General features: G+C 38.3%; 1 protein-coding gene across 6 annotated transcripts; it reads left to right on the forward strand.

The window, feature by feature from the left end:
• Nucleotides 1-738: 738 nt before the first annotated feature.
• LOC139479210 (uncharacterized) lies at nucleotides 739-55,786 on the forward strand. Of its 6 annotated transcripts, none has more exons than XM_071262057.1 (2): nucleotides 739-863; nucleotides 48,609-55,786. In XM_071262057.1, the coding sequence occupies exon 2, from the start codon at nucleotides 49,550-49,552 to the stop codon at nucleotides 52,415-52,417; it is 2,868 nt and encodes a 955-aa protein (XP_071118158.1). In that variant the 5' UTR covers nucleotides 739-863; nucleotides 48,609-49,549; the 3' UTR covers nucleotides 52,418-55,786. The 6 variants fall into 6 exon arrangements, with proteins under 6 accessions (XP_071118158.1, XP_071118157.1, XP_071118159.1 ...); XM_071262056.1 differs by lacking the exon at nucleotides 739-863 and adding an exon at nucleotides 9,113-9,250; XM_071262058.1 differs by lacking the exon at nucleotides 739-863 and adding an exon at nucleotides 23,502-23,583.
• The last annotated feature ends 16,303 nt before the right edge of the window (nucleotides 55,787-72,089 follow it).

Raw genomic sequence — 72,089 nt, forward strand, 5'->3', positions numbered from 1 at the left:
TATATATTTGATATCGATGATTTCGGTCTAAAAAACTCACTGAAGTAAATAACTGATAACCAGATTTGCCAGCATACAACGGGTGTGTGTATTTGTTTTTTCGCCGCTTATAGCAATATTCCAAAAATATCACGGCAGCCAGAGGGATACCAAAAATGGGCTTAACACATTATTGAGAATAGAACCCAGGCTTTCGGCGTGACCATCGAACGCGTTAACCATTGGACTACCACACCGCCCCTACAAGCACATCGAGAAGAGCCTTTAGTGAATGAGTTATGACAGAGCTGGGTCGAATGGTATTTGTGGTATATCATAGGTGTGTGTTTATGTGGGAGCTAGGAAAGCCCGAAGTAATGCAGGCTGTAGACTGTGTTTGGTAATTTGATGAACCCCACGAGCACGGAAAAAGATCTCGTGTAGACAAGGTTCTTATTGTCGAATACTAATAGCGTACAGAGGTTTCGCACAGAACCTTTGACGAAGAGGACCATGTCTAATTTATGGTGCTGAAAGATAGATGATTCGAATCGGGTCAGCGGATCCTGGCACGACGAAAGAACGAAGGCATGCACCGTGTAGCGTCCTAGACCAGTGGTCCACCCGAGCCGTGACTCACATACAGCATCCAAACAAACGCAATTAGCACGCACGTTTTGGTGCAATTGTGGAACTGTGTTGTTGGGGCGGACATGTAGACCCCCCACAGCCCATGTTTTTGTGACCTGAGATGTGATTATGTGTGACCCGTAGGGGTTGACAAGATGTCGTCTGCTGTGAACTCTCGACGACAGGTGACAAGTGTCCTCTCGGACTCCTCATTACCCGGACAATCGGCCGACGACCAACCAAACAAAACACAGGTATGTCAAATCTATACGTTTGTCAAATTACCAACCCTTCTAGCATTACCGACATAACTCCAGGGAGAAATTATAATTCTTGCAACGTCTGAGGCAGGTGTGATATGGTCTGGTCTCATGTTATAGGTTCCTCGATTTACTGGTAGATATTGGTTTGTTTGTTTGTTTGTTGTTTTACGCCACACTCAGTAATATTCCAGCTATATGACGGTGGTCTGTAAATAATCCAGTCTGGACCAGACAGTCCAGTGATTAATATCATGAGCATCGATCCACGCAATTGGGAATCGATGACATGCATCAACCAAGTCAGCGAGCCTGACCACCTGATCGCGATAGTCACCTCTTACGACAAGCATAGTCACTTTTTATGGCAAGAATGGGTTGCTGAAGACCTATTCTACCCCGGATCTTCACGGGTTGGTAGATATTGGTGGGAAGGTGGACGGGTGTGGGTTGTCATGGTTAGAACATCTGTAAAAATTTACCACATATATAATATGCTGTAACCATAAAAAAGGATATGATGTAGAATGGTTAATTTAGATTTATGACCCATAACATCACTAGATTAATGATTTCTTAGATAAATTTACAGATTGTATGAACTGAAACAGCATAAATAACGACATTTTAATTATATCTTGGACTAAATAAAATAAATATTTTTGACAATATAACCCTAGCTTCTGTTACCAAATCCTCTTTTTTGCTGACTGTTTTTATCAACCATTTTGTTTAATTTTCATCTTATGTAGAGAAATTTCTTAAACACAGGAACCCAGAAACTATGATGGCAATTGAAATATGAGAGTATTATGAACAGGCATGTCTTTTTAAAAAGGTACCAGAATTTGTACTTTACTAAGTGAGTGAGTGAGTTGGGTTTAATGCTGCTTTTAACATTATTCCAGTTAAATCACGCCATGTCAGCTTAATGTGGGAGGAAAGCCCGAAGTGATGCAGGTCTGAGATGTTTACCACTTCGGTGAAACCCACGAGCATGGGTATGGTGCTGACAAACGTAGAAACATAATCGGGGCGAACCGGGATTCGAACCCACAATCATAGGTTTTTGGTGTGCCTAAGGGACGCAACTCTACACACCAAATCGCGGCACCTTAGATGACTTGGCCACCCGTGCCCCCCTACTTTACTAAGAAATTGAAATCCCTTATATTACATTTATTACATGAGAGTATTAATAAAGTTATTATCTATGACTTTTAATAACTTCCTGATTTGTTCATGTCATTGTTTATTCCAAGTACACATATAGCATTGATAATTGAATAGTCTGTTTATTTGTCACTCCTATTTGCCTGATTACTCATTCCCTTTGAACACTCAGTGATTCATTGAGTCAGGGTAATTGATGCCTTCAAATATCCATGAGTCAATATAGTCAGACATCAAGGTCACTTGTAACAGACACCAACAAGAAATCACTTTTTACAATTACTTTCTTAAGAATTCCTAATAATTATTATATGAAAGAATGTAAGAGTGCCTTCTTCTGTACTGTTTCTCAGGTAATTGTGAATTTCATATTTATGAGTATTATTATCAGGAGGTAATAAAACCAGGCTTGCATTTCATGTTTCTTTTTGAGTGAAAATATCATTAAAGATGTTTTTTGATGTCTTAATGAAGCTTTCAAGTACTTTCTATACTACTCAAAATAAGTTAAAGAACACCTTTTTTTTCATATGACGACAGTTAAGTCATGGCTGGAAGGTAGTGCAACACACAGTCTTCTAATTGTGGGTGTTCTTAACTTGTTTTGTGTAGTATATATGTTTGAATAGAGAAATGTCATTAAAAGCTTTTTAAGTGATGCTGGTGACTTTGTACATCTTACAGGTTCAGTTCGTGACATCATTGATATTCTTGATCATCTTCTGATATAGCAGAGCTGACTTGGATAACAAATAATGAATGAATCAGTCTTCAACTTTGGCTTCTTTTCCAAAGCCTCAGTCTAGTTAACTCTGGTTTAGTTAGCTCAGGTAATAATTACCCATTATAACATTAAATCTACTGAAGGTGATGTTAACAGCCAGGTTTGACACATTTTTTTGGCACAATCTGATAAAATATCATAAACCAGTCTTAATCCCTATGCAGTGGTTATTCATGTAGTAATAGTACATGTGAAGAATCGTTTTGATAAACAGAATGTATGTTAAAGTGGCATATCAGAATCTGCAGTGTCAATGAAGGTAGAGTTGACAGTCTACTTGTTGGACAAGGAGATACAAACACTGGAACTGAAAAAGCACACTGAAAGAATAAAGAAGATGAAACTCATGTCACATTTCTTCAAATGACAAACATCTTTCAAATGACTGTTAAATAAGACTCTTACTGACTACTTTATCTTTCAAAACCACTGGAGAAAGCAGTCTTAAAATATAATTAGAAGACGAACCCTACCTTATTCAACAGAGTCTTTAAGACATTGTTACCAGTTCTTTTTGTTACGAACAGTTATTAACATATTATAGTGTGCATTGGTGCTAAGTAGTTGCAGAACTTGTACTAACAAAAATGTCTCTGTAAAAAATACATCTTCACCCAAAATCTGTAAGACAAGAAATAACATTAGATGGAACTTTTTTAGTGTTTCAGTTTATGGTTCAACAGACGTGGAAAGCCACAATCAGAAAATGAAACAGAAATAGTTAAAATGTCTTCTTTATTTCTGCCGATAAAATTTAATCGGATGCATTTTATTTTTAGTCTCTGGCCACTGCACACAAGGACAAAGCCTTATATGTTGTGAGTTAATAGTTTAAACATGAACATGTCCCTGTAAATATTGTGGGGGCGGTTGGGTAGCCTAGTGGTTAAAGCGTTCGCTCGTCACGCCGAAGACCCGGGTTTGATTCCTGACATGGGTACACCGGAGAAGCCCATTTGTGGTGTCCCCCACCGTGATATTACTGGAATATTGCTTAAAGCGGCGTAAAACCTCACTCACTCACTGTAAACATTGTGAAACACCCTGCACTTAAAACAGGTTTAGCATTCCTACTAATCTGACCCAAACAACTTGATGCCCAACAGAATACATATAAATATACTGAGCCACACAGTGTTCTTCTATTTCAACATACCCAGACTCAAGGGTTAGCAATACATCTGTAAACCATGATAAAAGTTATAGCCTCTGTTTGTCAACTAGAGGAAACATTGGCCAGGTAAACAACATTCACTCCTTAATGTTTATTATATTTTTTATTGGAAAAAAATCCCCAATGCATTAAATCAAAAATAGTTTGCATTCAGAGGACCTAGATCTGTATTCAAGTTCATAAACATGTTCAGTTTATATACAAACCCCATGGTTAGGATGACTGAAGGAGGCTCAAACTGTCTTATAAGATATATATACAATTGGCAGGAGGATTAAGCTCTTGAACAAGAATCCATGAAACTATGTATTACATTTTGTTGTACTAATCACACTTTAATTCTGACAGGTTGACTGCTATTAACAAGCATCTGCTCCTTTGACAGTTAATATGATAGTATTACCATAATAAAAGCTAATGTTACCTTCAGCATCTTTCAAAAGAACTGCAAGACATGTCAAGGTATATGAGATAGATTAAAGTGGACTCTTTGGATATATTAAGAGTAATAACATGAGATTTTGCCAAATTGTCCCGGCTCAACAAAAGGATGAGACATTTTATGGGCAGTGGGTTTATTTGCAACATGAGGCTACAGAAATAAGCTTTTCTTCAAATCTGGGCTACACCCTTTAATTTTCCCTCCCTTTGTTCAGTATAGTAACCGTTGCAATAATTATATTTAGCTATTTCCTATACCTCCAAAGGTGCACTGTTGTGTGAAAGTTGTTCTGACAACTGGTTGTTCATATCTCAAAAGGATGATGTTGTTAAGGTTTGTGAAGAAACTTATATCCCTGAGAGTGATGCTTTTCATATTGTGTTTCTGAGTTTGACTTAAGTGGTTCTAAAGTTGATGTTTTTCTGTCGCTCAAGTCACTACAAGTCAAGTTTGGAGGCTGCGATCAGAAACTCCCTGTGCATTTATCAATTTATTAATGTACATTATTACAAAATGTTTGTTATAAATACAGGGTTAGAAATTGGCACTAGTCCTATAGTCCTTGATAAACTGTCCAATAGTAAAAGTATCCTAAGGACTAGTAGAATTTTGACATTTTTAAAGGTTTTGCTATATGCTATCATTATAAGGACTAGGGGACTGAAACTGTTAGTTTCTACCACTGAAATACTTGATAAACATCATTGTTTACAGTAAATGACATCAAGTGAGCAAGTGAGTCAGAATTTATGCCACTTTTAACAATATTCCAGGAATATCAGTGGTGAAACCAGAAATGGACTTTACTCATTATGTGGGGAATCGAACCCAGGTCTTCGAGCAAAAGGTATTTAACCACTAGACTATCCCACCACCCCTAATATCAAGTATTTATATATCTCTGACAATTCTGTTCCTAATGAACACATGCAAGGATTGAAATTCATGTAGAAAATCTATATTTGTGAGGATAATAAAAAAGGTGCATTAGTTGTTTTATGGAGCAAGTAAGCATATAAATTTGTTTTTGTGTGAAATTCCTTGTACAATTGTGTCAATGACATGATAAATAGAAGAAAAAGACTGGTACATATAGAAATCATATCTTTTTAACAAAATACATTGTGATGATGTATATTATCTGATCAGTGATAAATGTACAAAAAAATAATCTCGGCAAACTTTTGTGAGGAAAAAAAAAACATGCTTAATGCAAAGTATGAGTGTGGCTGCTTGTATTAGTCTGGACTCATGCAAGTTTTATTGTGCCTGCCCACTGAGATACAATGCCACAGTTTAACATGGGTACCCCACTCAGACACAGTATACTGACTCTGAGCTGACCAGTCCTTGTTTTATTTCCTTAATGCCTAGCACCAGGCAGGGAGACAACAAGTACCATCTTTTTGGTATGATGCCGCCAGGAATTGACCCACCAGCCTCTGCGGGCAGATGCTCTGTCCACAAGACCATGGAGGTAGTCTCATGTTGAAATGACATTCACCGGGCATGAAGATGGATCAAACGTTTTCTTCTTGTTGCATAGAGTTCACCTGAACATTTTTACAAGTGTCTTGTGACCGTTTTGTAAAGAAAGATTTCTATTCCTGGTATGTGAAAACAGATCCCTAAATGCGGCATTTAGTGTGTGCAGCTATCAGTGCAATTGAAAGTAAAGTTTCAACATGACCTTCAGGGAACAGATTCATCAGATTTGATAACAGCAAGAATCCGTTTTGAACTTTCCACTGGCTAATATGTGGCAACGTATAAACACCCAGGAACATGTGTCATCATGTTGACAATGAGATGTCACTGTGGGGAGCTTATGGAAACCATGTGTACACACAAAGCTGTGATGTCACCTGTCATTGAATGAGGGTGTGTGTGTTTATCACAAATGAAACATCATGTTCACAGTACAAGAAGATCAAGAGAGTGGAGGTGAATATGCAGAATATGCAATAAAGGAAGACCATGGAAGAAAGACACTAATGGAGAAGCTGATCATGCACCTTTATGAGAGGAAAACGGTGATTGGATGTTTTATGAATGGGGTGGGTTGTTGAAAATGCTGCAGTTTGCTATGTTCTGGTAATATCAGGGTAGACTGTAAATAATAGCGTCAGGACCAGGAGAGCCAGTGGTCGACAGCACGAACATGATTTAATATGTGTTGTAGAGATGAACAGTAACAACAGAGATGAGACATGACATTGCTTGGTGCTCAGATGTGGCTTGAGTTACTACTCCTTACTGTCAACACTGCGTTGTCATGGAAATCATTGCAGAAGCGTTTCCATCTGCAAAGTAGTGAGTTTTGATTGCAAAGATTTTAGACATATATGATTTATCATAATACAATAGTTTTTTGTTATAAATACTTGATAAACATCATCGCTATACAAAGATCTGAGGACATCCCATTACGGGTCACGTCAGAACGACCTTTCATCCGACCAATCAAAGCGTCGCTTACCAGATCATGAAAGTGACAGTGGGAATGTGTTTTCTAATCATGCAACCCTCGAAAACGTTTACACGGGGTATTCCGAACGACAGTTACAGCCTGTACGACTATTCCGTCAAAATAATAGTCTATCTCTCACATCCGTGGGATAAACATTTGAACGAAGGAGGCGTTGCACAGTACATGGGAGTCATAGCCATATAATCTCAACCATATATTAGACCTTCAGGAGTGTTCGTTTGTTCAGTTTTAAAAATTTTAATCGAGAACGGTGTCAACATATTTTTCAAGCGTAGTCTGAAATGGAAGTCGCCAGATTGAAGCAAGTGCCGTAAAGCTCAAGAAAGCTGCTTTCTAATTGGCTGATGTCGACATCTTGTCAGTCATTTCAGTGGTCGGTCAAAGTTCGCGAAGGGTCGTTCTCGTCCCGTAATGGGATGTCCTCAGATCTTTGTTTAGCGGCAGCGAGAAGTTAGATCTGATTTTAATGAGATTGGAGAATCTATAAACCAATATAGAAAAGGGCAAAACATGGGGTTGTAGTTACCTATTCTGCCCCAGAATCCCCTGGGTTTTAACTTTGATGACAATGTTTAAGAGATCCATCACTTATAGAATAGGTAGACCATATATCCTGGCTATTTCCTACAATGATTACATGTATTGATATGAAGTGAACATTCTTGTTATTTTGCCATGTGTTGTCCTGTAAAGCACTAATTGCACCCGCCTTGTGTACCAGCTGTTGTACATATCTTTGTCTGATACATCACACAGGGCTCACCACAGTGCACAAGTAGGTCATGTATAGTCATGCTGCACTGCTAGTGTGCAACAGGAAAGTAACATGTTTTATGTATTTTCGGCAAATATTATAGGTCATAATTGAAGGGAAGGCCCTTTCTGTTAAACTCCTGATAAGATTTGTTGTAATGATTATCAAGGTCTGTAAGTCTGTTTGTTAGGCACTATTTGTGTGTTCCATTTGTAATAAATGTATCATTTAGGGACTGGTAATTTATTATAGGGGAGGGAGGTCAGTGAGATTGGACTTAGGACTAATATAATTTGCTGCCCCCCGCCCCCATTTTTTCATGGCCCCTACCAAATACATGTAACATTCATTTTTCATTTTAACATTTGTTCATGCCCCTACCCCCTTACAATAAATAAGCAGTCCATAAATAATGTTCAAATTAGAAATAAGTATTTTTTGAAAAAATAGAACTGTATAATATTTTTCAAGGCCCCCCCCCCCTTTATAATGGTGATACATTTTGCCCCTCCTGAACATAAAAATGTCTGTCCATATGTAAACTTGCAAAAAACTCTCTGACACAGATTTTCATTATTTCTAAATGGCTTGAATATTTAAATAAAAAAATGATATAAATGTTAAGCATCTGTCATGTTATTCACTTGGTTATTCAATAAATCAATTATTAATATCTATTTTATGTGAAGAATTATGTCTTTATTGTTTGTGAATAACATGTTTCTACCCCATCCCAGATATAATCTTTAACCATATCTGAACACAACAGAAAGACTTTCAAAGTAGACACAATTTATGGATAACAACTTCTTTATTTACTGTAAAGGCGATGTTTCGGCATAGATCCTTATACCATTGTCAAGCAAGGCTGAAAGACTTTCAATCTCAACCCTATTAAACAGGGCTCTCTTTGAGATGATGTGAACTTGCCTAGTTTATATCAATATTTCGTTACATCAATGGAGGCCTTGGTTTGTAACACACTTTTTATCAACAGATTTCAAAAGAAAAAAAATCATTTATTCAGTTATATCCTTCAGAAATGTTTAACACAAGATGTTATGCAAGTAAAGAATTGAATAGCGATACAGCAGTATTTGATTTAATAGTAATTGACATGATGAAAACCATGGGAACCTTTCGACAAACCTTTTCGGAAATCTGAAAATGGAAGCTTTATTACGCTTTGATTGCAAATAAAATAACTTTGTCATTTGTCAGTGGTGCTGAAACTTGCAGGTGAGTGAAGCAGATAATGATTGTAATCTCTTCCTGATTGGATGACGGGGCAGTTACTTAATTTCTGATTGGCTGAAACTGACATCAGTATGTTGAATTTAACGAGAGGTGAAAGGAATGATGCGAGACTTGTTATGAGCTTGAGGCATTGAAAAAGTGGAATCAGCCGAGCGATTACGAGTTTTATTTTGGTGTCAACTAGTAGTGGTAGCCTACATTACATCATGGCTTAACAATGGCAGGTTCTTGCTTGTACTGAAAATTGAGCTGATGTGAAGGGGGATTTTGGAATTCAATTTCAATGAGAGTGGAGCTGTTTTGAAGGTAGGAGGACATTGATATGCGAAATGCATGTAGGTGAAGGTGTCATTGTATTGTTTCATGTTATGATTTTATTCTGTGTAGTTTCATGACATCTTTTATGTTGTATCTTATGCTGATGTGCTTTCTAGTTCAGCGATTTCTTTGTTTAGGTTTCATATCATGCTAATGATTTGTTTTAGTGATTCAAAGTATGACTTTATATATAAGAATCTATATGTTATCCAATGTTGAAGTATCTGTAATTTTAAGGTTTAAATGATTTCATGGGACTCAAAAGTTCACTGGTATATAGGGGTCTTGTTTGTGCCACCACTTTGCTTTGTGCCATATTTTATGCGTTATACAAAAAACGAAAAATTGCCTTTGGTGTAGCTCACTTAAAACTGAGGTAGTTTCTAGTGTAGCTCACCTACAATGGCGGTACTTTCTTGTGCAGTTTGCCTATAGTGCATATTGCACCCTTACTGCTTACAAACCATGATACCCAGGACATATTTAGGGAGTAGTGACAATTTCTAAGACATGAAATGTACATAATGAATATAGCTCTTTAATAAGCACACATAAATTGTAATTTTGAGATAATATTTCACTCTAACTTGTATCAGTGTAGCACAAACTACTAACTGAATTTAGACTCGAGGCTCCCTATCAACACATCTAAAAGTAAATTCATGATAATACCAGAGAAGATACATTTTATAACATCAATAAAATTGAAAGAAAATTAGAATTTTCCGAAATCCTTTTACAGAAAAATTGGCAATGTCTCTTGAAATTCAGAACTTCAAATCATGAACTTCAAATCATGGACTTCAAATCATGAACTACAAGTCAAACTGAGAAGATAGAGACACCTGTGACACCTTTGTCACTGTTCTCCTCCTAAGCAGTAATCGAAACCAAGCTTCTATGTCTTGGCAGTAAAGATAAAGGATTACAAATCTATTTATGAAAAAGAAAGTGAGGAGGAAATAAAACTGGTAGTTCAAAAAGTATGAATTGAAAGTATAATTGAGTTGAGTCAGTTTGAGTTGCTGGACCTTCATATACTTTAACCCTTGGTGGGTGGGTGTAGCAGACTTCACACTTTGTACCCGTGTTGACAATCAAATCCGGCCCAGGTCTTCATACACTTTAACCCTTGGTGGGTGGGTATAGCAGACTTCACATGTTGTACCCATGTGGGCAATCAAATCCGGCCAGGCCCTCATATACTTTAACCCTTGGTGGGTGGGTATAACAGACTTCACACATTGTACCCATGTGGGCAATCAAATCCGGCCAGGCGTTCATATACTTTAACCCTTGGTGGGTGGTATAGCAGACTTCACACATTGTTGACAATCAAATCCGGCCCAGGCCTTCATACACTTTAACCCTTGGTGGGTGGGTGTGGCAGACTTCACACCTTGTACCCATGTGGGCAATCAAATCCGGCCAGGCGTTCATATACTTTAACCCTTGGTGGGTGGGTGTGGCAGACTTCACACGTTGTACCCATCATCATGCACTTTAACCCGCAGATACTCAACTGGCTCAAAGGATAAGAAAGAATAATGTTCAGTTAGAAACACCTGGGTGATGAGTCAACAAGAATTCCTCCTGTTGCTTAAGTGATAACTGATTCATTAGTCTGTGACATTTATGTCACCTTCTGTGTTAGACTGAACTCACCTCAGTTTTAACTACCAGTATGCATGTTTTTGTGTCTAAATGATAAAAACTGTTGTGCACAAATCTGACATAGTTGAAGGTAAGCAATGCATAGCAGCTGCAGGCTATAGACATGGAATGACGCAGGCACACTGATGAATTACTGATTAATAACAGACCCAGTCATTTGTTTCCTGGCTCACATGTTTTGATAGCAGACTCAGAGTATTTAGGGTCATCATCATCATCATCATCATCATCATCATCATCACCACCAATGACGATAGGCCATTGGTTATAATGATGATGTTATTATAATGATAAAAATACATTGGTTACACTATTATGATGATAAAGTTGTTACATGTATAATGATAATAAGATATTGGTTATATTGATGATAATGTTATGATGATAATAAACTGTTGATGATGATTTTGATGATGTACATGTACATATGTATACATTAACTTCATTGTAACCAAGTTACAGATTTCCTCATTAGTTTTCAGAAATATCTAAGTGTCTTTAGCATTCACTTTCATAATTTCAATTTTCCCTTTAATAAGGAAGATGTTGTAATTTTTATGTCTAAGTTCATCCAGTATTTAAGGGGGACACGGTGTTTAGTTTTTATAAAATCATGAAGATAAGTTTATCATCTACCAGAAAACATTTTACGCGTATGGAAATTTGTTCCTTCATTCTGTGGTTGAGATTTTGAAATTTCCCACAGAGATAACAAATGCCTTAAGTTTGGTACAAATGTGTTAAGAGATTTTAATGATGGAATTTGATACTGTTTGTTCCCACCTCCTTTGTGATTTAAGTGAAATGGATGTCGGGAGGCGTAGCTCCCAGGGAGAGATTTATATCATGACTTTCATACGCTTTCAATCAGGAGGTGAAGACACGCTGATGAATGGTCGGGTAAGCCTGTCAGTTACACAGGTAAGCTCGTCAGTAGAACAGGTAGATATTTACCTGAGATAACCTTGGACTAACTTTTGAACTTTCATCTTTAAAGGTGTGTGTTGGTATTTATTAGAATAAGATTGAAAGATACAGTCAGTGTTCGGCATGTTTGTAGAGAGATTCTGTGGTATTTACGGTAAGGAAATGAATGGGTTGTGTGAGTTGAAGCATATCTAAGTGAATTACATCTTGGATGTAGGGAGCAGTATGAAATCTGAACATTGTTAAAAACATTAAAGCCTGAAAAAGTGGTAATACATGTAGGTACAAAAAGTGTAACCATGAAAGAAAAAAGTATGTTTTATAGGTAAAATACTATTGAATTAGCCTTGTGTGTTTACGTTACTATGATTGCAAAGATTACAAAATGAATATAAATCGATTCTAAGTGTTAATATGTTTGGTTAAATGTTGAATGTTGAAGGACATGACATGGGTGGCCTTGATAAACTAAGGTTCTTAACAGGCTTGCCACAACCCTGTGATCAGTGGTTTGGATCTCAGATTCCTCCTACTGTAATCCTATGTCTGTCAGCATTATACCCCTTGATCATTTCAAGATTTCTGCAAAAAGGTGACACACTGTGATATACTCAGAAATACTGTTCAAAGTGGCGTTAAACATAACTCACTTGATCCATCACTGTAATAAACCTAATAACTAATACCATTCACTTCTACCTGTGTAACAGACTGGGGTAATTGCCATCACCATCTACTTTTACTTCCTGGTATATACAACAACAAAACCATTTCCCCAATCTTAAGAAATCTCTACTAAAAGCAAAGTCAATTGTACGATTCTGCCACTCTGGCACCTTAGTATCAAGATTGTTTGTGTAAAGTTTTGCTTGGGATGTCATTGGGAAAAAAAATTGTCCCAGAAAAACATAATTATGCTTCAAACTGTTGAAAAAAAGAATTGTCTGCCACACCACTTCATTGTTGGAATGTGTCTTTCTTATAATAATATTCAGGCACATAGTTTAATAAACAAATATCTGGTGTTGCATCTGTAGTTGCAAAAATATCTGATATCCAGACGAAACCCAGGCCCTTCCCAAAATATCAAATGGTTCCTTAGAAAACTGCAACAACTTGTTGACCTGTGTTACTAAGACATTTCAGAGGTTACACAAAACTCCAAATGAAGCAGCTTGGATTAAAATTATATTTAGGACTAAACTGCAATCTCTTGCTAAAAATGTTTGAGGTCTTTCCACTGACTGATGGTACAAGAGAGGTTTGCATTTTCAGTATTAGACTTTGAACATCAATCAGCTCCACAGATATCTCTAACATATTACAAGCACTTACTGGACAGTGTTCCTGTGAGATAACTGACTGTAGTGGTGTAGGACCATCTTCAAGTGTTTAACCACCCCCTGTTTACTTCTGATCAATTCCTCCTTAAAGTTGCTTGCTCCAAAGAATCTGAAAGCCATTCATAATCTTTCTGTGTCTTAGACAAATATACCGTATTCGACATAATAAGCGCCCAGGGCGCTCTCAAAATTAGAATTAGGGGGCTCTTATTAGAATATTATTTTGGTGAAAAACAACAGAGTTCAAAGAGCGTAAATTTCATAGTTTATGCTGAAATGTTTATATATGACAGATATATTTTCCAGAATTTTATTGCCCATAATTAAGGGTGCATACAACAAACGTATTATGCACAAATAAACAGTCTTGTGTATATTCATCAATCAGAAGGGGTGCTAATTGGGATTGTTCATTAGCCAGTATATTAGCAAATATCACCGTGGGCGCTTATTAGAGCGGGGCGCTTATTACGTTGAATACGGTATCTGTTTGTTTCAATATGATTGAGTTTTTACTTTCGTTGTATGTGCTTTGAGAGTACTTCTGTGGTGTGGATAAAAGTACCATATAAATGGCCTATTCATTGTCATTATAATGTATGCTGCAAATTATTTAATTCTGATGTGAAATTCAAATTGACGGGTCAGGATTTTGACAAGCCTTGTTCAGCAGAACCATACATAATTACCGCAATAGACAGACCCCTGTAATAGACAACTGAGGTATTTCACCGAGAGAGGAGGCAATCCTCAAAAGGCTTGAAAAAGAGAGAAATTAGAAGGATTTAAAAAATAATAAAAAATTAAATCTTCATTGAATAAATGTAAGGTTTTATTCTACTGAAAGGTGAGATCCTCTACATTGGTACATTTTATAAAACCCATTATTGTCACCCCAGGGATGGTATTTGTTAAAAGAGCAATATTTCTGAAAGCAACAAAAGGCCTACCAACACACTCCACCATCTCAAAGAGGATCTGGTGATTATAATGATAATGACCATGTACTCAAGTCTTTTAAAATTCCATTTTTCTAACAGGTATGAAAGAGCCTAAAAACACATGATCGTACCTGCGTGTCACCTGTCCACACTCATGTCCATCCATCCATTTATATTGAGTAGTTCCCACCCCCAGGTAGCTTGTACCTTGACGGACACCATGGATCTGTTTACTGACCAAACACCACTAATAAAATCACCATCAAAGTGGCCAAATGTTGTGCCTGGTCAATCCAGCGGCGTTTTGCTTCCTTGGAGTTCATAAATTTTCACAGTTGATTCACAAAATCTGAACAAATTTACCTTCAGTCGAAGGGGGGTTGGTTTATACAGTCGTGATATGTTAGCACATGCATAGACTTTACCAGAACAATGGTTGCTGTTATTATCATGAATACACTTGATATCGTATTTGAAGCGGAAATCCTTTATTTATCGAATTGTGGTTTTATTTCCTGTAGAGTTCAAATGCCATTGTCGCTGATCACTGGGCAATAAACTCAGTGAGAGAGTAATAAAGGTAGAAGAATTGGTGATGTTTGACAGTGGGGGATTGTCAGATTTTCTCTGGAATTTCATTAACATTTATATGTGATTCGATTGACTGTTATCTTCAAAGTATAGTACATAAGGTGAATTGTTTAATAGGCATTACGTTTTCATAAAGTGTCGGAGCCATGGCTGGCTTTGTCACACATTTCTTTCGAGGAATTTTGTTGACATGGCTCGAAAGAAAAATATTTTTTGTGCCATGTTTTATGTATCACTGCCTTACAGACACATTGTGTTACAAGTGTCACTATAAATATCAAAGAGAGTGATGTTTGTTGTTCTTTGGATAAACAGACACTTCTGGCCAACCATCGTCTTATTTCAATTACAGCCTACCTTGGTATGGAAAAGATGTTTGATTTGGGGCTCACCTGAACCAGTTGTTGTTTGAAAGGGGAAAATTAAATTGTGAAATATCGTCAAAATCTTAAGGGTCTAGGAAGCTGTAGCTTCAGCAATACAATGGGCCTTCAGATTTGCTCAAGTCAGAGGGGGATGCAGGATTTTGAAAAAAAAGGGTGTGTGCACTTAATACCCACTTGGACGAAGTAAGGTGAGGTGAAATGAGGTTTAACATTTTAACATCGCGTCCAAGTTTATTATACTTATATAGCGACGTGCATGCGTGTGTGTGTGTGTGTGTGTGTGTGTGTGTGTGTGTGTGTGTGTTTTAGCCCCTTAATACCGACAAGGTAACAACAAGTACCATCTTTTAACGTTTTTTGGTATGGCGCGTCTGGCGATCAAACTCCGGTGCAGTAACATGTAAGGAGTCAGATTGAAAGGGGCAACCCTCTCTGGATCCGCCAGTGCAAGTCACTTTACGAAGAAGTGTAAGACCATAATGTGTATCCTCCCAAAATATCTACAGCTGGAAACATGGTCGAGTGCACTGATGATACCCTCTTGTTGCCTTCATAATGGGTTTGTCTGACTGTGTCCCATAACTTCTCCACAAGAGATCAGTTATTTTGCTGAAGACAAATGACATTAGGACATTGCCTTAACTTTTTTATCAACTTTTGAGAGGAGATTTTTTAATATCATTTGCCAAATTTGGAAAAGTCTTCAGACATTTTGATCGGCAAGCACTCGGTGTCCTAGAAAATGACCTGATCTTAAACACTGGAGATGACAAGATTATTACTGGTTGATGTAGCTGATCCATTACTGATGATTGTGGCATCAAAAAAAAATTATAAGCACTAATTCTTAGCTTGTGATAGAATGTGGAGAGTCTGTGTGTCACCCGTAGTAGATGCCCAACTGCCTCCAGGCAGGAGAGGGGTGATTTCAGTCCCTGGGTGAGATGCTCCGATAACTGACACAATCAGTTCTCAGTCTCCCAGTGCACACAAACTCATTAAAATCTGATCTTGTATTCTGATACGATAATTAGATGTCCTCGGATCTTGATGCAGAGAGGTATGTATCAGAGTAAAAGATCTAATTTTAATGAGATTGTTTGTACCCCAGTTACCTTCTTAGTGCTGCACCAAGGTCGATCTTGATCCTTTGACTTGGGTTTGTTCAAGGCATTGGAAGGTGTTAGACTCTGATGGTGCTATGCTACAGTGGGTATTCACACTGCATTGACCTGATGACCAAAATTATTTCCACGATGTCCCAGTGCGGTTTCTTTGAAGCTTAATCTGTTTAACAGTTATTGTTTTAATGGATTAAGACTTGGGGACCATGTTGTAAGTGGTGTTATTGGTCATGTTACTTATGTTAATTATAGTTTGTTTGTTTATTTGTTGTTTAACGCCGCACTCAGCAATATTCCAGCTATATGACGGCGGTCTGTAAATAATCCAATCTGGACCAGACAATCTAGTGATTAATATCATGAACATCGATCCACGCAATTGGGATCTATGACATGCATCAACCAAGTCAGCGAGCCTGACCACCCGATCCCGTTAGTCGCCTTTTACGACAAGCATAGTCGCCTTTAATGGCAAGCATGGGTTGCTGAAGACCTATTCTACCCCGGAATCTTCACGGGTCTGTTAATTATAGTCAAATTGTTGGTACAGTACTTTAAAAGGAAGGATGATACGATAGACTTCACTTGCGATGTTGGAAAGGCAGGAAATCAACATCATGCACTATACCGACAGTGCTTCTTATCTGCTCAAAAGCTGAATGTAAAAAAGAACATGTCTGAGAAATTTGTCTGAGTATTTGTATAGGGATATTGTTATGCAAAATAATGAAAATAAAATGTGATGTACATTAACATATATGCTCCTTTAGGCTATGTAAGAAAACATTTAATTTGGTGAACAGTGAATCATTTAGGATTTAAAGATACCCACCCCGCCCCCACCCCTCTTAATCCTGATTAAGCAAGACACCTGAATGATTGATTTCGAAAAAAAATTGTATGGTGCCCCAGTTGGGTATTAATGAAAAACAGTTGGTCACCGTCCTGCAAAATAAACCAATACATTAACTGTGAAAATGGGTGTGGGATTAGATTGACCTTGTCACCTTTTACTTGATGTGAAACATCAACTACCTGAAATTCATTTAATAGTGAAAAATCGTTGGCCTTGGGATTTTTCTGTTATGAATTTCTGTTCTGTGAATTTAATTTGACAGATGATTGAAAGATTTGACTCCAGTTTGAAGAATTATGCATTGAGGCATAAATATTGATGAGACTAACAACGCAGGGCCTTCCTAATGTCTGAAATATTATACAAGGATGTGAAACATTGAATACTTGTGTCAGTTATGATACATTGGAGCTACACAAATTTGTAACACTCCTTACACTATCAAACACATTATTTGAGAGGATTAAAAAAAACCTCAAGTCTCTTTCAGGAGATGAAAAGGGAATGAGTATATAGGCTGCTGGATCTAAGGAGGGGATGAGAAAGGAATGTATGTTATTGTTTTCTAAAAAATATGCTCAAGGGGGTATCCTCCCATTTGTCAATGGTTTAAAACAACATGGGTTATGGTTGAATGGACTTGTAATTACAATGCTGATACCTAACTTAGTGGAATGGTGTGTTATCTTACACGTTTTACATTGTTTATTTTAAATGTATTGTTTTGTAACATTTGTGTTTTTAGCACACTATGTTCTTTTATTTGTACTTATGAGATATTTGGTGTCCCATAGGCCATATCGGCCGGATGATATACAATAATTGTTTTTAACTGTTTGTCCTTATGTATGTATATCATGCGACACCCTAATAAAATATTTTCTTCTTCTTGTTCTTCTGACATAAAATACAACACATTTTGCAAATTCTACCTCCCAAAGGCCAGCCATGATGAGTAGTAATTAGGGCTGGGACAAGTTCAAATTTACTACCCAGGTACCCACCCCACTACTACCTGACCCTACCCGACTAGCCACTGTAGGTCTCAAGAGTTAGGTACAAAATGTCCAATTGGGAATTGTTATACCGGAGTCCTGGCAAAAAATATTTAGATACACATGTAAAACGATCTGGTCATGCATACACTGAAGTTGACGGAAGTTTTGTCTTTTTTCAAACATAAAAAGTCAGAAGGGAATGGGTGCATAGTCAGAAAGAAATGTGATCTTTATTCACTTATAATGTAAACATAAATTTCTAGATAATTTTTGCCATTAAACAATATATCACATGACTAATCAAGGGTCCGGGTTGTTCTGTACGTACCCGGGCCCTACTGAGTACCTACCCAACACGAATACCTGAGTAGCCTGTCCCAGCACTGGTAGTAAAGAATGTTCATCTGCTTCTCCTTCTTCTTATTCTTCTCCTTCTTCTACTTCTACTTCTCCTTCTTCTTATTCTTCTACTTCTACTTCCTCTCCTCCTTCTCCATCTTCTCCTTCTACTTCTTATTCTTCTCCTTCTACTTCTCCTTATTCTTCTCCATATTCTCCTTCTACTTCTTCTCCTTCTTCTTCTCCTTCTACTTCTTTTTCTCCTCCTTCTCCTTCTTCTCCTTCTTCTGGGGGCACAGGTGGCCCAGTCGTCTAAGGCGCCGCGATTCGCTTTGCAGAGTTGCGTCCCTTGGGCACGCCAGAAACCTATGATTGTGGGTTCGAATCCAGGTTCGCCCCGATTATGTTTCTAGGTTTGTCAGCACCATACCCGTGCTCGTGGGTTTCACCGAAGTGGTAAACGTCAGAGACCTGCATCACTTCGGGCTTTCCTCCCACATTAAGCTGACACGCCGCGATATAACTGGAATACTGTTAAAAGCGGCGTTAAACCCAACTCACTCACTCACTCTACTTCTTCTTCTTCTTCTTCTTCTTGGGTGCATATATGGCCCCATCTATCCCCAGTAGTTTGAGGTTTAGACATAGCTACTGACTGTAGTTGCCTGTAGTGTTGGGTTTTCTGTTTTAGTGACTTCGAATTCTGATGTTAAAGCAGTGCCAACTTTGGGAGGTTTAAAGTCACGTATGACATGGGATAACCTCTGGGGTCTGAATGAGAGACGAGTATGTCATACTGACTTTTGTTTTCACACAGCTTATATTTTTACCTATGACAGAGATGACGTAAAGTGTTATAGATTAATAATGACAGGAATGAAATGTTTTTTATTAACATGAACTGATTTTGTCAGATAGGAAATTTACCACCTGTATGAATTAATATTTTTTGTCCAACATCAAACCTTTTAACTTTTCCCTAACTTCTGTCATGAGAGATATCTGATCCATAATTTCACAGCTGGCCTTTGACAAATGTCTGATCCTTCAGGGTCAGCCATTCAGCAAGGCAGTGTCAACATGATCACTTATGTAAAGTTACTTAACTCAGGTAATATGGTCCTTGCAGCCTTTACGTTCCCCTGATGAGATCTTCTCTTGTTTCATATGGCTATTGTAAGGAACAAAACCCTTGTTGATATTATCCATACAACAATATAGAAAGGTTTGTTGTGATAACTTGACCAATTTTCAACTCAACTTGACACGAACATGGCAGGCTCAATGTTTTTGTGGTAATGGGTCGGTTGAGTGTTACGGTACAAATTGTTATCAAAAAGACAGGAAATATGGCTTTATCTTTAGTATTGAAATTCAGTTTATGGGTCATGTGTCTCTTAAATCATGTTCCATTTGGTGACATCCTACAGAATGCCATATGTTTGATTAAGTCAGAATGATGTCATGATAATCTTTGACATTCTTTGGAGATTGAATTACACGAAAAGATTAAATAGGATAACGTTTGATCAGGGTATAGATATTTGAAATGTTAAAGAGGATGAGACATGTTTCTTAAAGAATTTTTGTATTATTTTGAAGACATAAAAACATGTTTCTTATGGTTTCCTTTGCTCTTTTTCCTTGAAAGAGCCTTTTGGGAATGCAGGTGCATGGTTTTGCATTCATTGAAAACCAAGGTGCTCACATAATTTGATATACTTCGTGAATTAAGACCAGGTTCATTACAATATTGATATTGATTATCAATCAGATCGTAATCACTTGGAGCCGCCATTTTGTTTGAAGCAAATGCAAGTGATATCAGAGGTCGAATCTGATTGGTCAATAGGAGGACATGGAAAGGACATTATTCGTAATAGCCACTGGAGGCGCTATGATCAAATGCAGAAATTCTGGCCTAGTTTAGCAAGGGTGGAAACTGGACTTTAACTCAATTAACTCCCTTGCATTGGGAAGATGGGTCAATATGCAATAGGCAGCCACCAAAAATAAATGTTGTCAGGGTGGTAGTGAAGGTGTGACCATTATACAAATAAACTGCTTTTTTTCACACACAACATTTTTATTTCCTTTTTTAACTCTTGCAGAAATAAGAATAAACTCATCTGTAAAAGAAGGAATAAATCTGAGCTAAGTATGAATTAGTAAATTAAATCTTTCTCTCGCCATAATTCTCCCATGGTAAAGTTGTTTAAGCTGTAAAGGGCAGAATCATCACACTTCTGTGGTACCTAAAAAATACAAACCAACATTTCAATATGACAAGAGAGAGCTCTAGGCAGCCTACAAAAGCTCAACATGTCATGTAAACTTGGAATTATTCTGTATGATATGTAAACTGACTAAAACAATGCCAATCTCACCTCCCTGAAGATCCAGCTACAGAGATCATCCAATTAACCAGGCTAGCTTATCTCTAATCCGCTAACCACAATTCAATATAACAACAGCCAATCTAACTAAACGGTTTCAGAGTGATGATGTTTACAATAATTATGCACCAAGTACATTTAGCTCAGCCGTGACATGTAGGAAATCGTCAATCTCAGTGCTGTCAATCAAGCACATCACACCTGATGACATTTTCCTAGCAAGTGCCCTAATTAGGCTGTTGTTTTTCACTGTGCATGAACGACATGGCAGTGTCGTCAATGGGACTTCTATATACATTGTTGGATCAGTTAAGTGATGTGTATGCATAGCTAATAGCGTTGTTGATAGCTTGTCAACACACATTTATAGATGCTGTTGACAGCTGAGTTGTAGGAAGCTGTAGAGGGCAGAAAAAGCTGGTTGGAAAGTTGTGCTTGTCAGTGTTGTCGGGAGAGGTTGATGGATGAACTTCATTTCTGATTTGGATTCTGTGTACATGAATGGGAACGCTTGCAGGTGTGTGAGACTACCTTTGAAACATTCTCAGTACATTCTGAACAGGTCTTATCATCCTTGTGTGTAAGTTGATAGTGTTGTCCTCATTTTAAGTATTTGTAACCATTTCAGATCGTTTTCTGTACATGTAATAGTTTCATCCACACTTTGAATGCATATTTTTGTGACCTTTAATACATTTGATGGTTTTATCTCCAATTTTCAATATTTGGAAGTATTTTCGCCCATTATGATTATATTTTTTTAGCTTTTCTTCAATTAGGATTATATTTTTAGTTGTCCACACATTCTGTTCTTTAAACAGTTTCTTTTAACATTTTCAGCACTGTATTAATTCTTTCCCACATTTTCTGTATAAACTGAATACTTTTCTCACATTTTCTGTGTTTGTCTCAATTTTCAAGTTTGAGGATCTTTGATGTGTTTGTGCACTTAATATACTGTTTAACAGAACAGACAGCTATTATCATTGTTTGATTGAATTCAGAATCAGCAGTATATCTCTAGTTCAGATTTGCAGGACTCTGTTCCACAAAACTATCGTAGAGTTCCAACTGTCGGAAGTCTATGTTAAAGCATGAGAGTTACAATCACCTTAGCGCTAAGATTGCTTTGTGGAATGGGCCTGGGTCAGCCAAGGAGCTCAGTAACTCAATACTTTGTTGACAGATAATATATGTGTTGAAAATTAATGAGATGTATCGCTTGATTAGACAACAATCTATGGTATGTTAGCTTCATCGGCTAACATCATGCTTGCATGGACCCCAACATGTTAGTCTACATCTTGATAAATTCTGTCAACAGTAACCATTGTTCCGAATAGATTTGTCAGCTGCAATCAGATTTGTATATCTTACTATGTTCTATATTTTATATCATTATGGCACACTTTAGAACATATGCCTCACTTGCACAGTTATTTTATGACTGGCAGCATGGTTAAATTGTAAAGCCTCTTGTATGGCTAATGTTCGTTAGACCTTGACTAGGATTTAATGGTTTTGTAAGTATTACATTCGGTTGTTTGAATACACATTCAAAATCATTAATGAGAAAATCTCTATTGTTAAGATTTTGGCAGTGTGAAATGCGTTGGTTCTCTGATAGTATCTTGCTATGCAATCTGATTCAACATTCCAAAGCTTGTCAAATCTCTTTGGAAATGATATTATTGAGGAATGTACAAATTGTCTGAATTGTATAAAAAAATGTTTAAAAAAAGGACATCATATTTTAAATTCATTTGAAATGTGACTGTTTTCACTGTAAAGTATAAGAACAAACCTGTTATTTGCTTTGCACCTTGAATGTTTGTTTTATGCTGAAAGAAAATTGGATTGTCAAAATGTCAAATATCTGTTAAGGTTACAATTGTGAACCTTGACAAGAGTTAAGTAACTTAAGACTCCTCGAGAAGGTTAAAATGAAAATGACTGTGAAGAAAAGCTTGTTCTGACTTGAAGTATATGAAAAGAATTATTTGTATCATTAATGACAATTTTAAGACTTAACTTTGAAGTACCAACAGTAGGTTTTTAATATAATAGTGAAATAGATACTTGTTTGAAATATTTCCTTGTATGGAATTACAGGTGTGGTAGACTGTTCAGATACATACAATACTATTTTCTTTTATTCTGAATGAATCTGAATGGATACATTTCGATAATAAGACACATGTAGATAAATATTTTATATTAAGTAAACTACACCTGGCAATGATGCAAGCTGCACTAACCAAGTATGTAAACGATTCCTTCACACCTGTCAAAACCATTATGCCTTTGATCTCCTCTAATGAACTTAAGGTGATTTACAAACATTGCTTGCGTGAGTGGATATCTTGGTACAAAGGACGATTGTTTTTCTGTGGATAGAATTTCAGTATTGTGGAGCAGAAAATCTCTACATTTCACAAAATTGCCTGACAGGTAGACATTTCTCAGGTGAGTTTGCTGCAATGAACAATGTTTACAATACATGCTACCAAGGCATTAGCTTGGCGTCCTTCAATATGAAGACGCAGAGAGATTGGCGCGTTGGCCTTTCACTGCATTGACATCGCTTCACAATTCGACCTGTCGTCCACGCGTACAGGCGGGTTATTATGTTCCTCTGGTTAGGGATGTAGCTGTGTAACCGGCAACACTGATGTGTAAATACTGCTGTGGTGTTTATCAGATGGGAGCTGTGTATTTTGCGAATTACCATGTGGTGGACATTTAGGTGAGCTAAGTTTAATCGTTTCCTTTATTGATTCGTTAATGTAGATACATATAAGATATTGTAGTAGCGATGCATATCACTATTTATATTGCACTATATCCAATTATTACCTGTCTACGAGCATATCAGGAAAACCTTGCTAATTAGGATCCCTATTACTCTGCACACTTTACATTCTTGACAAATGTTAATGTGGATTAATATCCTCAAGATATATAGTATTGCATTTTCCAGTTTGTATTGCACTGTGTCCAATAATTACCTGGCTATGAGCATATCAGGTAAACCTTGTTAATTAGGACCCCTGTTAATCCGGACACTTTGCTTTTTTGACAAACGTTAATGTAGATTTATATCCTCAAGATATTATGTGTGAATGAATATATCAGGTAAACCTTGTTAATTAGGACCCCTGTTAATCTGGACACTGCTGTCTTGTCAAACGTTAATGTAGATTTATAACCTCAAGATATTATAGAAGCAGTACATGTGGAAATGAATATATCAGGTAAACCTTGTTAATTAGGACCCCTGTTAATCTGGACACTTTGCTTTCTTGACAAACGTTAATGTAGATTTATATCCTCAAGATATTATAGAAGCAGTACATGTGGAAATGAATATATCAGGTAAACCTTGTCAATCCGAACCCTTTAATCTGGACATGCAGTGACAATCGATGTAATGAAAATAATTTACTAAATAGCTCATGGGCTGAATTATAGGTTACCTCGATGAATGTAGTTGAAACAACGATGTCTGGATTTAAGAGCCTGCATTTTGTTCTGGCCTGCAGTTTGACCCAAGTATTTGTTGATTGCCATTCCTGTTCAAGTATTCTACTCAAAAGAACACCAAATTCTTTCAAAATATAATTATAAGTAATATGTCATGAAATCAGATGTTCTTTAACTTCTTTTGAGTAGAATACATAGAAAAGTTTGAACAGGGCATGATTGTTTAGTTGGTGTATTATCAGTCACACTAATACTTGTATTTAAGGATGTTGATGACTTATACTATATGATATTGGACTCTGTTATAAAATAATCATTAGTTCTATCCACGCCTGAGTTCTGATAATTGAAATTTGATCTGATACCAGAAATTTGAGAGATGAGACAGAGTTAGGTCTTGAGACGAGGGAAAGGATCAATTTCCACCAATAGACCAGTCACATTTAGATACCCAGTCCAACGTGAACGGTGAGATGGATATAATGTATGTATTCTGACAAAATGCCAATACAGAGTCCCAGTAACCAGTGCTAGGAATTAAAGGGGTCCTGGGTTCTTGAATTTAGGCACCCACTAAACTTTTATCATTTAAACCCTATTGGTCATGACAAATGTTCTTTCATCCTTAGTTTCAATTGAGCATTCTGCAGTGACATTTTCCAGATTATCGTTATCTCTCATTTATCAAATGACAGGTATATTTATTTACATTAGGTGTTCCCAAAAGTTATTGTCATGAAGGCGAGGTTTGCAGACTACTGATGTTTGGGCTATTTAGGTTTGTTTCCCAAAAGGATCCTGGAGCTACGATTGTCGTAACTCCCATATTTTAACATAGACTTACGATAGTCAGAGAACTACGTGAAGGCTGCTTTGTGAAATTGGGCCTTAACAGAGCTCACTTGCACAAAGTGATCTTAGCGCTATGACTATCATAAGTTTATGTAAAAGTATGGGATATACGAACATCCTTGTGCTAAGATAGCTTTGTGCAAGTGGGCCAAGGTCTTCACAAAATTCTAAACTTTTACAGTAGTTTTATCATTTCGGTTGAGGTGAGAAAAGTGTGGCATTCAAACACCTCATCAGGAAGAGGGATAGGAGGGTAGCTCAGCGGTTAAAGTGTTGGTCTGTCTTGTTGAAAAACCTAGGTTTGATACCCCAATGGGTACAATGTGTGAAGCCCATTTTTCTTGGGATTGACATTGCATTAAACCCTACACACTCATCAGGAAGACATCAGAGCATCAGAGTCAGCCAGTGATTCTAAGGTGTCCAAATGTTATTTGACTTTTCTAACAATAGGAATTGTGTTTTTGATTTGAAATATGCTTCAAGGCGGAGACTCTCTGTTGGGTGTCAAGCTGCCTGCTAAAGGATGAACCTGTTCAGTCAACATCAGCCGTGTGCTACATCTCATAGAACAAACCCAAGAGGCAAAAATTACTGTGATATCTTGGTATTGTTCAATGCAGGAAAAATCTGTGCTGGCCAACCTTTATTGAGGACATGGAATATCTTCCTGTGTTATTGTTTGAATAAGGGAAATGAAAAAGTGTGAAATTTGAATCCTAAGGCCACAACAAACTGACACCTGATTCACTGAAATCACTTCCTCCTATTTTATATTGAAATGTTTCGATATTACAAAGAACAAATAATATTTTTTTGTGGTCTATATGCAGGAGTTGACACAAGGAGTGGTGTGCTATGAGACAACGGCTCATTTCAGACTAGTGGTTTTTGTAACTTTAAGCAGGTGGTTTTCTTTAGTACTGCCTGTATCTGCAAGTGTCAAGGTTGGACAGTTATGTAGACATTTCGATTTGGATGAGAGGGTAGTAAGCCCTGGATGTTTGTTTGTTTGTTGTTTAACGCCATGCTCGGCAATATTCCAGCTATATGACGGCGGTCTGTAAATAATCGAGTCTGGACCTGACAATCCAGTGTTAAATATCATGTACATCGATCCACTCAAATGGAATATGATGACAAGCATCAACCAAGTAAGCGAGTCTGACCACCCACCCGATCCCATGAGTCGGCACCTATGACAAGCAAGTGTGGATAGCTGACAGCTATTCTGACCTGGATCTTGACGGGTGGCATCATGTTCATCATCTTCCCAAGGCAAGAGAGTTAACTGACTATAAAAGTCCAGTTTCCACTCTTGCCGAACTAGGCTGGTATTATGGAGTTACATTTTGGCTGGACTAACGAGTCTATGCATAGTCCAATCAAAATCACGCACAGAAATCGAAATCCAGTTCGTAAACTGTCATGCAGATTTCGGTCGACTGCAGGATTTGCAAAGCATGTGCACCGCTAACTCGTTGTCAACAAATATTTTCTAAATCTTTTCATGCTTTTAATCAAGGTGCTCACGTGATTTGATGCACTTCGCGATGTAAGACTCGTTTTATCACAATATAGATCTTGATTATCAATCAGAACGTCTTGACTGGGCGCCACCATTTTGTTTGAAGCAAATGCAAGTGATACGAGAGGTTGAATCTGATTGGTCCATAGGAGAGGCATAGAAAGGACATAACTGGTAATAACCACTGGTGGCGCTACGATCGAGCCCAGGAATTCCAGCCTAGTTCGGCAAGGGTGGAAACTGGACTTTTAAAGTCAGTTAACTCCCTTGCCTTGGGAAGATGCATGTTCATAGCCCACATGGTTTAGTAGGTTAGTGCCCATTTCTGCGATGATATGGAATCCATTTTCCCCTTGGAGGGGGCGCTAATACACTAAACCACATTGGATAGGGATATTTTTATCTTTCCATTATACACAAAGTTGATTCTCATGCGTCAAGTGTATATTTAAATATATCTGACATATTGGATTATCCCTATCAAAAGTTGAGGGGTATATATTAATAACTGAAGAAATATGATGTCTTGCGACTAGTGGACTAGTGATGTTGATGATTTACGAATCACAAAGAAAAAGTGTATAAATTTTCAAAATATAAATCCCTCTATAAATTCTAAATTCCCATAAATCATTGAGTCCTTTAAGTCAACTCATGTAGATCTCTCTTATAGATACAGCTATAGAGAACATCCTTGTACCCAGTACCTACACCATCGAAGATGTGGGTGGTCTTCTTGTTCCCCATCACAGTGCCCACTACCTCCCAAATTGGGACTTAATTGCCTCTTTGAAATTGGATCAGAATCAGTATCATCTTTCATAATTCTGATCAGATTGTAGAAAAATGTTTTTTTTATATCTGAATAAAGTTAAGTCAGGCTTAGGTATTTCATTGTGAGAGTGTTGTTAAAATCAAAGGTAAATGTTATTGATAACTCCCAGAATGGTGAACTGATTAATTTAGTGTTTGTGATATGCATTTTTATGACATTTTCTTAAAAATGATAGCCATAAACTACAAATCATTTGAGGTTGTTATTGAGATTTAATGGTCTAACTGATGTGGGTGACTGCAGTTAATGTCATGTTTTATAGTGATAGAAGACGGGCATGTTGGAAGTGGACAGAGAAAGTTCATTAAGGATGGTCGAGGGTGCTTGAGATGTATTGATGGACTTGGGCTTAATGTCTTATTTCTATTGTATGTTCTTGTGTGTGATAGGTACCAATGTAGAGCACAGTCATATTTGTAAACAGAAGTGTGACAATTATTAACATATAGAGAGTTGTAATTAACCCCTTTCCAAACTGTTAACTGTCAAGTATGGACATGTCTTTGCTACTCATTTGGAAATTGAGTCATTATCAAGTCAGTTTTTGGGTATTAAATTTCTTTTTTTAATGTTTATTTGTCTGCTTTTTATTAAAATGTCAGTTTTGAATTTTTGATTATTTCATCAAGTCTTTATGAAAACAAACCCTGAATTAACCCATTAATAGCTTGAACTAACAGTCATCTGTTATTGTGGTGAGCGAGTATGGTTTTATGCCGCTTTTAGCAATATTCCAGCAATATCACGGCGAGGGACACCAGAAATGGCCTTCACACATTGTACCCATGTCGGGAATCCAACCCGGGTCTTCAGCGTGACGAGCGAACGCTTTAACCATTAGGCTACCTGTCCGCCCCCATCTGTTATTGTAGAATGGTTATGTTAATTCTGATAGGCTTGTCCTGTTATTGTTTATTAGCTATGAGGAGTGGTAGGATAAGCTAGTGGTTAATGTGTTCGCTTGTTAAGCCGAGGATGCTGGTTCCATTCCCGACACGGGTACAGTGTGTGAAGCCCTTCTGGTGTCTCCGCCACGCTATGACGGGGATATTGCTAACAGTGGCGTTAAACCATACTCACTGTTAGCTATGAAAACAAAATTTGACAGACTCCATTGGGAGGTAACTCACACTGAATGATCTTCACTGCAGGTCATGGCAGCTTTGCAATGAAGAAAAACATAATGTTTTGAATTACAATTTCACACACTGCTTCCTTTGAACTACTGAGCTGACAGTTAGTTGTTGGTTTCCACTGACGTTTTCAAGGTGAATCTGACAACACATTCACTTGACCCCACGTCACTACTATTCTCGAGGCATGAATAGAACAGGGTGTTGCAAGAATATGGAATTACAGTGAGCTGATGTAACTGTGATTTGTGCCGTATCAAAATGGGTGTGTATTGTATACAGCTTCATTCAGTGAGGTTATTCTGACATTTCGTTAATAAGTATTGTGTGTATGCTGTATTCAGTTAATGATCTACATTTGATAACTCTTAAAGGAGGACTCCGCTTTGATATATGGACTGGCATGCCACTTCACTTTTATATGTTGTTGTTTAATGAGGCACTCAGCATTATTCTATGTATATGATGGTGGGCTGTAAATAATTTCGTCTGGACATGTGATTACACAAAATCATTTAAGTCACCGTGTACATCAAGCACAGGTTGCTGGGGACTAATTTAACCTGGACTCCCCACATAGGAGAATGCCATGTGAAGCTATAGATGAGTTAGTGTTAGTCATTCTATCCACAGTTATTAAACAATAAACAACACTTATATTTTTATATGTATATACGAACAGTTTTAAATGTCTCCATATCTCTATCCAACATTGAGTAGTATATATAAGTTTAAGAAGCATTGTATTCACACTATGATACACCCTGGTGTCACCGATTGTTGCTTATGCTATCAACCACTTGTTTTCCTGGTTCTCACTGACTTATTTACAAACCACAATATGATACAGCTGGAATAGTGAGCACTGCTGCATTGCACAATAGTCACTCACTCACTCACCGACTCACTCACTCACCGACTCACTCATCGAAGTGTCTACCCAGCCTGGTACGTGATGAGGATGCATCAATCTTTGTCTGCACTTATCTCATGGTTTTCTTGTTTTATGTGGTTTATGATACTGAATGAATGAGTGAGTGAGTTTGGTTTAACGCCACTTTTAACATTATTCCAGTTATATCAAGGGGTGTCAGCTTAGTGTGGGAGGAAAGCCCGAAGTGATGCAGGTCTCAGACGTTTACCCATGAGCACTGGTATGGTGCTGACAAACCTAGAAACATAATTGGGGCGAACCGTGATTCGAACCCACAATAATAGGTTTCTGGCGTGCCCAAGGGACGCAACTCTGCACAGCGAATCGCGGCGCCTTAGACGACTGGGCCACACGTGCCCCCTGACCTGATACTGATGAGGATGGACCTTTGTGGTGTGTAAATACTTAATCCCCTGATTCCTTGCAAGGATGCAAATTGGCACTAGCCTACTAGCCCACTAGCCCACTAGCCCAAGTCAGTTTGTCCAATGTTAAAGGCCTCATAAGCTGGTAGAATTTCAGGCCTGAAATGGGGGGGTCTGTTGTGTATTTACTACAAGGGCATAAATGAACCCCAGCCTTATATTCTGGGTTATGTTAACATAATTACCCATATTCTTTCCATGCTTAAAGTTCACTGTTTAGGATGAATTGGAAAAAATGTCTATGTGGGTGGTTTGAAAACCAGGTAGGATTCTTCCCCACATTAATGGTGTCCATTACTCCCAACACCCTATCAGTCTTTCTTCAAACTTCATTCAAGGAGAGTGGAAAACAGATGACAATAAGTGTTTGGGAAATCCCATTGTTGTAACATGTGTCAGCCCCTTATACTTACCACAGCTAACCTCCCACCCACCCATTACCACTTGCTCTGCTGCCCGGGGCTGTCATGTTACCTGTGTGGGGGATAGACATCAAAGGGGATGGGAGATCTATGACCTGTAATTACAGGTGAGAAGCAGGCTTACCTCTTGGGACGCGATAAGGAATGTCTGTCTGTGGGTTTAGGATGCTATGCGTTAGATTTATGAATTTCATTTTTTTTTCTAAAAAATTTGGAAAAAAATATTGCTGCGATTTGTGTTGGCTTAGAATTGAAATCAGGGAGTCTTCATATTAGATTATGGGTGCTGTGATATAGATAATAAAATTGAAATAACCTGAACAATTAATTGTTATGATTTATGTTGGCTTAGAATAAAAAAACAGGTAATATTTATACTTACTGTATGAGTCATGGATGTTGTGATATAGATTTATGAATTAACAAGCATATCTAAATTGATAAGTGTTAAGATTTATGTTGGCAAATAAGCCAACATAACTATGTTTGCAGATAGGGCTTACCGAAGTTTCTCATGAAAGATATCATATTGTAAAAGGTTCAGTAGTACTTCTGTATAACCAGTGTCTGAAAAACAGTTGGTTTTTTCACTTAGATTTTTTACTTTGAATTATTTATTAAACAATCTGAATGATTTTTGTAATGATCTCTATTTGGCTCTGCATCAAAAACATTTAGTCTTTATTATCTGATTATATAATGAGCCATTCTAGATTATCTTATTGTTATGGCTTTTGTTGTATTAAGCCGACATTATGACAGCTGTAGTGTAATGAGAATAACTCTTTGCTGTAAGCTTAAGTTTATGATCTACATAAAGGTGGACTTATATATTGCTATTTAACTTAGGCCCCCACACCTGTATTATTACACCATTGTTGTAAGTGTATTTGGATTACAATATGATCGTTAACACAGGTGTGCAATCATCAAAAAATATTTTTAATTGTCATTTTGGCTTGGTCGTTTTGCCCTTGTTTGCTGAAGTATACTAAAGTTTCTTACCGTCTTGAAATGGTTCAGGCTCTTGTGTACTCACCCCACTGAAATAGATATTGATGAACATTGACAACATTTGCTTATAGACTACCCGGAAACTATATAGCAGTATGCTGAGAGGTACTTCTGACATTGTCACAAAGAAAGCTTGTACAGTGACAGGAGACAAACAATCAATAAAACAAATAAGACAGATGAAGTATATATCTACAGTTGGCCATCATAATTTATATAAACAGGCGTTATTGCACCAGCTGTGAAAATGCCCATACCCCTACCACTAGCCTTGCTCCAAGGCTTTACAGAAAGGTAAGTCCATGGGTGTGTACTCATTCTATCCTTATAGGAGGCAAGTTTAGGTTCTAAGGGTCTTTTATGGGACAACTTGTTCTTATTATTTATATAATTCTAGAAATTATGATTTCAGCTAATAACTATTGGCATAGAGACTTGTGCAAGTCTGCTCTTTCGACGTATGTACAGCCTGGGGCTTGTAAGGCCGTGAACATTCCCTTCATGATGTGGTTTTCCATACCCTCCAATTACACCTGGGATTGTTCTCACCTGTGGAAATAGAACACACCTTGAAACAACATATAAAACAAAAGAATGCTTAAATTTTGAAATTTGATATGCTTCAATAAAACATGAAATCTCCTTGATCAATTTGTGTAAACACATGAAGGACATCACCTTTCAAGGGCCAATTTAATTATACCCTGACTAAACTAAACCAACTCTTTAATCCAGCCCGGGGGGCACGAGAACTAGGATCAATCACAGATACATGTTTTAAGGTAGTCATCAAATCCTCCATCCGCCTCAGGGGCTTAATGAAACATTGTCTCAAAATACCCGTGAACGACTGCTCTGTAGTTAAGGTGGTTGTGTACAATTCTGAGCTTCCAGGTGAGTGGTCAGTTTGGACGTGTCCAGTGGTATTGATTACAGGTAGGGAGTGTGTATATCAAGCTGACCGGTGGATATCTGGTGTGGTGATATGGATTATAGGTACTCCTCTCCGGTCATCTGTGTGGCAGACATATGGGGGTGGTATCAAAGGTTGGATTTTCTATTTTCACTTTCTGGAAGATGTTTGGTGTATTTTGTTATTATTACGATCATACTCAGGAAAGGTTTTGATTAAATTGATCACAGTATGAAATTGAAGGATAAATAACTATTCTAACTTAAAGAGGTTTCCTAGTATTTTGGTCTGTTATGTTACAGAGTGAGTGAGGATTGTTTTCCGCAGCTTTTAGCAATATTCCAGCAATATCACGGCGGGGGACACCAGAAATGGGCTTCACACATTGTACCCATGTCGGGAAACGAACCCGGGTATTCGGCTTGACAATTATGTTACAGAAGTATTCAAATAAGAAAACACACAACTCTATTGCATTACCGGTTCTTATGCTATTCTGAGGCTGGAATGAGTACAACCAAATGATGGGATGTACGGTAATAAGCGCCCAGGGAGCTCTCAAAATTGAAAATAGGGGTCTTTTATTAGAATATCATTTTGGTGATAGAAATAAAACAGAGTTGAAAGATAAATTTTGTGGTTTATGCTGACAGCCTGAAATGTTTATGCTTATTAGAGCGGGCGCTTATTACGTCGAATACGGTATATATACATGATATGTTGTGATGAGCAGCAGATTAACATTGATGCTATAAACCAGACATTGTAATCCATAGAGTTATATGTTGTCTTGTTTCCTCGCCAACTTCTAGAATGCCATTCAAGTAGTTAGTATTCAGATTCTGCAATGCTTTGTGTCTGTCAGTTAAAGTTGATGTTTTATTGGCATTCTTTCTAATTTGGCATCAATTTATCCCAAAATTAAAATCATTCTTCCGAATTATATTCTGAAAAAATGGACATGACCCATTGATCAATGGAATGGTCACTTCTAGATTCACAACATGTTCATGTGGTCAACTTTAAGAAGTCAGTTTCATGACTATGTACACGTTTATAAACAGAAGGAACATTTTGTTCATGTTTGTTTCTGTTTGTAAGAATATTTACAATTCAATATTAGCTGAACAGCCTGACTTAAACTACACCTGTAGTGCCAGGAAATAACACCTGAGGTGTGTTGACACATCCCTACGTTGTGGTCACTCGTAAGGTCCAGTTATACACACCCACCTGTTTCACCTGCTCTAATCAGGCTTAAACTTCTGACAATGCCACTCTGGCCATGCGAGGGTTGACCAGGCATTTCATTAAGTAGTGGTGTACATTTCATCAGCTGCCATAGACAATAAGGGGGATTTCACTTGAACTATGAGGCAAGCATGTGGAAGTACCCCTTTAACAACTGGCTGTGGGTAGTGAATTCCCTGAATCAGTTGATCTGTATGTTTTTACTAGAGATGGTAGTGTGGGAATGAATTGGGTTTGATGCCGATCTGAATTGAATTTATGTCACAATGTGTTGGTTAGTGTTGGAGGAAAGGTCAAAGTGCTGAGGGTTGTACATGTTTACAAGTTTTCTGAAAGACTTAAACACTGAGGTGGTGCTGACAATACAATAATCATCATTAGTGCAGTTGTTGGATTCGAATCAGCAGATCCTGGCATAAGGGACATAACTCTGCATAGAGACAGTAAAACATAGGTCTGTTTGTGTTATATTTGATATCTCTCTTACGCTTACTACTCATGATAGTACATACAGTGGTTAGTGAATTGGCAGATATCACTAATTGTGTTAGCAAGTGGGTGAGTTAGTGATTTGAGAAGTAAAAGCGTGTCCGAGTTAGTGATCGAAGGCTTGAGCTTGCCATAAGAGTGGGCGAGTGAGTAGTGAGTGAGTATAGTTTTACTCTGCTTTTAGCAATATTCCACATATATCGGGGTGGGGAACACCAGAAATGGGCTTCACATATTGTACCCATGTGAGGAATAGAGACATATTGACCACACCTTGTAACCTCGTCATTTGTAGACGATAATCCGGAACCTCAAATGAGTTGTCTCCTATGACAATCAGCAGATACTCCCACTAGCCATACCCTGAAACCTGAGCTAGTACTAAGAGGCTACCAGAGGCTACCAGAGCCTGTCTCAGTCAGTATACTTGTCCAGAGAATGATCATTCTTGACACTGTAGTGGTCAGTAGATTAACACCTGATACTGAGTTAAGGGTGTTGACATCTCCCTCACTGCTGTGGACAGTAGGTCTTACATGGCCTGTTGGTACACACTTGTACATAAAGTAGTGTGTGGGGGGGAATAGGTTGAAGATTCATCATCCAACATTGGCTGTTGAGTTTGTTCAAATTGATCAGTCAGTCTGTCACAAATATTTTCTAGACTTTATGATATTCCATGTCAAAGTATGTTATGAGTTCAATTTTAAATTTTATAGTATATACCAGATATGGTTGCGTGTGCAGCAATGAAATATCTAATAGTTAATTATTGTGTTTTTTTTGACAAAAAATACTTCACTTCAATAGATCGTCTTTGAATATACCAGTAATTAATCTTCAAAATATTTACTATACAGTTGTTGAGACAAACTGAAATGTTTAATAAGCGTGATATTAACCATGATTTGGGAGGTTTTTTAAAAATAATTTAGGCAAGGGAATTTCATTTGAAACTGCTGGCACATTCTGTTGTTATTGAATATTTATTACTGGGAATTTAATTAGGTTTGATAGCTTCAGGTGGAGGTGTCCAATGTGAATGTTCCTGTTCACAGTTTGAAACTTGGAAAGAAATGGTATTAAGCATGAAAAGGAGGATTTTTCCACACGAATCCACTGGTTTGAATCCCATATGAGCATGCTTTACAACATCTCAGTTTGGTTTGCAATATAATCAGTTCATGGCAGCAAGTGAGATGAATTCACTCAAGTGATAAGTTTTTAAGCTGTGCACATTTAATAAACAACCATTTTTCATATTTCATTTTGACTGATGTGTGTACGATTGTTAATGTATAATTTCCTTGTGAATTCTTGGTAAAGTTGTTTAGAAGCATTCCGCATGAGCAAATGTTTGATGTTTCAATGGCTCCATATCTTTTGTGCATGTTAGGGTCATGGTTTTAAATCTTTGTTAAAAAGACTTCTGGAAAAGTAGAATTCACAATAATGTAATTTAGAAGATCCCTGTTAGAAAGAACATGTCAAGACAGCTCATTATGCTTTTAAATTTTAGGATTGCATGGTTGCATCCAATTTTGATTTAATAGAATACTTGAATCTGGGTGTACAAAGCCTGTAATAAAATCCCCATTTTCCCACAGTTGTGCGACTGACTCAGTTACCTCCATGGTGTGAAGAGTCATTGGCCTGTGCTTGATTGATGCAAGGTCCTGCCTTTCTGTGAAGAGAGGTTGGATCCTTAACTCAGCATAGATCAACCCCCATGCTGGCCTGCCACCCAGAGATGGGGTACACTTCCAGCCCTGTCACATCCCCCCCCCTCTTCCCTCATAAACCTACCCCCATGCTGGCCCACCACCCAGAGCTGGGGTATGTCTCCAGCTGTCACATCCCCCCCCCCCCCCCCCCCCGTCTTATCTTATACCCACCCCAAATCTGGCTCACCACCCAGATCTGGGGCACCTCTAGCCCTGTCACATCACCCATCATACACCCACCCGCATCACCACTCTTATATACACCCACCCCCATGCCGCCCCACCACCCAACCCGGCCAGAGCTGGGGTATCACCCCTCTCATATATACCCACCCCCATGCCGCCCCACCACCCAACCCGGCCAGAGCTGGGGTATCACCCCTCTCATATATACCCACCCCCATGCCGCCCCACCACCCAACCCGGCCAGAGCTGGGGTATCACCCCTCTCATATATACCCACCCCCATGCCGCCCCACCACCCAACCCGGCCAGAGCTGGGGTATCACCCCTCTCATATATACCCACCCCCATGCCGCCCCACCACCCAACCCGGCCAGAGCTGGGGTATCACCCCTCTCATATATACCCACCCCTATTCCACCATCCAGAAACAATGCAACACATGTCCCTCAGACCCCAGTCACAACACTCAAGTCGCCCTTCCCCTGTGCCTTTCATTCTTTTCCATTTTAAAACTCTTTTTACATTCTGAGAGATGTGATCCACCTTTGAGAGATGTGATCCACTTTTGAGAGATGTGATCCACCTTTGCATCCCTTCTTACCCTATTGTTAACTCATCACAATTCCCTGATAACCCAGTCTATTTCAGACCCCAGATCCTTAAAACCCAACCCCAGTCAGTTAATCACCACCTTCCTGGTATCAATGCTATGTCCCTGATATAAATGTCTTTCACTACACATGATCAAATGTCCACCCTGAACCCATTCCTCAATTCCTAAAAATACCCAAATTATACACCTCTAATGCCATAACTATTTTGAGAGGCAAAATCCCTAAAATTCACCCCAGGGGGGCCAAGTGTTCCTAATTCCCTATACACTGTAATTAAACCCAGATATAAAACCGACCTATTGCTCTAAGTGGTGAAAAGCTTGACCCTCCCCCCAACCCTCCCTCATTCCTCCAGCTCCCTTACCCTGGCTGCCTGCATTACAACCTAGATACCCCCCAGACCTCCATTGTGAGATCCCTGATACCCCCAGCCAGGCAAGAGACTGCCGTCTAATCCTTTACACCAAGCCTCAAAGCCTGTGTTGTCAGCTTAGATTCTTCAATATCTTCATGTTGCTAGTGCTTCGGGCGAAATGATAAATAGAAGCTTGTCTATCCCTCTTCTTTTTAGCATGGTATACAAAACGAACATTATGTTTCGATCTTTTCTCATAGAAATATAGGTTGCAACCCATTCGGGTTTGGTTCGAGTTACCTGCCCTAAATTTATGTGCGATAAATTTTAAGATCATGGATGATGGAAGTCAAGCATGGATTGAGATTTTTGGAAAAGAATGGATGCATTTGTGATTTTGATATTCTCATTCAATAATCATGTTAATGTTGTTGAAAATATTTGATAAAGTATTTGTACCTTTATTTTTGGTATACATGTTTACCCTCTGGTGGATCCAGAGAGGGTGTGTGTACTCCCCGCTATTTCAGCCACCTTACATGTTAACTGCGCTGTAAGCCAAGTCACCTCTGTCATTTTTAAAAATTACCAAAAGTAGAAATGTTTAGTATGCTTCAAAAGGATTTTGTGCACACACAGACACACACAAACCTCACTCCTCCCCTCAACATCCACTCACAGATACGCATATGGTGGTGACGATGGCAGATTCAAACAGAAGACTTATTTTGTTGGCTTTACTGCATAATTGAATTTTACATTTTGTTCTTTCACAATTTTAGCTAAAAGCACACTCGACATCTGATGAATGTCATTGATAACTATGAGATACAGCTTTAATATTTCATTGACCACCTGGTGATTAATATTTATAGGATGTCAATTTCACTTACGTAATTGTATTATGTGAACTTTTTTCTATGATGGCAACAACAGGTTTTAACATTTGTTCAACATAATGCATTTTTTACTTTTAATTTGTGTAAAAACTGGCTCGGTATCTTCAGCTTGTATGTAATCCCAAAATATCTAATATGTACAAAAAATTAACCTGACTTGGTAGAAGACGTTCCTTTTTTGTGTTCCAAATAATTAAAATAATTTGTCATACAAAAAGGGATGTAACTGTAATAAGGAAATTATTACACATTTTGTCTCAGCAAAGTCTCGCTATAGAGCTTTCGACTGATGTCAACAGAGTAAAGATAATAGTGCTGTGGAATGTGTTTGGTTATCAGTCTCTTCCTCCTTCACGTCAATATGTGTTCCCTTCCCAGCAGTCTTAGCAAATATTTCTATCATCGTTAAATCACAAGCATGTACTCATGATGAACTGATGATAAGTGTCAAGATTAAATCCCAACAAATTTTATCAGAGGACAACATTTATTGAGTCAAGCACTCCACGTGGTATGATAAATCTTCACGCTCGTGATTTTATTGTATCTTTGCGATACATGTTAATGTAGCTTGTCGATTTATCACAACTAAGGTCACACCATAAACCGGGTATCTTTCAAAGAAGGATGTAAGTCGACCCTTGGGATGGAGTGGTGGCGAGGACCTACTTATTTTCAGTTAAACCCGGCCTTATTTCATTCAGGTATGTGTTGGTCTTTTTATACCAAGGTTTACTCAACGTGCTTGTTTTCCTGGATTTTTGTATCGGTTCGCAGCATCTGATTATTTCCGACTTGGGCAAGGTTTTGTTGTTTAGCTGGGGACTATTTATATAAGTGGGGGAGTTGCAGGGCGAGGAATACGTGAGGAACTAGGAGAAACTTGACGGCCAGGTCCTAACAGGCTCTAGTTGTTGTTTACGCGGAGGAACAAGAGGTATGACCCTTCAGTCTGCGACAGTTGAAATATTTGCGTCCTTCCTGCTGGTGGAATTTAACAGGAGCTGCCTTTTTGGGGTTTTCCCAAAATCATTCATGGTGATTTGACAAGATCTTTTATTAGTTCACAAAATATTTTCTCATTTCAGTTAGCAAACAGTTTGTATGTATATACAGTATCAATTAGCTAATGTGATTTAAGGGTTAAAACATTCCTTTGACAAGGAACACAAGTAAACAATTTTAATAGTAATCACCGAACACTTTTCTCAAAATTAAACATCTTGATGTTTTGTTATTAAACGTGTTCAATAGTTAGATTTATAGTATATATTTCCAACTCAAGCGTATCTGTCCATACAGAAGGTAATGTTATAGGTACAAGTGAATAAATCATAGCGGTACCAGTACATGTACAGTTTATGAGTAGGTGACGGTCATGTTGTTTATGGCCCCCAGACCAGATGCCAGCATGTTTAGTGTACACAGCGACAGAAAAACCATCATATCCCAGTTTATTTGTTTGTTGATAACGTTCTCAGGTAAATACACATACATTCAAACTAAAGTGCCTTGACCCCTGGGGGGCTGGGGAGCAGGGGGGCAGGGGGCAGATAGTGTTTATCATTGCAGCATGATATTGCGGTGTGGTGAGAAAAGTGAGACTGTAACACATCTCATGCTGCAGTAAAGTACAAGGATGTTTTAAAGGGCAGTGAATGGCCCTGTGGATAGTGTGGTTGCTTTTTATAGACATTGATGGTTTGATTCTGGAAATCAAAACTTTGTGCAGCCCAACTTACTGTCACTTTCAAACATACAGGAGTTTTAATAATCAGAAATCTTGTAGGCTGATGGAAAAGTAGCTTGTTTGCTCATCTGACTCTTAAAATGTTTAACTCATTTTATTTTCAAGTGAACCTACTTTGATATCTACATGCAACTTTCATGTTTATGTAGATCCCCTCTCAAAACATTGGTCATCTCAAAGAGTCAATGTCAATTTAATCTTGAGTTATCTTCGCTAGTGAAAAAATAAATGTTGACTTTTAATTTTTTAAGCATGATTTTCATTCATTTTAATCCGTGTGATAAAAGATTATTTTGCATAATTGCTTGGCGTGCCATCACATCATGGTATGATAATAATAATGGTTTTATAATTTTGATGTGGATGCAGAGATTGAACTACACAACATTGACATGGAGAGTCCCCTGATCATGTTTTATAAGCTCTTTAATTAAGGAGGGGCGGTCGGGTAGCCTAGTGGTTAAAGCGTTCGCTCATCACGCAGGGGTTCGATTCCTGACATGGGTACATTGTGTGAAGCCCATTTCTGGTGTCCCCCGTCGTGATATTGCTGTAATATTGCTAAAACCGGTGTAAAATCAAACTCACTCACATTCACTTCAATAACGGAACTGATATTTTCTTCTTGTTAATACATGACATCATCTGATGGTGTTTGCTACTTAACGCTGCAACCCAATGATTAACATCATGAGCATCGATTCATGCAATTGGGATACGATGGCACTCTATCAACCAAGTCACTGAGTCTGACCACCCGATCCATTTAGTCACCTCTTATGACAAGCACAGGTTGCTAGGGACCTGTATTCTTACGCGCAATCCCCCTGGGAACAGGCATAGGTTGCTGGGGACCTATATTCTTAAGCGGAATCTACATGGTTTCTTCTTCTGATGACTTATATCAATCCATGGCATTCTTGAAGTATATGTCAAGTCAGTGTAAAATAACTAGGGGGAGAAGATCTAAGCATATTTGTCTATAGCAAGTGACACATTTATTGCAACAGGTTCTGCTGGTACAGTATGGTTGACAGTGGTATTGTGTGACTCTCACTGTATGATTGATTGTCTCTCGGCTGTATGGGTGCGATCATTATTGGATATTGATGATTTATTGTAGCTTATGATGGATTAGAATGTACATGTGTATCATGTTTACAGAAGCAGGATAATAGAGGGTCAGTGAGTGAGTAGGTTGTTTGTCATTGTAACTTTTAAGCAAAATGTGACTCTTTGTGCAATCAGCTCAGTTTTAACGTGTTTTATGTCATCGACTGTAAAATTATATGTTTAAGCTAAAGTCAGTTGTGCACTGGGTTTTGTTTCAAACTCTTACTTTTTGGTCTGGACATCAATAATTGGCTTTGATTTAAGAATATAAAAGACATTATTTTGCTGTGAGTCTTGGAAGAAAAGACAATTAAATTCCCAATCATGTACTCAAGACATTGTTCCCTTGACGGGAATTGAACATGGATTTCTTTTTCATTTCTGTGAATTATGTTGAGAAGGGAGTTAACTCTTGGAGAAATCCAACAAGGGGGGTAACTCTAGGAATTAGTCCAAGATGGAGATGATGTTGCTTGCACATGAATAGCTTCATCTCCTGGCTGGCTGAACGTCCATTTGTACCAAGTTTACCCCAGTTCGGATAATCAATTAAGTTTATTGTAACTTATCCATATCTTAGATATAGATACTTACATGTGTTGCGGATATTCTTGTAGCCAATGATATTGTAGTCTGTCTTACAGACCCTGATACAGTTATATCAACTACAGCCCATGCAAGTCTATAATGTTTGGCAAGTCTAGATTACTGCAGTATCAGGAAAATGAAGAGAATCACTGGGCTCCCTTTTTATTAGATTTTTATTAAGATAACTGAACAACTGTTTTTTTCTGTATGATATGTTCATTTCAGAGACTATATGTTAGTCTAATGATATTGGCTCGCTGCAGTTTGTGTATGTTTTTTGGCAGTTGGTGTATGTTTTAGCCATTACTTTATCCATGTTAAACTATGTATGTTGAGACTGATAGGCATATTTAATTCCTCCCTGTCATGACAAAGATCTACAATGTTTCAAAATAAATTTGTGAATGTTGATAATAGTATAAAAGATTCCAAGATATGAAAAGGAATATGGAACAAATGTACAAAAAACGCTTTTGAATTAAATCCCATATGCCATTCCTTCAGGCATTCAACCATCTTCTTGCTGAAACGAACAACTTCTTATATTGACTGACATACAATATGTCAAGCACATCTGTACAATATATTGAACAGACATGAATAGCATACACAATTCTCCGGGGTGTCCAAATACCACACCGTAAGTACCAGGTCATGTATTCAATGTCCATCCTATGTATATTGAAGGTGGCTTGTTGGGACAATATCGTGGCTATATTGAGATTCGAAGGTCTGTGCTGGCTGTGATAGCACTCATTATCATAAACAGGTCACATCATTCCTATATTGATATATGTATTGATAAGTCACCAGTCAGGGGCAGGTGGTTGTGGAACTCTCATCTCTGTGTTAGGAGGGGCAAGCTTGGATGTAAGTAGAATCTTTGTATCACTGTAGTGGGGTGAATTGCATTAATGTTTGATAGTCATTGTTTCTGTTGGGATGAGTGAGTGAGCATGGTTTTATGCCGCTTTTTGGAAATATTCCAGCAATATTACAGAAGGGGACACCAGAAATAGGCTTGACACATTGTGCCCATGTCAGAAATAGAACCTGGGTCTTCGATGTGATGAGTGAACGCTTCAACCACTAGGCTACCCAACTGCCCCTTGTTGGGAATGAACAAAATTGTGATTGCCTATGGTTGAGGTAGTTTTGACACAGTTTGCAGCAATATTCCTGCAGTATTCCTGCAATGTCATCGCAGGGGACACCAACAATGGCTTAACATAGTGTAGCCATGTTGGGAATCAAACCCAGGTCCTTTACCATTAGACTACCCAAGATTACTTATGGTCACAGGGCTTATGTTTGAAATAAACATAAGTGCGATAGTCTGCAACTAGTACATTTCAGGAAGGACTGGTGACGTTTGAATGATATCCTTGTGAACAACCACTTTTAAGTTCTGTAGCAGATAGTGTTTGCTTACTTATGAAAGTATAGGAGTAAGTGCTAACCCTGATGAAGGCTGGCTCAATGGAGTGATGGACGTTGATCACCCTGGTGATGCTTGTATTGTTTGATCATGTATGAACTGTCAATATAAGAAAGTATATGCAGTCAGGATGCAGGACAGATTACCAGCATTCCTCTCCTGATATCTTTGGAATGTTATTGAATTTGAAGAATGTCACAGAAACACCTGTGACACGATCAACAGTCAGAGAGCACTATCAACAATCAAATGTGACCGTTGATTTTCCCATTCAACTGGTAACCGACCACATAGTTGGCATTTTTAAGTCCATTTGTCCATTGAGAGCTGTTAAAGCTGCTAATGTCCTGATATCCACTCCAGCACTGGTTTTAAGAAAAGGATGATGATGAAAAAGAAGAAGAATGATATTTTATTAAAGTGTCACTTGTTGTACATAAGCAGATAAATTACATTTTATTCATATTAAAAAACATACAACATCTGGCCAGAGAGGCCTACGAGACACTCGTGTCACTAAAATAACCATAAAAATGCACAAAGTGAATGTAGTTAAATTATTGATAAAATATTTAACATTTTATAACCTCTTATTAAATATTAATGTTAACATAGAATTTACAACGCTGAAACATGTTATATACTAGGGCAGCTAAATAAATATACTGGTGGAAGCTGTATAAATAGTAGATCAATATTCAGAATATATTTCCAAAATTCATATCTTAATCGGAATACAAGTCACATGTGGTCAAAAAGTGAACTTCATCAACCATATTACTTTTACAGTATTTACAGATACGGTTTTGTAAAGGGACTTTCGAAAATCTACTGGTTTCTATTTCTAACGGCAAAGATTAATGTATTCTAGTGTCCAGATTTGTTTATTACCCCATAAACAACCAGCAGTGAATCAAGACCCTGAAATGTAACATACAGAAATGATCAAGATGTCAGTTCAGCAAGTGCATACATGTGTGTTCATTATACAAAATAAAATCTGTATGCAAAACATAAGTGTATCAAGCTAATTGTACGTTTAGGTTGGTTTCAATAAGTGGCGTGTGTGTGATATGAAATTTACTAGGTGCTTCAATTCTTTTACGCTGTTAGAATTTAGCAGGCGTATATATTTATAGATATTCGGCTACTTAATGCAAGTTTTTTACATACATGACAACCTCAGTTGACTGACTGCATTGCATTTAAATATGTAATGAAACTCGTCTGCAACAGCGGGCGGTTCACACTTACGTAATCTGTTTTCCCTTGGATGTAGCAGGATCAGGTATGGTATGTAAGGTTTGATTACAGGACTAACACCAAGAGGGATAGATCCAATTCTTGAAGCTCATAGTCACATGTATCACTTTTAACTGTTCACAATATTAACACTATTAAAATAGATTTTTTATCATTGAAATACAAGATATTCACTGTGCAAAGTACTTCTTGCTCTCAGTGTCACGATTATAACAATTGCTGTGTTATAGTACTGTAAAGAGATGAATCCTATTCCTAAATTTTTACCTGTGATCTTTGAAACCTTATACGATTTGGAAATCCAATTTATTCCACAAGACAGTCGAAGTAGAAATTAATTAGAGTTGTTAAAGCTGAAACAGAAATATTGACTTTCCATTAAAATGTTTCACTCACAATGAACAAGCCCCTTTTTTCACAAGTTGACAGTAACAAGCGTGGTATTGTTACCCTCGGTGACCTTGTGTCACATGACCAGTGTCGGTTGGTCACTGTCGGAATGTCTCTCAGTTGAGGGAAGGGGTCCCAAGCACGCTCTGCTGAGCACATAGAGTCTTATTGCCTGAATATTGAGTTAGCCACAGAAGGCTTAAAGGGCCACACAAGGGAGTATGTGAAATTTCAGTGTTCCGCGCTGAGGATTATTTCGTTCACGGATTCTGAATTATTGCGGACAGTGAATGTGTGGTTTTTCTTCCTACATCACATATATGTGAGTTTCCGACATTGGAGAAACTGTATTCAGCCTGTTCTGTGAATAAGGACTCGTGTTTGGTAAATATATGTTGTTGTTTGAATTCAGTGTTTGTAAGGTAACCCCGTTTTTAACAATGGATGTGCTGTGAGGTTGTGAAATGTATTTAACATGCTTTTCTCTTTTCTTGGATTTGGTATTAGGCAAGTGCATTTGAAACTTTAATGATATATTTATTTAGGATGTTTTAAACAGATAAATCTGATTAACACCTAAAACGTAATGGACCTACATGCAAGATTTCTGCTTTGGTTACCATGATTCTGTGTGACATGAAGTCAGATGGGTTGATAATTAAAAGAAGATATAGTCATAGGTTTTGCTGGGCCAGCAAAGTGAGTGAGTTGCATTTTATCCTGCTTTTAGCAATATTCCAGCAATATCGCAGCAGGGTACACAGAAATGGGCTTCACACATTGTACCCAGACACCAACATAAACATGCAGTGTAAATTCAGTATATCTGAATATGTATTGAACATCCTGAAGTACCCATTATCACTTTTTGTAGGTTTGATGTATACAGTAAACTATGTTTATAACAAACACGTTTATAACGAACTGATCGATATAACAAACTTAATTTTAGTTCCGACCATGTGTTGTATATATGTTGAATATATGCTTATAACGAACTCCGGTTATTACAAACTAAACTTAGTGGTCCCTTTGAGTTCGTTATAACCGTAGTTTACTGTATATTGATTTTTTATAACAGAATCAAATTTAAAGAAAAAAGTTATTTTATGTACATGACCTTTGGTTATCATAATCTTATTTGCACTGCTGATACTCTTCTCTGAATCATTATGTATATAGACACTAGACATTCATATAGTTCAATTTAGGATCCAGATATTATTTACAGGGGGGTTGGTTAGTCTTTTGATGCACTTATGTACTGAAAATAATTACCCTCCCCTAATGCTTGTCATATTTTTGGAGGGGTGGTCAGGTAGCCTAGTGGTTAAAGCGTTCGCTTGTCATGCTGAAGAGCCAAGTTCGATTCCCGACATGGGTACAATGTGGTGAGCCCATTTCTGGTGTCCCCCGCCGTGATATTGCTGGAATATTGCGAAAAGCGGCGTAAAACCATACTCACTCACTCACTCACTCACTCACTCACTCACTCATATATTAGGATGATGCTCCCCATGGCCATGTATATTTTGTCATGACAAAATGCAAAAACACTTTATGTTGTATTATAAAATTGTCTTTTTAAGCATGACCCTCCTAAAATATATGTATCATTTTCATTACCCTCCCATGAGACCTATTTTTTGTTGACCCTTGCCTGATTCCCTCTGACCCCTCCCCTTCCCCCATAATAAGTATAATACATGACTGGTTCCTTAGTAAATAGTAGGTACAATACCTGCTCCAAAATTTCTAAAAATACAAACAGATCGATTGAAACCCCTGAAGGAATCACTGTATGAAACCTTATATGAGACTACTGTTAAAAAAACACACCAACATTCGCGAGTTTTAATATCATGTAAACAATCTTGTTGACAATTTCCCTTTGACAGATATGTACATTCCTGATGATTAATGAGTTGATATAGATATCATTTGATGGAATCATTAGGTGGAAAAGTAGTAGCACAACAGTCCAACAGTAAGCCAAGTCGTTACCATTGTACGTACATAGCCTGTCAATCAATCCTCATTCTGAGCATGTGCTCATCAGTCATTGAGTGAAGTGGACAGCCAGACTGTCACTCATTTCATGTGCACATTCTCCTGCTTGGAGCATATGTATACCTGGAGCAGGTAACGAGGCATGGGATTGCTCATATAGCTTGGCTTGTCATTGAACCAGCACATTTTTTGATAGCCATGTGATAAATGGCACCAGCTGACATCTAAGCTGCTCGTCTATTTCTCATTGACTATCAGTTGCCGTTTACGAACCTTCCACATCAGTTGAATAGAAATGGCTGAAAAAGAAATGTAGTGGAATTCTTTTGTGCAGTTTGGGTTCGCTACCTGACACTTGTTTGGGTATTTTTGAGACCAGGACAATGGGTAGTGGTTCTATTGTGGAGGATTCTCAGCAGCTGAGATGTAAGTGTGTTGTTTCAAATATCATCTGTTGTGTTTGATTGATTCTAAGTATGTTATTTTTTTCTGCATTTCAAGTTTTTTTGTCATCTGGTCTATATCACTTGGTTGGGTGTGCAGGTGTCTTTTTGTAACAAATGTTATATTTGGGATAACACAAACAGAACTTGAATTTTTACTTTAAGAAAATGTTATCCTAAATATAAGATTTGGTACATTTAGCCACTTTCTAAAAGGCATTGTGTATTTGTGAGAGTAAATATGTTCTGCCTGAATGTTTTTTCTGGAGGAATCGATATGCTAGGAGTGTTGGTTCCTGTTGAACAATATACCCTGGATGAGGACTCTATTTCCTTTCCTCAGTCAGTTTCTACACATGAATTTTTATTCCCCTTGAATATCTATACCTAGGACTAATTCATCGCTCACATATTCAGGTGTCTTCTTCAAAGAATGAAAATATACTGACTTTTGATATGGTCAAAAGCTGAAGCTCTTCAGATGTTTTTGAACTGTGTAATATGGATGTCTAAATTTATTAATGACTCTTTTTATAATATTTTTTTCTTGTTACAACGTAAACAAATTTCTATTCCCTAGATTTTCTAGGGATTTTCTCTCTTCTCATACATATCAGGCTGTTTCGGAAAGGGGTTTGGAAGAAGTTGATATTTTTCAAAGCTGCATGAAACAGAAACTGAATTGTGTAAATGGTTTTTGCATAAATGTCTTACACAGAACAAATAAGATCAACTTTTACAGTTCTCCAGAACATATCAGAAGTGATTGAATGTACTAAATAGGCCAACATGGAGATTCATTCAGGATGTTCATGTCAGCTGAATATATCAAGATGAAACTCTTACTGACTTTGTAAAAAAAAACACAGTTGTCTCCAGAAATGACTAGATAATCTATTAAACCATTATGGAATAATCTCCTCATCCCCATGCTTTGAGAATTAGATTTGAGAATTCTTTCATCGTCCTTATCTCAGTTAAGATTGTCGATTTTTTCCTTCATTAGATCAATGTACAAATTTTGATGAAATGAATTCATTGCTCTTGAGGTTCTTTGACATATGAAATTATTGACAGTCTTGTATTTGCTCAAATATGACGTAAAGAACAAGGATGTATTTACTCTTTGAAATTATACCTCATTGTACCGAATAGATCAATCATGTCTCTACACTCAAATATTTAACTTTTTAAAAAGTGATCTGGTACATGAATTAAAATTCCCAATGACAATATTCAGACATGTTTTGAGCTAATATCTATGACCTAAATATTATTCAACGTAGAAGTATGTGATTAAACATAGGTTGTATGAACTTTAAACACGTCCTTTCAACAATAGCTACTCTAAACATGCCCTTTTGTAAGTTTCACTCGTACACGAACACATAATTTGAAAAAAAAGTATTTCTATAGATTTCTCTCTTCAGATGGTATATTGTATGACATGAACTCTGAAGGCTTTTAGTGTTTGCACATATAATGTTACTCTTAAGGAGATCAGTGAGGGATGACCTTGAATGTTTTTAATACTTTCACTCGACCCCACCTGAGAGAGCATTTAAACATACAGTATGAGTCAGCATGGATACTGCTGTGTTCAGTGTATGATAATCACGGCTTACACCCACAGCAACCTGAATACTGTGTCTGATAGCATGGAGTGCTCACAATACATTCCTAATTTGGATTAATACTTTCATTATTTTCTCTTTGCAGTTGTAACAAGTAATCCGGCCTAAGGGAACAAACACCATTGGTATTGTGCAAACGAGGTACAGCCTGCTCTCTGATGTGGAAGAAAAAGCTTGAGTTAATCCCGATTGGCCGATAATAACCTCGTCAGCGTACAAATTGACGGGATTAGATACTTTCCGAGACGGATAGCCTGGACCAAGTCTATGCTTGTAGGGTTGGATTGTATGAACAGTGTTTGAAATGCATGTGAGATGACAAGCAGAAATTGCAGGCTTGCCTTTGAACCTGTTGACATCTGCTTGTGATTTTTTGTCTGCTACCAAGAGAAGATGCTTGCTACAAAAGAAGTAGGTGTTTAAATATGTGTGAGCAAGGCTGAAAGGGCTCTTTCGTGTTAGGAGTTACACCTAATCATCCCCTCTTCAAGGATTTACAATAGTCGGGAGTCAAGATATGTCAGGACCGAAGACGTCTGCTCCTCAAGAGCTTGGCTAAGAGCAGACGTGCACTGTTGAAACCTGAATGTGTGAACAAGGACTGACCACTGTGTGGACATGGCGGACTTTGATCTTTGGGAAGCATGTGCAATGTCATCACAAGGATTTCACCTCAATTGAACATGTTAATCAGAGGTATAAAGAGATATGTTCTGTTTGACTTTGAATTTAGATCTTTGCTGTTTGATGCTTAAACTAATTGGAGACATTTCTAAATCTCACTCGTCTTCATGTCTCCTGTGAAATTACACTGTATGGAGAAAAAGAGTTAAACCTTCTTTCCCTGGAGGAATCACAAGTGGATTAAAGTCCTGTCAAACTTATGGCCTCTACGTAAGCAGACAAATGGTGACCTTCATTTCACTTAAGTGAGCTGATGTCAAGAAGAATGTAAGAGTGGAAGCAGTGTCCTTCAACTTTGACCCTGAACAAGAAGACTTGATCTGTTTCGAAGAATCACTCAACATGGGAAGCAAGTGTCTTTCAGGGTGCTTTGTGTTTTACATTGTGCTGTCTCTTCTGACGCACTTGGCAGAGCTGGTTACAAACACAATGCTTGCATACTTCCTGTGGATCAGTGCCACAACACAGGACAGCTGGTTCAGTCTTGTAATGGGGGTACTCCTTATCCCTCTTGTGCTTGTACAGTTACTCTCTGCCATATTGCTCCTCAACAGAAAAGGAGAAAGTCTAACCACCTGTGAAGCCATTGTCATGGCATTTCTTCATATCATTCAAATGGGATTTATATGGAGACATTTTACCGTGTTGAGAGAAAGGGACGTTCTGGTGAAAAAAGCTGAAATGGCAGAATTGTTTCTGTTACGGCTGACTTTTGCGTTTGCATCAGGATTTCCATTGATGTTGATACAGTGTTACCTTGTCCTGGAGAACATATCTTTCCCTGATTACTGGACATTGTACGTAGCAGCAGGATCCACTCTCCTTTCAACAACATGGGCCTTGGGGAGTTTTCGTAGACAGCATGAAACATGTGAGACTGAAAATATTGTGCTAACGTGGCCGGGATCTGTGTTTCGACTTTCGTGGCGTGCAGGTGAAATTGCAGCCAGAATAATATCCCTGTCACTTTTCGCAACGTTATATTCTCAGTGGTTGTTTTTAGTGATTGGACTCCACTGGCTGACAATGCTTGTTTGTGTGTGTACATCCGTCTTCAGTGCAATCAACGAATCAAATGGCAGCAAAGTTTACACAATATCATTCCGCGTCCTCGTAGCTTATATGTACATATTTGCCTTCATCAACTTCAGCCACCAGAGCTCCATGTTCCGATATGTCATGTTCTACATCATCATGTTCCTTGAGAACACCACTCTCTGTCTCATCTGGATGGTTCAAGATGCTGCAGGAGAAGAAGGGTATCGGTACCTCCTTGTCTTCATCACAGCATCCTGCTTCTTTGTTGCCATCGTCTCCCTGACAATCTACTACAGGTTCTTCCACATCAGCATCTCCGATGTACCATCGGAGGCCAAGACGCTGGTCTGTGTAAAGGACTGCTGCATCAACTGTAAGCTAAGCCTATGTGTTAAACATAAACTAAAATTACAAAGACCATTCAGTGCTGGCTGGTACAGTCAGTACAATGATGCTGTGTATAATGGTCACTATTACAAGAACCTTCTCCAAGACTCCTTGCTGGACTCTGCCTCAGAAATTGATGTAAAGTCTACTGGAACATATCGATCATGTTTCTACAAGCCAGGGACGATATCAGAAGAATCAAACACATCTTTTATAAGAGATCCAGATCATTTGGATGTTGAAAAGAGGTCAGTGGTCAGTTTCCAGTCTATAGGAATGTACATGCACAGACGATATATCAGCACAGATGAAGACATCCTTGATGATGACGATGCTAGTTCTATCCCAGCATCACTGAGCCCAAGGCGAGCTGATGACCACATACTCAGTGAGTCCAGTCTCTCTGTCGGCAGTCCAAGATGGATACCTCCTCCGGGCCGATCGGCCAGCCAGACGTGCCTCCTCACTGACACCTGGGACAGTATCTCTCAACTGAATTCTGATGACCATCACCCATATCCAAATATTCCATCCTGTAGGTCCCTCCTCAGGGATGACCATAACTGGTATTCAGATGGTTACACGACAGACAATACGCTTGTGTGGTCCAAACTTCCCGTAACGGATCTCAGCAGGCACAGACCTGTTGTAAGCGATAGTGAAAGTGAATATTACTGCCATTGTCCCAAAACTACCAAGAAGAAAATGACAGGTGTTCATCCTCCACGATCCAAGGTACACAGGCAGGAGAGTTTGTCTGAATCTGTTAAAGAGAAGTATATGAACTGGTTCAGGAGGCCCACTACCCTCCACACACCAGATGCTTCCGAGGAGGAGAGATCCGTTCAGGGTAAATGTAAGTCTCGTAAACACGGAAAGAAGGCTCCTGCTTGGACACTGGACAGCACAGACAAACTTGTGACGGAAAGTTTCGAGAAATGGAGTAAAAGGTTTGGACCTGTCCCAAGTCCAGACCCAAATGGGAAACATCAAGCTCCTCTGTTTGATATTTGTGACCAGATTGTACAGGAGAGTCTCACAGAGGCTCAACTTCAGGAAAGTGTCAAACACACCTACCACAGTATGGTCAGCTCAAGGGACAACACTGGCCCTGAACATGGACATTTTGTGAAGGCCAAGAACAAAGGTCGTCGTGAAGCAAGGCATGTGTGCCATGTGACAGACAGTGAGTCTGAGACTCAACCTTGTGTGAGACCTCATAGGAGCAGAAAGACGTCCCATTCACCTTCTTCTAAGATAAGTGTATCAGACAGTAGTGTGACTGTAAGTAAACATGGACCTCAGAGTGACATCCTCACTTCTGTGGGTCCCCCCAAAACACCTGTCATCATTCAAACTCAGACACAAGTTGGTGTCATGAACATTCGTGCAATGCAAAACGACAAATCAAAATTGAGCACCGATTCTGGTGTAGGACAGCCTGATTATGAAAACGACTATGTTCCGATGATGAGTCTTTTGAAGTGTGCATCAAGGAGCAAGAAGGAAAACATTTATGAGAATCAGGCATATATAGGTGATAGTGACGAGGTCTTCATGGACAATGTAGTGAAAGTGACGAATGAAGGATATAGACGTCAAGGAAAACTGATGAGTGACGAGGTGTTTGTGGACAATGTTTTGAAATTAACTCCAGAGACGCCTTGGTATGTGTGTAGTGAGTCAGAAGACAGCGCTCTACCGCAAGAAACATTCAGCTCCAGTAATTGTGGGATGACCAACTCGGACAATGAAAGTGATGACAGTTTAGAACTCATCATTTGAAATCTGATAATTAGTGTGACATGATGCGTGGAGTGACAATGATTTTATGGAGAAATATATGAAAATATATGATTGGAAGGAAATCTAACCAAGATTTTTCCAAATCTTCCAATTTTTCCAACCACAAATCCTGTTATATTTGTCAAACACGTTTTTTTTTACCAAAGTCAAAACGCCTTAAAACCTACCTGGGTTGTCATAAAAATGCATTTATTCAGATTTTTCCTTTAGAAAAATTGAAGTCAGAAAATGTGTGAATGAATTCTATATGTGTGATATGAGTGATATATGAGTGATATTTAATGTATACTCTTGTTAAGCATAAACACAATCTGTACATGGTATACATATGTACAGAGCTCTAGGAAATATATTCTGACATTTATGTGCAACATCTGTTTGTATACTGATGGTGTAAATAAGAAATAGATACATATACAGATACATATACAAAGATTTCCATGTTTGAAAATCAGGAATTTCCATCTCATTAAGACCTAAACATTTCACCTCATCATTCACCTGAATCTAAAATATATGTTCTTTGGCAGTATCCAGAGTAAAAAATATAAATATTTTTTAACACCATAAAGTTTTAATATGATGCATACAGAAGTCAGTTTCAGAAATATTTTCTACAAGTCAATACATTGTATGCTCAGAGTGAAGTTCAATTTCATGTTTACTGCATTTGTTAATTATTCACAATTCTGAAATTGTTTCTTATTTTTATTTCTTAACTGCTAAGATAATGCAGTTGTACATGTGTCTCATTGTAGACATTGTCTACCTGTTCCACTACTATTGTTCGTGTTAGAAGCTGGTTGTACCGATTATACATGTCTCAGGTTTTGTACCCAGATGATATTGGAACTTATTGATCAGTTCATGTTTATGTTTGCTACGAAATTATAGGAACATAGGCCAGACAATTTATTTCTTGTTTTGAAGGCACAACAGCCCTTTGTTTTGCAAAAGTATAAATTTCTAAAAAAAATCTGATTGATTAGAAGGTGTTTCACATTTTTTTATGGTCTCTGTTCTGTTTTATTTTACTTTTTTCTATGTTTGTTACAATTTCATTTCAAGAATTTTTTAAAGGAATTTTTCAAATCAACCCTACTATTTCTTTATATTTTTTATGTATTTTTAATTTTATAAATTGATCAAAATCATAAAAAAAAACATGAAGTGGTCTGGCCTAGGAAAACAAAAAGAACACAAACAATTAAGCTTAAAACATACCATTGATAAAAGGCAACATTTTTCTTCAGCAAGGAATATATCCTTGAAGTTGAGATTTCTTACCTTGTCTATAATGTTGTTTTTAAGTTTTGAATCAGACACAAAAAACATTAATACTTCATAGCAAGTTATTAATGATTTTTAAAAAAAAATCAGTATCATCTTTCTCAAAAAAAGAAGCAAAACATACTGTTTTATATATATGTATGACTTTAAACAATATATCATTGTTTAAAAAATGGCAGATATCATTAAGACTTTACTTCATAACATAAAAATAGAGCATGTAGACTTCACTATGATGACGACATGGATGGAAAGTCAGTCCCATTGTAAGCAAAGCACAACTAGATGACAAAGACTCACCAACCAGTCAGACAAGAGATTACTTAACCCACTAATAAAGCCTCGGATTGACCCAGTACTACCAGGTGAGAACAATAATAACAGCAGGTCATTGCTTATCGCTGATGAAGCAAAGTGAAGCTGATGTCTCCATCTCTCCATCACCTCTGACCTCGTGATCCTTGTCACCTTTGACCTCTTCAGGTTAAGATGAAGTTTGAGTTTACATTGAGTCTATTAGCATTATTGTCCAATATTTTTTTCATTATCTTGATTTTCTTTCTTTCTGAAGAAATATACATTGTGGAAATTTTGATGTGAGATTTTCTCCATTTCTTTTAACAAGGTTGAAAGATTTATAGCTGAAGGAAAGGTTTTTAAGTTCAAATTTCAAACTCTTTGGTAGTATTTGTGAAATGTGAACAACTTACATTCACATTCATGTTATGATGAACAATTTCTGTTTCTTGGAGCAAGTTACCATATTGTTATTCTCACCTGATAGGCCAGGATTGTTGGATACACTGGGCAGTATCTGTAGTATTTGAATAGATCTATAGCATATTAAATGATATATTGACCATGCAGATTTGTTGGGGATGTTTGGACCAGCCTAAGCACAAAGGGCAGAAGTAGATCCTATATACAATAATTTAGACATAAACTATAATCCCATACCTATCTAAGTCTGGTTAGTGTAGTTTTTATTGGTAGACATGACCATGGTTCTAGGCTATGAAAATAGACGACCTGTCAGCTGAACTTTGGATTCACACGACCTGCAGGTTATCGCATCTATCTCGGATATCTCACGAGGTATGTAACTGATAGGTAGAGGTCAGCGAATCGGGATCAGTGATAAGATATTTGTCTAAATCTTACTACAGAACAATATCACTGTAAGGCTGGGACAATTAATTCCTTGTTTTGACTGATATTCTTGGGTCAGTATGTTAAGAGGTAAACACAAACACATACAAATAATATTAGGGTTAATTTGAGTAAAATATTAAATAAAGTAAACATTTTAGCAAATACGAATTGTTTTTTTAAAATCATAATTTGTAAATAAAAAAACCTTTTTTATTTTATATAATATATATTGGTCTTGCGTAATGGTCTTAGGATTTGCTTGTGGAAAACATGAGAAAAATATTTAAAAAAATTAAATTTACTGATCCAAATTTGAAATAAATGTGGGAATACAGGTTTTTGACTGTTAACCGAAATAATGATATATACAATTAACCACAAGAAAAGTGTCAAATCCTGAACTCATTCAAAGGAATCCTATGTAGCAGGTAAACGGTTTATAAGAGAGTATGATGATTAACAAGTTTACAAACTAAATACTTAATAATATATAATATTCCAGTTCGTGAGACATCTTCCACTGTATCTCACGTACGCACCTCAAAGGACACACTGGAAACAGGACGGCAGTAGTCCTTTGGACAGGCCTTTATCTCATTCCGATTAAATCAAACTTAAACAAATGTTCTCATTTGAATGAAGATTGAGCAATATAGTTTCTTTAACCAAAATTAGTAAGAAGCATATTTCAGTATAAGAAGTTCATGTCCATGAACTGCAGGTTTTATTTAAACCAGGTGGCTGTATTAAGCACCAAGCTGGAGATATGTGAATTTATTGTTTTGTGCAATGTTACTGTTTGTGTTGTGTTCTGTTATTTTTGTATTTAATTGTTATATACTTATACTATTTCGTACAAGCACCTTGCTTCTTGTGTACACAAGTTATGTGGAATTTGTGAACACCATGAAGGAACATGAATAAAAGAATGAAATACACTACAACCTTGTGTCAGTCTTGTTGGGTTGTGGGTGGGTCGGTTTGGTGCGTCAGTGAGGGAGGGTGGATGGATGAGTGAGTGTGGTTTGGTTTGGTGACTGACTGTCTGATTGAGTGAGTGAGTGGTTTGGTGTGTGTGGTGTGGTGTGGTGTGGTGTGGTGTGGTGTGGTGTGGTGTGGTTTGGTTTGGTTTGGTGAGAGAGTTAGTTAGCAATAGTCCAGCTATATGATCTAATAATCGAGTCTGAACCAGACAATCCAGTGAGTGATTGACATCATGAGCATCGATCCACGCAATTGGGATACGATGACATGCATTAACCAAGTCAGCAAGCCTGACCACCCGATCCCGTTAGTCGCCTCTAATGACAAGCATAGTCACCTTTTACGGCAAGAATGGGTTGCTGAAGATCTTTTCTACCCCGGATCTTCAAGTGTCGAGTGAGTGAGTGTTTAATACTGCAATCAGCAGTATACCAGCTATATCAGGGCAGACTACAAATAATCAACTCAAACCAGTGGTTGATATTATGGGCAACGTCCTTCACCATCAGGGTACAATTTCATGCTATTGACCAAATCACCATTCCTGACCTCCAATCCATATTAGAGACTCTTATTGACAAGCACTTGGTACCACATCTAATCTTAATATCTAAACGCGCACTAATAGATGCTGATGTAGCAGAACATTGATGTCCGGATCAGAGAAGGCGCAGGGATCAACTCTGCTTCGAACAGTATTTCAGTTACATTGCAACTTCGATATTCAATCGTCAAGATACATGGTTTCTCGACTGTGTCACACTCAGCAATAATCAAGCCATATCATGACAAACTTTAAATAATCCAATCTGTACCAAGTAAACCAGTGATTGATAATATGAGCAACGTCCCACACCACTGGGGTACAATGACATGCATCCAAAAAAATCACTGAATCTGACCACAAGGTCCATTTAATTGCCACATATGACAAGCACTTGTGAATATTCTAACCCGGAATCCCCTCAGGAACTTCAGACATGAGAAGCAGATTTTGAGAGTTTAAGGTGAGAAAATCATGAATTGTAAGTAAGCTTATTCCTTTTTTTTATTATTATAAATTTTTCGTTTTAGTTTTGGTCCCCATGTGATGACTTGCTCCTGCATATACCGAAGATGAATATTGTGTCACCCGCTATTCAGAATAAAAATACATAAAATGAGAGCGTAAACATTGGCCTATGAGACACCAACATCTCAAACTTGTACATCAATTTCACATTAATTTTAAAATGTGCATGTGAATCATAAAACTTCACTATAGTTAAGTTATGAAAAAACAAACAAAGCCAACTCATTTATATACAGCTTAGCTCAAGATGAAAGGGTGACTATTCATTTGTCTGATTGGGTTGTAATTAGTGTGATTGACCGCAATTCCTCTTTAAGCCCCTTTCTAACTAATGAGAGAGATCCTTTATATGTGGTCTGTTCCTATCCTCTGTCCAGGAACTTTCACTGCAGCCATCAAGGAGATTATGACAAATTAGGATATTTTGTTTTATAATTTTGTAACTATATAAACTAGTTTTTTTTAAACCGATTTAAATTTCCCTTTTGAATATTGGTTTTTCACATTTGACTCATCAAACTTAATCATTAGGCATTGTTTAGTACTGTTCCATGATATAAACATATTTTACTGTGTTTTGTCATGGGTTAAAGGCTACAGAAGAAACAAGAAAAAGATATAAAACTTGGATCATCTTGTGTCTATTTAGCTAGTTTTATTTGTCCCTTGAAAACCTTTTATTCGTATTGTGCAGGAAGATCTTCACAAGTGGTTTGTTGTATACAAGTGCCTGACTTTAAAGCAGTATTATCCATATTATCATAATTATTAGCGATTTCTTTAAAAAAAATACTTTATTTTTTTCTGCTATATATTTAAACTATTAACAACAGGAAATGACATAATATGATTTTATGCATTTGAGTGTTATGCTGTTGGCGGTTTTCTAAATTTACATTGTTGAACAATGGTTACTAGTATCAATTAGTATGTGCTGCAGGCATAACAACACTGAAGTTCCTGTAGACATTAAGGTGATTACACCAGACAGATTATGATATAAAATGTGGAGGCGGGTTGTAAAGTCGTTGAACTAACAATACATTGCATCTGTATGTGACCTGAAGACAATATGTTGATGACAAAAATTATTGAACGATATAATATAATTATTTCTAAGTATTCTTACTCAAATTATACTTGTTGATTGCGTATTCATTTTGAAATTGTTCATAAGCTATTCAACCATCTGAGTTTCCTGATAAATCTGCCCAACCAATTAATAATTGGTTCGTTTCTTGTTTAACGTCGCACTCACCAATATTCCCGCTTTGTGGCAGCAGCCTGTAAGTTATCTAGTCTGGACCAGGCAATAAAGGGGTTGATATTATGAGTGACAAACTATGCCGTCTCGGTATGATGACAGGCAATCAACCAGGGGACGAGGAAACGTTGTTGAGAGATAAAGTTACCCATATACTTTTGCATTGCTACAGTGGGGCGTTTGTTAAATTGATGTATGGATTCCACTGTCACTAAAGGAATATAAATGGAAACAAATATCTAAATAGCGCTATCTTATTCCGACAAATGCAGATGCAAGATTGTTCATGCAGCAGGTGAAACTACACAACAATAGGTCACTGTAACAAGACAAGCTGAACCGACACAGCTCCCATCACTAACTGTATGTATGTATCTCAGATACGTTTTTGAAGAACAAGAAAAGAAATGTGAAATATCTTTTTATTGAGTTTTCTACCCACGAGTAGACATAACCATTAGTAGACAGCCCACAAGTAGACATAAGCCACGACAAGAACGAGTAGATAGAACCAACGAGCAGATAGAACCCACGAGTAGACAGAGCCCACAAGTAGACATAAGCCACGACCAGATAGAACCAACGAGTAGATATAACACATGAGTAGATAGAACCCATGAGTAGATAGAACCCACGAGTAGACAGAGCTCACAAGTAGACATAAGCCACGACCAGATAGAACCAACGAGTAGATATAACCCATGAGTAGATAGAACCCATGAGTAGATAGAACCCACGAGTAGACAGAGCCCACAAGTAGACATAAGCCACGACAAGATAGAACCAACGAGTAGATATAACCCATGAGTAGATAGAACCCACGAGTAGACAGAGCCCACAAGTAGACATAAGCCACGACAAGATAGAACCAACGAGTAGATATAACCCATGAGTAGATAGAACCCACGAGTAGACGGAGCCCACAAGTAGACATAAGCCACGACAAGATAGAACCAACGAGTAGAGATAACCCATGAGTAGATAGAACCCACGAGTAGACAGAACACAGGAGTAGACAGAACCCACGAGTAGACAGAACACAGGAGCAGACAAAACACAGGAGCAGACAGAACACAGGAGTAGACAGAACACAGGAGTAGACAGCACACAGGAGTAGACAGAACACAGGAGTAGAGAGAACACAGGAGTAGACAGAACACAGGAGTAGACAGCACACAGGAGTAGACAGAACACAGGAGTAGACAGAACACAGGAATAGACAGCACACAGGAGTAGACAGAACACAGGAGCAGACAAAACACAGGAGCAGACAGCACACAGGAGCAGACAGAACACAGGAGTAGACAGAACACAGGAGCAGACAGAACACAGGAGAAGACAGAACACAGGAGTAGACAGGACACAGGAATAGACAGAACACAGGAGTAGACAGCACACAGGAGCAGACAGAACACAGGAGTAGACAGAACACAGGAGCAGACAGAACACAGGAGAAGACAGAACACAGGAGTAGACAGAACACAGGAATAGACAGAACACAGGAGTAGACAGCACACAGGAGCAGACAGAACACAGGAGTAGACAGAACACAGGAGTAGACAGCACACAGGAGTAGACAGCACACAGGAGTAGACAGAACACAGGAGCAGACAGAACACAGGAGTAGACAGAACCTGTGTTGGTCATAAGAGGCAACCTACTTGATCGGGTGGTCAGTCTCGGTGACTTGGTTGATGATATGTCAACATGCCCCGACGGCGTAGGTCATTGCTCATGATATCAGTCAGTAGACTGTCTTGTCCACAATCGATTATTTGCATGCCGCCACCCTATAGCTGGACTATTGCTGATTGCGGCGTTAAACATCACAATAAACAGCCACAGAAAATTTTTTTTACAAAACATTAAGAATCGTATTAAATTCAAATGATCTCTGAATTCTATCTAATTGTGGACCAAAGCTAAATTATGTAGATTTATACTTTCGTCTGGGTAATAATGAGGTAAGTGAAAACAATACCCAAAGTTGGTGTTATAAAGAGGCATGTTTGCAGTTCGTATGAAGAGCACTGACAGTGGGAAGCTATTGAATGTGTGGTGTTGACAGTGAGTGTTTGGTGGCAGCTTATGAAATAACAGCCACAACCCAGCATTCAGACATAACATGGCCATCTTGGATTCGCTGTTTGGATGGTTTAGGCGAAAAACGAAACAGCTGACATTGAATGATGCAACACCCATTATTGATATAAAAGAGTTGCAAGGTCCCTTTAAACCACTTTGTTATGTCACACGAACAATATTGACTTAGCTGTGCTGTCATATGTTGTCAGTTGTATACAGCTGTGATGTTAATCGAGATGTTAAGTTTTGTCTTACTCTCTTTTACACCTGTAATTATTGAACACCAAGAATGACAGATGGAATACTTTGTATCTATGAAATATGAAAAAACCCAAAAACATAAAGAATCCATGCATTTATCTTGCTTTATAAATATTTGTTATACACCCGAAAAACGTGTGTGTTTTTTTGTGGGGGGTATATGTTTTTATTATAAAACTTCCAGGTAACACTCTTCTTCAATGGGGATGAAATACTATTTAAAAAAAAATAACTGTATAATTGTACTTAATATGCTAAGCCACATGAGGCAATGAAAGATAAAAATGTGTAAAATACAGCATCTCAAGTAATTTCTTACTTCTGCAACTCGTCAATAAAACATGAAAATTGAGTGTACTGACCAATGAGAAAATAGTTAATGAAGTAGAAATCGATAAACCATTATAATTACTTTAAAGCCTACGGTACTTTAGCATCAAATTCTCAAAGTATGAAATGGAAAGTATTTGCATTTAACACCTGAACACTACCCCCCCCCCCCCCCCCCCCCCCCCCCTTTCACCTGTCACACTATGGCCTCCACCTGAAACAATATTTTCAAGCTGATTTTCAAGATAAAGTGAATAGGGACATAATAATTTGACACTCCAGCAAAACTATGTCGTTTGCGACCAGCTTGGCTAAGGAGGAATGTGGGTGATTTAAACAATCCTATTATGAATAGGTTAGAGGAAATCCCAATTGTCAATAAACACCGCTGCTTGTACAATCCATTTGAACTGAGTCTGAAGTGGCACTTTTCATCCTGGTAACCCAAGCATCGTCTTTTCTTATCCAAAAGGACATTATGGATTGTTTGCTGTGAAAATGGGGGCATTCGAGAGGGGCAAGTGAAATTTGGCTGTGTTAATGTATTTGGTGGTTGATCTATAGCAAGTCGTCATGATATGTACGTGTTTGTTCTCTTGTCAAGGAAAAGTACGGAATTTCCTATTGCAGTGTTGACATGATATGGGGATTGATGTACCGGCGCTGACGCGGGTTGTTGGGGTGATGTGAGGATTAGGAATAGTCTACAATGACGGGAAGAGAATGGGGGACTGTTTTACACCTGAGTTTAGACTCTAATCAGGGGAGTCGGTGACAGACATACCTGTCATTCCTGGAGGTGCAGGTGACTATACCAGAAGCAGTCCTGCACGGCGCAGGGACTTATTGTTTAAACAGATTGTTGTCAAGCCACGAACTTCCATGATTGATGTGGAGAGAGAGAGAGAGAGAGAGAGAGAGAGAGAGAGAGAGAGAGAGGATATTTCTTCGGTCTATGTTTAGTATTCTATTTTCCTTCCATCACCCTAGTATGTTTTCTCATCCGTATGTTTTTCTCATCTCTTCATCTTCGTCGTTTCTACTCCAGGGTCTGCTTGAAGCGACCATCTAATTCGCATAGATTATTAATTAACGTTGTTTGTACTTTAACGCCGCTCTCAACAATAGTTCAGCGATATGACTAGGGCCTGTAGATAATCAAGTCTGGACCAGACAAACTAGTGAACTAGTCAACACCCCATGCTGTTGGGTACGACACGCAATGCATGTCATCGATCCCAATTGCGTGGATCGATGCTCATGATATCGATCACTGGATTGTCTGGTCCACACACAAAAAAACCCAACCAAACAACTAAATATCGAATGCATATCCCGGAATACCTTAGTATCCATCTGATCCGACTTGCACAAAGCGTTCTTCGATCTTGCTGCTACGACTACTGCTAATCTGTGTTTCAAAAAAGCACTTACAACAGTATTAGGGCTAAGGTCTCTTTGTGCAAATGGGCCCAGTGGGGCGAGAGAGCTGGTGTTAACCCTGCGCTGAAACATGTTTCGGTTACCGCGTTGCAGCTTATCCCGGGAGGACGTCGAATGTCTTTAATGCTTTAGTTAAACCCACTACCCCGGTGACGCTCCTCACAGAGAAAGGGTCATGATTGATGCTAATCCTGTATTCGAATCCAGAACCACGGATTCTGGATAAATAACTCATCGAGTTATGAAACATTTATCATCCATCCTCGACTGTCATGTGTATCCTATCTCTGTCATGTGTATCCTATCTCTGTCATGTGTATCCTATCTCCGTTCTATTATGTCCCCGTGAAGATCCGGGTTAGAATTGGTCTTTAGCAACCCATGCTTGTGGTAAGAGGCGACTAACGGGATCGGATGGTCAGGCTCGCTGACTTGGTTGATGCATGTATTTGTATCCCGATGGCTTGTATCGGTGCTCATGATATCAACCACTGAATTGTCTGGTACAGACTTGAGTATTTACAGACCGCCGCCATGTAGCTGGAATATTGCGGCGTTAACCAACAAATAAACAAATAAACAATTCTATTGTTACGTAAAAATAATAGAATGGAAATATAATTCCCGTGATGAGCGAGGATGGTGTGAATCTGAATGGGCCACAAGGAAAAGAGGGTATAAGGCCAAAAATACTTGTCACAGAGGCGTAAGCCAAACTCACTCATGTTTTTTTAAAATGTTGTTAATGCTTTAACTGTAGTGTCTGCTTGTTACGGAATAAACCCAAGCAGTCACTCCGCCTGAAGAGACCCGTGAAGATTCCGGGGTAGAATAGGTCTTCAGCAACTCATGCCTGCCGTAAAAGGCGACTATGCTTGTCGTAAAAGTCGATCAATGGGATCGGGTGGTCAGGCTCGCTGACATGGTTGATGCATGTCATCAATCCCAATTGCGTGGATTGATGCCCATGATATTAATCATTGGATTGTCTGGTCCAGACTCGATTATATGCAGACCGCCGTCATATAGCTGGAATATTGCTGAGTGCGGCGTTAAACAACAAACCAAGCATCTGAAGACGAGCTTCTCAACCAGCATGCTCCATCAATCCATTCCACCCCACACACCTATACATCTGTCCATCCATCCATGCAACCACCCACCAAATCAACCGCTCATCAAACCAATCAGCCAGCCGCTACACACAGCGTGTCATGTTAAAGCGAGTTTCTGGCATGATAAGAACCATTAACGTGTATCTGACGCCATTGAGCTGGATGCCTCAGGGTATCTGTCAACTCAATGGCGTCATTTCGACGTAGATAATATGTCGGAGTATGGTAAAGCCATTACAAAGATTTGTGTCAGTTAGAGTTTCATTGGCTATTTAATTTCACTGCGACTTCATTCGAGCCACACCCTTCTCTGTCTCATGGGTAATGATCCTTGGATGGAAAGCGTCGAACTTTTCAATGTAAAATAACGTCAATTATTTGACGGTATTTCAAATTCACGTAACGCTAACACAGGCGACAGCGATATGTCATAAACCTTTGGAAGGAGCATTTATGACATATGATATATGATAGGCGCCACATTTTAATTCCCCAATTTCTTAAAATCCCGCCGAATACAAACATACTTTTTGGGCGTTTTTTGGCATATTTATTTTATTAAAATGATTGATAAACTATAACACTTTTTGTCAAATCTCAATATAGCTGAGATATTGTTGACTGTAGATAAAATAAATTTAAGATGGCGAGGATCTCTTAGATGAAAGAATAACAGTATGGTATGTCTCTGTCATCATTGGGGGCGGTGGGGTAGCCTAGTGGTGAAAGTGTTCGCTCGTTAGCTGGAAGTCCGGGTTTGCTTTCCAACAAGGGTATGCAACTGGTCAAGCCCATTTCTGGTATCCCCCGCCGTGATATTGGTAGACTATTGCTAAAAGTGGCGTATAATCATACTCACTCCCTTAATCATTATGTCCCCAGACCCGTGAACATCCGGGATAGAATAGGTCGTCAGCAACCCATACTTGTCGTAAAAGGCGACTATGCTTGTCGTAACAGGCGACTAACGGATCGGGTGGTTAGGCTCACTGACTTGGTTGATGCATGTCATCGTATCCCAATTGCGTGGATCGCTGCTCATGATGACACTCACTGGATTGTCTGGTCCAGACTCGATTATTTTACAGACCGCCGTCATATAGATGGAATATTGCTGAGTGCGGCGTTAAACAACAAACCAACCACCAAAGTGGTTGACGTGTAAGACGGGCATAACTTCAAGTTGACCCACTGTAATATTACTGAGATACCGTTCAAAACGGCGTTAAACCCAACTAGCTCATTGATGATAACAATTTAGGCGAGTTTTGTAATGCCACAATTTGATTCTTACCTCAACATGATGCATGAAGGTTGATGAGGAAGCGGAATACTCCTATAACATGTATAAGGGTATACAATTCCACCATAGTACTTTCCCGGTCCCGATTTTTATGATCTTGTGAGTTGAAGAAGAGAAAATTAAAGACAATTCATCCGGAGTTTTGCAGATTCATTTCCTGATCGGCGAGCATTTTCGGCTCCTGAGACAAATAATTATACGTATAATTATTATTCTATAATTTATCAATTGTTCGTCATATTAGTGTGACACAGATGTATAAGAGTTGTGTTGGGGGGTGGGGGTCTAAGGGTGTTTTATTCCCTCATGATAAGGGTAGACACTAAGAGTAGTTACCAAGGGGAGGCACCGACAAAGTAGGTATCCCTGATTCGTGCCCCAAACAAATGAAGTAAAGAGAATAGATATATAACATATAAGAAATGTAGTGTTTTTTGTTTTTTTTAAAAACTAGACAAAAATTAAGAAAATATATTATAGTAATTAGAAATACTCTTACAATATGTTCAGATGTAAGACGTGGCTGTCGTGTATATATTACTCAACTTTTGACAGGGATCAATAGTGTCATTCTATTGAACTATATACTGAGAATATAATGAGAATCAGTTTTATGTGTCATGGACAGATTAAAAGTGGAGTGGTATATGCAGGGAGAAGAAGTGGTTTCTTGTTTATTGTCATTGCATGTTTACTGTTTTTGCACCTAAAATAGTTCGATTTGTTTTAAATTGAGGTGAGGTGAAATGGGGTTTAACGACGCGTCCGAGATTTTTGCACTTATAAAGCGTGTGTGTATGGCTGCTTGTACTAGTCCGGACTGATGCCGATTTAACTGCTAGCTCACTGAGATACCATGCCGCAGTTTGACCCCACTCAGACACAGTATACTGACTCCGAGCCAACCAGTCCTTGTTTTAGCCCCTTAATGCCGACGCCAGACAGGGTAACAACAAGTACCATCTTTTAACGTCTTTTGGTATGACGCGGCCGGGGAGCAAGTTCCGGACCTTCCGCCTTCTGGGCAGACGCGCTACCACTAGACCACGGAGGCGGTCATACATTATCATGTAAAATGTTATAACATCTTCTCTAATTAGTGTGTGTTCTTATTCGAATACACCATGATACACACATTGCCCATTTGGTATGAAACTCATTTTACTAAAATGAATAGTCTTTTCAATATATCAGTAAACTACGGTTATAACGAACTCAAAGGGACTACTAATTTGAGTTCGTTATAACCGTAATTCGTTATAAGCATATATACAGCATAACTACAGCATATAGTCGGGACTAAAAAGTTAGTTCTTTATATCCGTTAGTTCGTTATAAGCGTGTTCGTTATAACCATAGTTTACTGTAGTATCTCATTTTTAAATCGTTCTTAAAGACATGATAGGTCATTTTGTATCTTACATTTATACAGGAAATCGTTTGAATTTGATGGATTGGAAAATAATATGTCATTATCATTTTCCATTTTAAACTGTTAAACATAATATTTAAACTTTCAATGATAGTGTTATAACATAAATGTTATCTGCAAAGAAAGAAAAAAAACACTGGTTTAAGCTGGTTAGGGGTACGATTAGTTCAAAAGACAATTAATCCCGCTAATAGTTCAGTTCAAAGAGGACATATTTGGGTTTGGGGTTACTTGAAATTGTATCCCTGGATTATTTCCTGTCTCCCATCAAGGTTGTCTGATCCTGATCACGCTTCTACTGATACCATGCTGCATGCGGATTGAAATGCCTCGCCATACAGGTGCGACTTGGGATAAGAGGGGGATAACTCGTACATGTATATACTCAGGAAGCAGGCGATCTAGTTTAGTTCATGTCTAAATAAACACTGGCTTGACACAGGGATATATTTGTCATAGATTTAAAAGGGGATATGTTGTAGTTTCGTGTCAACGTGCCCTGGTTAAAGGTTGCCGTGTGTCGCGGTATGTCAGCGATTCCTTGGTTTGAGAGTGAGTGAGGGAGTCAATTTGGTGTAACGCTGCTATGAATAGTACGTTAGTTGTCACGGCTTGTCAGCTTGACCTGGGATGAAAACACCAAAGTAAGGCAGATCTTAGAGTGAGTGAGTGCGCATGCTTTTACGCCGCATTTAACAGGATTCCAGCAATATCACGACTGGGAACTCGAGAAATGGACTTCACACATTGTACCGGTCTTGGGAATCGAACCTGTGTCTTCGGCGTGACAAGCGAACGCTTTAACCAGTAGGCTATCCCATTGCCGCGTTGGTCTTGGCGTTTGAATTACCACGCTGATTCAACCAACGACCACGTGTATCGTGCTGACAGTCCTGAACACATCGGGGTCGAACGGAGATTCGAACCCACAGTTGTAGGTGTCTTGGGGGCTACCTTTGCACAGCGAATTGCGGCGCCTAATTTGAAATAAAAATGAACTGAACCCCTCAAAATAAATGCACATATTTCGTATCTACTGATGCAATGTCCCCCCCCCCCCCCCCCCCCCACACACACACACACACACCCCACCCCCACACACACCCACACACACACCTTGATATCCAATAGCTTTTGCTAGGTTACTGTTTCAGAAATTAACTGGGTATATTGAATATTTACAAAGGGGAAAAGATCGATGCAAATTCTGGTATTCTATAGTTTTCTATTCACAAGATTCCACAGTCTTTGTATCCTACAGCTAAACACCCACAAGTCTCCTTTCAATTAATAATAATTATTCTTTCTTTTTTTTGTAAATAACGGTGGCTGGGTATCCACCAGAAAACCTTTTCAATTCAATGCACCATCCCTTTTACCAAATTAAGCAAACATTTATCGGATCGACTTGTCTCTATGGAACTGCTGATCCATACTTGGTTCAACCCAACGCTTTGATAAAACCACGGCGATCTTTAACCACACCACCTGCGTTTACAGAATCGGTACAAAAACACTGGCTTCAGATGAGACGCACTTAATAATACATGTTCTTAGAGCTACTTCCCTAATGACCGTTGATTCCAGATATTGACTCCCGATATGTATAGATGAGTTGTTCTTTTCAACGTCAGTCATTCCTGTCCACGTGGCTCTCTGTTTTTGTCCGTCGTTATCAGTGAATCATTCAACTGCGGACGTCCTTGCTTTTAATCCACAATTAGCAACTTCGACGCTTACATATTTGACAAATGATTTACTAAATGGTGATTAATTATGAAATAGTAGCAAGTAGTGTATAATTAACCATGCAATTTTATGCTCTACTGAAGGCTAGATCCACGACTGTGGGTTAATCATTGAACGAGAAATATTTCTGGAAATTATAGACAGAGCATGTAAATACAGTGTATCCTTACCCTGTTCCGTCAACGCAATAAATCAATACTTGCTGTCTGTGTGAAACTCGGGTTTATTGTGACTAACATTGTTGCAAAAAAATCAAATATTTAACTAGTCAAACGCAATACCGCCTAGCCATATCTAGTCATAGAGGTATTGTGTAGTTTACCTTGTGGTTAAAGCATTCGTCACACAGAAGGCCCGGGATCGATTCCCCATACTGAAACAATATTTGGAGCACTTTTCTGGTGTCCCCCGTCGTGACATAGCTGGAAAACTGATAAAAGCGGCGTAAAATCAACTCACACGACACAAATGGTTTGTTTGTTGTTTTAACGCCGGACCCAGCAATATTCCAGCTATATGACGGCGGTCTGTATATAATCGAGTCTATAGCAGACCATCCAGTGATAAATATCATGAGCATCGATCCACACAATTTGGATACGTTGACATGCATCAACCAAGTCAGCGAGCCTGACCACCCGATCCTGGCAGTCGCCTTTCACGACAAGGACAGTCGCCTTTTACGGCAAGAATGGGTTTCGCTGACTTGTTTCCCGATGTTCAATCGAAAAACTATTGAGAGATTTCATATTTGAATTACATGTATAAAAATTAACCAGTATAGTCACATCATAAGTATCTATGTTGTAATAAAGCTGCAAATATATTAATATACATCCCGTGAAGATTCCGGGTTAGAAAAGGTCTTCAGCAACCCATGCCTGTCGCAAGAGGCGACTAACGGGATCGGGTGGTCAGGCTCGCTGACTTGGTTGATGCATGTCATCGTATCCAAATTGTGGGGACTGGTGCTCATGATGTCAATAACTGGATTGTCTGGCCCAGACTTGATTATTGACAGACCCACATCATATAGCTGGAATATCGCCGAGTGCAGCGTTAAACAACAAACAATCAGCAAATATATTACAAGGCTATTGGTAAGGGGTGGTTGACTTATTACAGGTATGTCAAAATATCCCTTGTCACGGGGCAACCGGCAAGCAGGAATCTACAGCACTGCAGTTAGTGGGTCTCATCTCCCTCCACTATTGATCGCCCTGTATCACCAGCAGACCAGTCGCATAAAACTGACACAGTTACCTCCCGTGAGTTCATATTTCCTTTGCCAAAACGATATATCACAGGCATTTACTTTACTGATGCATACAGGTCGTTAAATCCACGAAAACCCATAACCGTTTAACTGAAAGTATCATCGTACGTTCAGAAATACAATATGGTTACTATAGAGACCTATTTTAAGTCACCCAGTTCACACACACACTTAAATTTTATTGTGAACATTAATTTACCCGTTTCAGTTGTGACAGAACGCGGTTGTACATTGTAGATTAATGTAATTGCAAAGATTTGAAGTTCCGTTATATCATCAAAACATGAAATTTTTTATAATATATCAACTATAATGTATCCAATCTGATACCAGCATCCTGCACGAGGTGTTAAATTATTGTAATAAGACCTAATAAAAAGGAGCCCAGAGACTCTTCACAAATTTATCCAATATGTAACAACAGTAATCTGGACTTGCCAACTGAAATATTATAGACTTGCAGTCGGTTTACCTATAAATACAATAAACTACGGTTATAACGAACACGCTTATAGTGAACTAACGGATATAACGAACTAACTTTTTAGTCCCGACTACATGCTGTAGTTATGCTCTATATATATGCTTATAATTAATTACGGTTATAACGAACTGAAATTAGTAGTCCCTTTGAGTTCGTTATAACCGTAGTTTACTGCATTAGTATTTGCATAAGACAGATGAGGACGAACCTCCTAGGCGTATACCTTGTGATGAAAGGTTCACCGTCAAGCATATATTGCTTGACTGTGTGGACTTTGCAATTGCAAGGGATTCACATCATCAAACTAAATATGAAAGATCTCTTTTCCCGTGTAAGAGGCATCTCATCTTAAGGTACTCGAAAGAGGTTGGTATGTATAATACATTTTAAATATGTATGGGAATAATTAATTGCTTGTTTTAAAATTTGGTGTGATGATTTTCCCAAATGACATTATTGAAGTCTCTGTCCAGGAGGTTGAAGTACGGTAAAATTATTGTGCCCCTGTGTGACACGTAATCCTTTCATAATCGATGTCATCAACCAGTGTTTTAAACCAACTCATTGCTGAGTAATTTTCAATATTGACTAATATTGAGCCCGACCACCAGTGGCAAAAGTGATGACGTAAATCCTGCTGGGGTATCGTGCAGGAAGCAGAAGTACCGTAAGTCCCCATGCTCCCCAGCGAGGTGGCCTAGCTTTGGTTACTGGTGGCCTATAGCCCGTGTTTTAAACTGTATAAATGTTATTGTTATGCCAAAATGTGTTTTATAAAATGTTTTTAAATATAACTTTGCATCCAGCTATTGTCTGGTCCAGACCCGATTATTTACAGATAGCTGGAATATTGCTGCGTACGGCGTTAAACAACAAACAAACAAACAAACAACATGTGCTTGAGTTTCGATTCGTCTATATTGCTGACATCAGGTCATATTTACATGACTCAAGGTCACATATAATGGTTCGTAAACAACGCGTGTAAACTCGGTATGTTTTGGAATCGCACCAGGAAAACAGGATAATTTTCAAATGGCAAACGAAGCAGTCGTAAAATATCTTAATTCGTGCAGATTTGCTTGTCGTTTCTGTAAAAGATAAAGTAAGTGTTTGTTTATGATTTGATGTTTCACGGCGCACTTATTCCATCTTCGTGACGTCGGCCTGTAAATAGTCGAACCTGGTCCAGACACCCCTCTGTGAGCACCACTCCAAGTACCAGTACTCAAAGTACATTTGTAGGCGAGTGATGATAACACAGCAAAACCCTTAAAATGGCAAATTTCAAGAATCCTTATGATACCTTATTATATTGATAATGTGTGAAGGTTCTTTGGTGAAATGGTCAAGTTCTGTCGACAAGACGCCCTTCTTGATTGAAGCGTGACAATCAAGCCCCATGTCAGAAACAACACACGTTAAACATGAGATCAATGTTTTATTTACAATAAAACAAAACTTTATTTTTATGTGCAATGAAATGGAAATAAAATATGTTAGATAACGTAGTTTTGACTTCAGGAACTTGGCACAGGTACTTTTTGTAGTAATATCATTAGAAACAAACAATGTTGGATTATTACTCGACAACGGTAAATAAAACTAAAAAATGCACATATCACAGAAGTGGATAAGTGAGTGAATAGATTACTCCACAGTCAGTAACTATGCAGTTACGTCACGGAGACCTTTAAATACCCAGTGGTTGATAGCATGAACAAGACTCGCGCCATTACCGATTGGAAGACACCAGGCCAACTTTTTGACGGCTCCTAGCCTCATGTGTCGTGGACATTTCTAAACCTCGAGTCACATTAGTGAGCTAGTGTCGTTTAACGCCGCTTTATATAGAATATGGGGGTTGGTTGGGGGTGGGGGGGGGGGGGGGGGGGGGGGGGGGATCTCGAAGTGATGCAGGTCTCAGGCTTTTACCACTTTGGAAAACCCACGAGCATGGATATGGTGCCGACAACCACGACACGTAATCAGACGTATCTGGGATTCGAACGCACGATCATAGGTTTCTGGTGCGTCAAAGGGACGCAACTCTGCGCATCAAATTTGGACGACCGGGAGTCACAACATGACATGGGTTCATCTGTGTGATGGCGTATTTTGTTTATAGTTTGAAGAACCTAAAGATAAATCATTTTTTATGGTGTAAGGACACAAAAATGTTCATTCTTAATCATGCCATAATATGCTGTGCTTTAAACAGAATGAAAACATGGTACATTTACTCATTACCTTTAAGAAGTGACCCTTCGCAAGGCGAAAATACAGCAGATGCTTTGTACTGAAATGACACTTCATATATAATGTTTTAGTTAAGTACTGTGTTCATCTGTGAACAAAATCGATAGTCACTTTGTGACGGAAATATTATCAGTGTACCTCATTGCATTATT

Source organism: Haliotis cracherodii, unplaced genomic scaffold (assembly GCF_022045235.1).
Source record: "Haliotis cracherodii isolate W230 unplaced genomic scaffold, xgHalCrac1.p SCAF_4, whole genome shotgun sequence".
Taxonomy (NCBI): Eukaryota; Metazoa; Mollusca; class Gastropoda; order Lepetellida; family Haliotidae; genus Haliotis; species Haliotis cracherodii.

What these genes read in the sequence shown, in the direction of transcription:
- LOC139479210 (XM_071262057.1), top strand. Translation starts at nt 49,550, where the DNA reads ATGGGAAGCAAGTGTCTTTCAGGGTGCTTTGTGTTTTACATTGTGCTG.